General features: G+C 40.7%; 3 protein-coding genes across 3 annotated transcripts; 1 reads left to right on the top strand and 2 right to left on the bottom strand.

Annotated features, from left to right (window-relative positions):
• Positions 1-23976: 23976 nt before the first annotated feature.
• On the bottom strand, positions 23977-39695 carry zgc:162707 (UPF0524 protein C3orf70 homolog B). The gene is made up of 2 exons (XM_036573100.1): positions 39463-39695; positions 23977-24764 (listed from the first exon to the last, which is right to left on the bottom strand). Exons 1-2 carry the CDS (start codon positions 39641-39643, stop codon positions 24103-24105), a joined length of 843 nt encoding a protein of 280 aa, XP_036428993.1. The 5' UTR covers positions 39644-39695; the 3' UTR covers positions 23977-24102.
• A 3930-nt stretch (positions 39696-43625) lies between these two features.
• Positions 43626-56887, bottom strand: ehhadh (enoyl-CoA, hydratase/3-hydroxyacyl CoA dehydrogenase). Its single transcript, XM_036576473.1, has 9 exons — positions 56602-56887; positions 54830-54933; positions 53319-53488; positions 51531-51642; positions 49600-49704; positions 48032-48373; positions 45730-46214; positions 45076-45341; positions 43626-44465 (listed from the first exon to the last, which is right to left on the bottom strand). Exons 1-9 carry the CDS (start codon positions 56673-56675, stop codon positions 43964-43966), a joined length of 2160 nt encoding a protein of 719 aa, XP_036432366.1. The 5' UTR covers positions 56676-56887; the 3' UTR covers positions 43626-43963.
• Positions 56764-70655, top strand: tmem41aa (transmembrane protein 41aa). The gene is made up of 6 exons (XM_036576484.1): positions 56764-56975; positions 58365-58683; positions 61287-61437; positions 63571-63732; positions 64592-64730; positions 68402-70655. Exons 2-6 carry the CDS (start codon positions 58526-58528, stop codon positions 68617-68619), a joined length of 828 nt encoding a protein of 275 aa, XP_036432377.1. The 5' UTR covers positions 56764-56975; positions 58365-58525; the 3' UTR covers positions 68620-70655.
• The last annotated feature ends 1434 nt before the right edge of the window (positions 70656-72089 follow it).

Genomic DNA, 72089 nt, shown 5'->3' with positions numbered 1-72089 from the left:
CTTCTTTATAGAACCAGTTTCTTTACTAAAGAACCCTGAGTGTATATGAGCAAGTAAAATGCCTAATCTCTAGTGGAAATATCTAATAGTTCTCATGTTGAGATTGTTGTAAGCATGTAATAATATGATTTATCTTATTTCTAGACATTCTGTCTTGTTTTAAGTAATTTTATTAAGTAAAATTATCTTTCTATATTGACATATTGTTGTAAGAAATATGCTTGAAATAAGCAACATTATCTGCCACCATAGTGAGATCATTTTGCTTGATAAAATTACTTAAAACAAGTCTGGAAATAGGATAAATAATCCCATAATATTCTTACAACAATCTCAACATGGGAAATGTTACATGTATCCACTGGATTTAAGATCATTCACTTGCTCAGATATAATTTTTTTGCGATACAGACTCAGATTCCCTGTTTTATCTCTGCCCCGCTGTGTGTCTGTGTGCTCTGAGGTGTTTGTGGTGTGGTTGATGTTCCTCTGCTGCGATGCTAAGCTGAGCTTGGCTGAGTGTAGCTCAGCGCTCTGAGCCAGATTAGATAAAGATGGTCAGAAATTCACTGCCTCATCTCAGCCAAGGCTACTGCACACATAACAAAGCCTCAAACAAACAGAATACCAACGTTTCATCTCTCCATCTGCAGCCAAATTTCAGAGGAAAACACCAGTACAGCTTCTACTCGGCATATCGTCACTGTCCAAAGAACAAGAAGTATCTCAAAAAAAGGTGACTTTACAAGAGGGGGTAAAAACGCTCTTTACTTTTAATGTAAGTCAGTGTAAAAAGATTTTATTCCAAGCTATTTTGAAGCATTTATATTGGTCCATTGATCATAAAATGGTAACACTTTATTTGGATGGCCACCTGTAGATGTTTTGTAGATGCTTGGTCTGTCTTTAACTAACGTTCAACTAAATATCTATTAAATGCGACTGAACTTGAGGTTGCGTGTGAAAGGTTCTATTAAATCTGACCCTAATCCTAAACCTAACCCTAACCTTAACCTCAAGGCAAAACCTACACCTACTCCTAACCCTAACCATAATGTTGTTGATAATCAACTGAGTATCACCAGAAAGTCTGTTAACCATCCAAATGAAGTGTGACCCATAAAATTTTCACACAAAATAATGTGCAGCTGCTGAGCTCAAATTATGCAAAAGACTAATTCTCAAAAAAGAGTGTTGTTTTTTTTAGACAGTGATGATATGCAGCACTATTTTCAGGTGGTAATACTTTCACTTCTATTCAAGTTTATATACCACTGAAGTCATGTGGTCATTCTGTAGTCGGTGTTCTTTTGCCCAAATAGGGATCTCTGGTTCTAAAAGGAATTTCTCTATGAGAAAAAATGGATGGAGTTTTTGAAAATTGTCTTTCCTGTGATAATCAGAAATGTTCCATAGCTGATACGTTTTGTCCTGTGAACATCCTTCTCTTGAATATCACTGGATCCTTTGATCTCCGAGGCCATTAAAGAGTAGGAATATGAATATTGCTACATGTAAACTAAAACTACTGTGCACTAAATTGCTGTCATTAGACTGGCAGCCTCCTTAAAAACATGCAAATGAGCACACTTTGCCAGTGTGGTAGCCCTGACCTGCACTCGGGCTACACTGCTCAACAAGACCAGACTGAAAGTGGTTTTCAGCTTATTTAATGCTCTTCTAGTCATTCTTGAAGAAGCTGACAAACCACAATGAGACTGACCATTAAGCTGCCCTACCGATCATGCACATATCATTAGTCCAGCACAGTAACTCAGTGTTTTAATCAATTTATTGTGTTTTTAAAGTTGGTTCAGTACAGACTCAGCTTCATATCACTGCTTCCGCTTGATAAGTTGCTTTAGGCCTTTTATGCTGGGAACATTGATGAGGACATTCACCAGCTTTTTATTCAAGTTTTCCAGTTTAACCTTAAATGGTGCAGCAGTTACATTCTGCCACCTGAGGTGCTATAATAAGTGCTACACCATTTAAGGTGGAACAGGAATATTTAAATAAGAAGCTGACTTCAGCTTCGTAGTTTTAATGCTGGTAGTATTTTTTGATAAGGTGATTTAAGCTGTCAAAACACTCTACCTAGTGGTATTATGTACAGAGCAACCTGTAAATATGTGCTACGGTAGGACATTTGGGCAAGGTAGCACAACACCAACACGTCAGAACACCCTCCTTAGTTTTATGTAGGTTAGTGATGTCAAATCAATGTGCAGCAGCTTTAGCTCGCATGTAGCAATATTAGAATTACAATTTTTAAATGATCTCATATTTCAAAGGATTCAGTGATATACAGAAGAAAAATGTACACAGGACAAAATGTATCGGGTTCTGAACATTTTTATTCACCACAGGGGGCGACAGAGACGATTTTTCGAAAACACTATTCATTCTGGCCATAGAGAAATGGAGCTCAGACCCAGAGTTCCTAATATGGGCATAACATAAACCACAGAATGATGCACAACTTCAGGGTCTATTAGTAAGCAATCTACTTCTGCCTCAGTTCCATTTTAGTTATTTAGTCTCGTTTCTTTCTTTGAGTTTAATTTCAATCTGTTGTGTTGAAGTTTCCTGTTCAAGCCTGAGGCACCAACATGTAACAGCTGCACCATTTAAGGTGGAAAGAAAAATTCAAATAACCCTAATAGCAAAAGGATAGTGGGCCACTGTCGGCCCGCTGATGACAGAGCTAGCGGTCCACTGGTTTTGCTCAGTGTTTTCTGGGAGGACCACCAGTGTTTAAGCAGAGTATTAGACAAAATTTCACATATTATTGCTCATTTTCCACTGACAGTCCAATTTACTGATTTTTCCTTCATTCCTTTCTTCAGCTATACTTTGTAAATTAGTTTAGTAGATCATTTTAATCCAGCTCAGTGTCAGAAACAACACTTTCTATAAAATCATTTTATATCAAGACTAGTCATTATTTTTTTCTCTCAGTTGTTTGTAATATTTAAGTTTATTTTCTAAAATAAAAGTCTCTGTGCATTTAAAATCTGTTTGAGGAGATTAAAAACTAGTTTGTATGCAGGACAGTAATCTGGGTGGTCTGGGGCGTCAGTGTTAAATGGTCAGCAGGAAGCCGACCTTATCAAGCCAGCGGACCAACAAATGCTGCTATCTGGGAATTTCAGCCTTGTGGATCCATTGCTGGATGTTCTAAGAGGTTCTACAAGTTACTCAGTACTTAAGTAGCTTTATGAGCTGCTACTTTTATACCTCTATTCACGTTTGGTTTTTTGAAGGACACTTTCACATTTACTGCAGTCATGTTTTCACTGGAGTTGCAATACTCGTACTGGAGGATGGGTTTAGGCTTATCGTTGGTACGTTTTTCTCAAAAAACGCTTTTGTCAGCTACTTGGAAACTGCTTGAATCACCTTCTCAAATCTGATAATCCACCAGGCCTGTCTAGAAACAGAGCCAGCGTTTCATTGAAGAGCCTCGACCAGGAGTCTCTGTGCTGAATGTGATTTCTGAAGGTCATCACTTCTCCTTCTCTGAGCACAGGGACACGTTCCATCTGCTATCTCCCTGATCCAGCGTCAGAGCACCAAAGCCTCTATTAAAGCGATACGTTGTCACTTCGGCTGCAGAAACACCTCTGCACTGTCGCTCTCACAGCTTTTTCCACTCGATCTGGAGCACTTAAGTGGAGTGCATGGTTTCAGAGGGGAAGGTTTTAAAAGGCTTCAAGGAGAAATGTCAGGCGTCTCCAGAGTGTCTGCAGCACTAACGGTCAGAAAGCACAGACATAAACCCCACAAATACACATCGAAAACAGACAGAACTCATACAGATGCATACATTTAACTCTCAATGACCTAATTTGGGTCAGTTCCACAACACAGCACTGGTCAGTATGTAAATGAGCGCATGATGGGTTAAAGATCAGCCAGTGGAATAAAATACTTTCAATACATAAAGTTGCTTAAAGTAAAAATGTACAGAAATAAGATAAATAAATAATACATAATATTGTTACAACAATCTTATAATTAGAAATATTAAACTATATTGACTAAGTTTAAAATCTTTTTAGAACATCCAGCATCTATGAGCACAGAAAGGCAGAAGTGGCTTCTTATCCAAATTTTTTAATTTCACCTTAAATAGTGCAGCTGTTTCATTCTGGCGACTGCGACATTTAAGGTAGAACATAAAGTTTTGCATAACAAAATGAAATTAAACCCAGAACAGGAACTGTTGATGTTAGGAACCAAGATGTTTTCACTTGCTTTGAATTTTATCAGTGTACTGGTGGATTTGTAGCCATGCCTGTGGCAGTGGCCCAACCCACAGGCACAGACGACGGCTGCGAGTGAGGGCTAAGAGCCACGAGTGACAGCAGGAGGAAGATGTCAGGTAGACTTTTACCTGAGCTGTTCTCCTGTTCATGGATTGTCATAGCAAAACACAAGTGAAAACAAAATATGTTCCAAAAAAACATAAAAATGAAATATTTAGACAAATGAAGAATGTTTTCAAAGTAAGTGATACACAATTAATGTGTAAATATCCAGATGTTGGTGTCAGTATCTACCTTAGAATTGAGTTGAGCAGAGGTTTCCTCTGATTAGCACTTTTTATATACTTTCAGCCGTGTGTCCTCACAGATCTGACATGAGGACGTTGAGAACTTCAGTAAACATCAAAGAAAGAAGAGCCAAGGACATTTACATTAGAGCATTTGGGCAATCAATAGCAGTGCAACCAATCCGCAGTCAGTAGGAGTCCCACCAATCAATCAACTCTCAGTAGCAGTAATGCCAACCAATCAGTGCTCAGTAGCAGTAATGCTAACCAATCAGTGCTCAGTAGCAGTAATGCTAACCAATCAACTCTCAGTAGCAGTAATGCTAACCAATCAGCGCTCAGTAGCAGTAATGCTAACCAATCAGTGCTCAGTAGCAGTAATGCTAACCAATCAGCACTCAGTAGCAGTAATGCTAACCAATCAGTGCTCAGTAGAAGTAATGCTAACCAATCAGCGCTCAGTTTCATTAATGCTAACCAATCAGTGCTCAGTAGCAGTAATGCTAACCAATCAGTGCTCAGTAGCAGTAATGCTAACCAATCAGCGCTCAGTAGCAGTAATGCTAACCAATCAGTGCTCAGTAGCAGTAATGCTAACCAATCAGCTCTCAGTAGCAGTAATGCTAACCAATCAGCACTCAGTAGCAGTAACGCTAACCAATCAGCGCTCAGTAGCAGTAATGCTAACCAATCAGCGCTCAGTAGCAGTAACGCTAACCAATCAGCTCTCAGTAGCAGTAACGCTAACCAATCAGCGCTCAGTAGCAGTAACGCTAACCAATCAGCGCTCAGTAGCAGTAACGCTAACCAATCAGCGCTCAGTAGCAGTAACGCTAACCAATCAGCACTCAGTAGCAGTAACGCTAACCAATCAGCGCTCAGTAGCAGTAACGCTAACCAATCAGCGCTCAGTAGCAGTAATGCTAACCAATCAGCGCTCAGTAGCAGTAATGCTAACCAATCAGCGCTCAGTAGCAGTAACGTTAGCGTCGTACGACAATAAACCTAGAAAAATGGAAATATACTTTGACTTTTAATGACCCTGCTGAAAAAAAGACCATTAGAACTATTAATATTAATGGTTTTGCTTTCTAATGGGAATTGGCTTGATGGTTACCATTAGAGACCACTAGTTTCCTGTAGGACATCTTTAGATCCCATTAGGAAACCATCAAGTGCATCTGGACTCAGAACACCTCTTAAACCATTACAGTCCTTTACACTATGATATCAAACCATCAGGATAACACAGAACACCATTAGAGACTATTGGACACCAGCAGAACCTTTTAATGGGTTCTAAATACATCCTTCAGTTTGCTGCTGCATAAATGGTTAGAATTGTTTTAGTTTTAGTTTTTAGCTGTTTAGCTCCATTCATTGAGGACTTGCTCGAGGGTGCCCCCTAGTGTTCTGAAGCCATGTTTTTGGTATAACAGGATGAATAGGAATGGTCAGACTCCTTAAACTGGCTCTGGGAACAGTCGTTTAATAGGCTGTTCATCTCATTGTTCACACAAAGCCACAAAGCCTGAACCTCTGAAAAGGGCAAACTTCACTGACACGAGGAAAGGAGCGACTCGAGTTTGAGCAAACATATTTGTCTTTGTTCAGCTAAAGCTAATCCTTATTCACAGTGAGATCAAATCACTCTCAGTTTAATAACGGCGTGTCTCCAGTTTAACAGACGTGCGCTGGGTCTTAATGTGTCATCTTTCAGGACAATTAAAGAACCCAGAAGGTGAGTTTCCTGCAGCTTTTTGGCTCCAGTAGTTTTTGGACTGTCCTCCTGCATGTGGCTCCAACCCCTACAGCAACACAGAACTCTGAGCACTTTCCCAGAAAAATACAAATCCAGCTCCACCAGAACGTTCCTCAGGGCTCAGAGTCATTAATTAACACTGCAGGAGAGAACACGCCAACATTAATGTGATTAGAGTAATAGAGCTGCGGGAGAAAGAGTGGGAGAGGATGTAGAGGGATATATTTTAGAATGAAAAACAGTAAAATTACTAAATACTTACAATACTTACTAACAATTATACCACAATACCTACATTTAGAGTCAGTTATTCATTCAGCCTAATGAGAAACTGTAGAACAGACTCAGTTTATATCACAATACCTACATTTAGAGTCAGTTATTCATTCAGCCTAATGAGAAACTGTAGAACAGACTCAGTTTATATGATAAAAGCTCAAAACCATAATTTAAATTCTTTAGATTGAACGCTTTATCATGGTGGGGAAGGTTTTTTAGGAGGCAGGGATGAATTTTGCACAATGGCAGTGTGTGTGTGTGTGTGTGTGTGTGTGTCTGAGTACTGGGGGGTGCGGGTACTGATGCTGGGTCCCAGCTATCAAAATCCGTTCCACAGTCCACGTCTGGTGTCCAGATACTGATAAGAGCTGATCAGATTCGATGGTGGGGTGGAGCGGATTAAGGGGTTCAAAAGCACGCACTGCGTCCTCTGAGCTTTGAGGGAAATGCATTTAACCCTAACGTATGGTGGCTGATTCATTCGTCACGTTCATCTGCTTTAGCTGATTAAAATCCATCCACAGGGTAGTTGATGAGCTCGCATGTCCACATTGGTCAGTAAATGGATCAGCATGTGGAACTGGATCTTTCTGTGAGCTGCTGTGTTTCCTATCACTGTGTAAAGGAAGCTCAGTGCTGCCTGTATTGCTGGATGCACTGTGAGTTTCTGAACCACATTCAGAATGCAGTTCTCATCACTAGGCATCTGTTTCATTAGAGGAAGAATTTAAGGCCTTCGAAGTTCAATATAAAACCATCCTCAGCTCATTTTGCTCTTGTGCTTTGTTTTCCTATCCGGTGTCGACCAGAGGAGGATGGGTTCCCCTTTTGAGTCTTGGTTCCTTTCAAGGTTTCTTCTTCTTGCTCTGAGGGAGTTTTTCTTAGCCATACTTACCATTGGCGACGCTCATGGGGGCTCAGACGTGGATTTTTCTGTAAAGCTGCTTTGTGACAACACCTGTTGTAAAAAGTGCTACACACCTAAAAATAATGGTTCTTCAAGGGTTCTTTAGGGAAGAAAATGGTTCTATATAGAATCATGAACATTCAAAGAGCCTCTGCATAATTAAAGGGTTCTTTGTATCATGAAATGTTTCTTCAGATTGATGGAGAATGTGCTGCAGATGGTTCTATATAGAACCTTTTTGAAAAGGGTGGTATATAGCAACAAGAAGGGTTCTTCTACTGTTATGATGTCAGGCTTGCTGCAATAGAAAAACCCTTTTTGGTGCTATATAGAACCTTTTTCAAATTATTCTATAAGGCACCATCTGCCGCACATTCTCCATCAATCTGAAGAACACTTAAGCATGCAAATGGCTCTTTGAGCATTCGTGGTTCTATATAAAACCATTTTCTTAACCAAAGAACCCTGAAGGACCATCCTTTTTAAGTGTGTTTATAAATAAATTTGACTTTGATTTTTGACTTTTAAGTGTTAAATATATTGCTTTTCATGTGTTTGAGTGTAAATAAAATGGCAGTTTGTGAAAGTTTATAGGTTTTTTACTTGTTTATGTCACAAACAATCACTCCATGTATTCATATCAGAATAAGCAGCATTGACACTTGAAGTTAAAGTAGAAAAGTGAAGGCTAAAACATCCTAACTGACTCCTGCAGACCAGTGTGATAACATTTTTTTAGTTCCATAATACAGATCTGGTAGTATAGGAGGAAGATTCTAATGAGCCTACACTGCAAACATCCAACACTGCAAACACCCAACACTGCAAACACCCATAAATGCCTCAAACGTTCATGTGATCTTAGCACCATCTATAGTTAGCATGCCAGTTTATGAAAGTGGAGAGCATTTTACACTTAACACCAGTCTTTTACAGATTTTTTTGTCTTTTAGTCATGAGGGCAAACCAGCAGCATCACCAACCCCAAATTACTGAGATACCTGCCCCAGTAAACTGTTGCTGTAACTCACTATGTAACTCACTCAACCACGGACCAACCAGAGTAGTGCTGATGTTTATGTGAATAGCCCCCTGAGATAAAAGCCCCTAACATAAAAGTTAACATTACAGAATTTTGCACCCAGTAATAATTTGGCCAATAAGGATTGTTTTCTCTGTGGTATCTAGGTAGATATAGCTAAGCAAGCTCTCCCATTGGTTTGGACTTCAGGAACTCAAGAGACGGCCTAATGCTTTAGGCAGTAATTAGGAAGTAAGAGAGGAATCAACTAATCAGGTTTTAATTTCCAAAAGTCAGCAGCGATTTCCTGAGAAAGAAACGTCAGTCCAGTCCTTCTGGAAATTCTAGATACATCACTGACTGTGAACATGAGACAAAGTTTTACTAAGTTTCAGTTGTTAGGAAGGGAAAACAGTGGTGGCTGCTCTGTGCCAGGGCTCTTTACTGAGACAGTAAAACTGATACAGGGCAAAATATATGCTAATATGTTTGTAACAAAGTTCAAATAAAACATAGAATGTCTTTTAAAAGCTTCAAATTTCTGTGTTTAATCTAACACTGCAAATATAACGTTCATGCTAATAACTTTCCACTAATACGAGAGAATCCCATACGAAGGCCAGCATTAGTTAGCATTATTGTATTTTTGTTTTTTCTCATGTTTTGACCAGGTTTTGACATTTATGGCCCAAATTGAAGAACTGAACAAATTTCTTACACTATCATATTATCTGCACCACCAACTGTTTTGAACCGAGGTCCTGAACTGGTTAGAAATTGTGCAGATGGAGCTAGCACATATGCTAACCATCTCATTTACTTCTAAATAACCCTCTGGAACCAGTGCTGGACAGGTTCCACCCTACACTGCCTGAGTGTGTTCTACACACCACTCACGCTCATAATACGGCAACAACAATGACACAAAGCCCTCAAATACAGACGCCAGAGCACGCGCCTCTCATTCTAATGCTAATGTAGAGAGTTAGCGGGGGGTTAGACGGGGGTCTGGCGAGGTCTGGTGGGGGTTAGTGTTGGGGTTAGCAGAGATGTTTGTGGGCGGTTAGCGGGGGGTTTTAGGGTCATGGCGCCACTCCACCTCCACACGCATGGGCACCATCTGCAGCCCACCGCTTCGTTTACACGCCAATTAATCAGCACTGCTGGGCTAGCCATCTATCTGCCAGACGCCTCCCTCCATCCCTCTGTCTGTTTCCACTCTGCTCTTTCCCATTCACACACAAATGAGCTCACTATATTCCTCTCCCCAGAGCGTTCCACCACTGATTCTGTTACCATTTCATTTCCATATATTGAATGGAGAGAAACAGCACAGTATTGGATATGAATGAAAGATGAAATATAGAAAGAGAGAGCGAGGGGAAGAAGAAGGAGAAATAGAGGAGAAGGGCAGAGCTAAGCAGTAGAAATAGGTGCAATAGACCTGAGCTTTGGCGGGATTTATCTAAATGAATGCTTCACCTCAGGCAATCTCTGCAAAAGCTAATGTCTCATTGAGCTGGCAGCCCTATCTGTTCACGCTGGAGTTCACATGCTGAGGAACCCCAGGCAAAAAACTCAAATACTGCTGCTCTGGAGGAGTTAGACTTGGTTATAGAGATACTTTTGACATCCTGAAGCAAACTTGTCAAGTTATGAGGGTTAATGTAGCTGCTATAAAACTAAATAGCTGAGTTATGATGGTTAATGTAGCTGCTACCAAACTAACCAAATGAGTTATGATGGTTAATTTAGCTGCTACCAAACTAACCAAATGAGTTATGATGGTTAATGTAGATGCTATAAAACTAACTAGCTGAGTTATGATGGTTAATGTAGCTGCTATAAAACTAAACAGCTGAGTTATGATGGTTAATGTAGTTGCTACAAAGCCAACTAGCTGAGTTATGATGGTTAATGTAGCTGCTATAAAGCCAAGTACCTGAGTTATGATGGTTAATGTAGCTGCTATAAAACTAACCAAATGAGTTATGATGGTTAATGTAGATGCTACAAAGCCAACTAGCTGAGTTATGATGGTTAATGTAGCTGCTACAAAGCTAACTAGCTGAGTTATGATGGCTAATGTAGCTGCTATAAAACTAACTAGCTGAGTTATGATGGTTAATGTAGCTGCTATAAAACTAACTGGTTGAGTTATGATGGTTAATGTAGCTGCTATAAAACTAACTGGCTGAGTTATGATGGTTAATGTTGCTGCTACCAAACTAACCAACTGAGTTATGATAGTTAATGTAGCTGCTACCAAACTAACCAAATGAGTTATGATGGGTAATGTAGCTGCTATAAAACTAACTGGTTGAGTTATGATGGTTAATGTAGCTGCTACAAAGCCAACTAGCTGAGTTATGATGGTTAATGTAGCTACTATAAAACTTACTAGCTTAGTTATGATGGTTAATGTAGATGCTACAAAGCCAACTAGCTGCTATGATGGTTAATGTAGCTGCTACAAAGCCAACTAGCTGAGTTATGATGGTTAATGTAGCTGCTACAAAACTAACTGGTTGAGTTATGATGGTTAATGTAGCTGCTATAAAACTAACTGGTTGAGTTACAATGGTTAATGTAGCTGCTACAAAACTAACTGGTTGAGTTATGATGGTTAATGTAGCTGCTATAAAACTAACTGGTTGAGTTACGATGGTTAATGTAGCTGCTACAAAACTAACTAGTTGAGTTATGATGGTTAATGTAGCTGCTACAAAACTAAATAGCTCAGTAACTACAAACAAAACTGGGCTTCATTAACATACATATAATCACTACTTATTGTATTAACGTTATCTGTATTTATTATGTATTTATTTCTGTCTGTAGCTCCGTTGACATCTTACCGTAACGAGCTAACTGATGTCTCGTCTTCCCTTCAGTAAATATTCTGCATTTTAAACCCAGTAAATATGCGCTAATACATTATAATATGATACATTATAATATAACAGAACATACCATATCTGTTCTCAGACACAGTGGCTTAAGCCCACATTTGAAATGTATCAAATAAAATCAAACTCTGTAAAACCAATAACAATAAAATATCTTAAAACAATGCATGAAAAGTTATTTCCGTAATGCTGTGATGATGTAAAGCAGCAGATTGGGTCCATCATGCTGATGAAAAACGTGTGGCAGTGTTTGTCAGGCGGATCAGTAAGAGCTTTACAAAATACCCCCACAAATCGGACTTCGCTGCACGTTTACAGGAAGCTTTATGGTGCAAACAGTGCACTGGAGTCTGAATGAGTGCAGCCTCAGATCTACAGAAGAACATCAGGTACTGTAAGGAACGTGAACGTATATGCTTAAAAGAATAGTTTAGCATGAAAAAAATCAAATGAAAGTCAATTTCACTGTAACTTACCCCACATTTAGTCAATCAGCTAAGATGCTTTTGTGTCTGAATTTGCTTTTTGTAGTTTTAGAACTGAAGCTATGAGGCTAATGTGGCTAGCAAGTAACAGAAGTTTAGCATGGTGCTAACTACAGGCCTAAATCATCACACTCTCCCCAGACTGTGTGGAGGTGTTCAGTATCTCTAATAGACTTTATTATGTGGTTTCTGACTCTCTGTGACTCACTGTTATCTGTAAACATGGACTAAAGTATGTTAGCATATCTTAAAACAGTAGCAGCCATCTAGAAAACCTGAACTCTTATTTGTTTTCATAGGCAAACTGTGCCTGTTACAGCTGGGCCTTCAGTTCAGGCCTTATTTCTGCCTGCACCACTATGGGATTTCTAACAATTTGTTAGCACTAAGCTAACATTTGTCTCATTTTATTTGGATAGTCCACTATAGTCCCATATAGATTATCTACAGATTATTATACAAATTATTAACCAACTATCTGTTGAAACTCAGTTGATTCTAAACAGTGGTGGGGTTAAGGTTAGGATTTGGACCAGGGTTAGGATTACAGCCAGGTTTAATGAAAATTATGATCAATTTAGTAGATATTTATTCCTCTGCACTTCCTAATTATGTTGGTAGTTAATCTAATGCCCATGTGTCAAACACAAGGCCTAGGGGATCAGGATCAGGCCCATAGCACAGTCCTATCTGGCCCACGAAATTATTTTAATTTTCTATTAATATTAGCCCGTTTCACAATGTGCTGCACTACAATCCCCAGCATGCACTGCAGCATAGTGTGCGTAATGTAATGTAGCCTATTGTAATGTGCATAACGTTGTGTACTGTAGCCTATTTATTTATTTATATTTTATTTTATTTTATTTTTGAATATTTCAAGTATTCATTGTGTAATATTTCAAGGTTCACTTTAAGTGCCTTTATTATGATGTTGGTGTTGTGGCATATTTTGAATAAACAGTGACCAGCTCAGATTATAGGAAAATGTTATTTAACAATCAAATAAAAACACAGGCAATCTCTGGCCCACAGATTTGTAGAGATTTTTTAATGTGGACCTTTTAGTGGTTGAGTTTGACACTCCTGATCTAACGTGTAAGGCCTTCAGTCCAGCTCCTGAAGTCCTAACCAATGGGAGAGCTTGCTTGGCTACCTAGATACCACAGAGAGAACAATCTTGATTGGATAATTTGCTTTTGCCATTTTAAGACCTTTTATTTATTATTTGACCTTTTTGTTTTTAACTCTTTTGATTAAAGACTTTAACCCTTTGGTTGATTGTCCAACCAAAATAGTGAAATAAGAACATTACTAATAGGGTTTAAATACAACAAGCATGATAATTCTGTTAAACAAAAATGAACTAAAAACTAGAAACATATATTTTTATGAAAAATTGGGATTAGGCCATCTCTGGAGACCTCAAAGGTCATGAAGGTTCCCCATTACTTGTTAGTAGAAATTAGCATTAGTAGATGTGTTTTTTTTCTGGGTTTTTTTTGGACATTCAAGGCCTGAACTGAAGGCCTAGCTCTAACAGTCATGGTTCACTGCTAATAAGTGAGAGCTCAGGCTTCAAGATAGCTGTGATTGTGTATGTTTAGCTATGCTAACGTACTTTAGTCCATATTTATAGATCTCAGTGAGTCAAACAGAGTCAGAAACCACATAATCAAGTCTATTAGAGACACTGAACACCTCCACACAGTCTGAGATGAGGATGTGATGCTTAAGGAACACAGTTAACATCATGCTAAGTGGGTATAAGCTTCCATTAATCCATTACAGTAGACTCATGTCAACATGTCAAAGCTGATCAACTACGTTTAGGGAATGAGAAAACTATGTATTTTTCTCCAAAGTATTCCTTCAGTTTGATCCTGTTGATTTCATTGCAATTTCAAAGTAAAAGTCCTGCAGCTACAAATGAGAAATGAGGATTTTAATGTTCCTCTACGGCTTTGTATTCAGTTATTTATGAAACTGCTTGGAGACAAACTGAGCAGTGAGGTGGAGAGGACAAACTCTTCATAATCATTTTCATAATCAGATTCATAACCTAATCCGACAGGTGGGGTTATTTTCCTACGAACACCTCTGAGTCACACTGCTGTAAATATATTACTGTCTGCAGGGATGTAGAACACACACACACACACACACACACACACACACACACACACGTACTCACACACAGCAATGCATATTTGCATCTCTGTGCAGTGAATTTTAAAACTATAGATATTATTGTCAACATTCTCACTTTTGTGAGTATTTTTTGTTAACTTTACTGTTTTAGAGCAATTCTACCTGACCATTCATCATGAAATGTTCACATATATAATGTTCACTTAAATATATATATATATATATATATATATATATATATATATATATAGAGAGAGAGAGAGAGAGAGAAAGATCAGATAAAATCACAAACAGAGCTTTGTGAACTGGGTCTCCATGGCTGAACAGCTGCACACAAGCCTAAGATCACTATGCCCAATGCCAAGTGTCGGCTGGAGTGGGGTAAAGCGCCGCCACTGGACTCTGGAGCAGTGAAACGTGTTCTCTGGAGTGATGAATCAGCTTCTCTATCAGTCAGTCTGATGATGAATCTGGGTTTGGTGGATGTCAGGAGAACGTTACCCACCGGAATGCAGAGCCAACAGTACAGTTTGGTGGAGGAGGGATGATGGGCTGGGGTGTTTTACAGGGTTTGGGCTCTTAGTTCCAGTGAAGGGTGATGTTGATGCTGCAGCACAAAGACATTTTACACAGTTATCTGCTTCCAGCTTTGTGTCAGCAGTTTCCTGTTCCAGCATGACTGAGCCCCTGTGCACAAAGCAGCTCCATAAACACATGGAGTGACCACTTTGGTGTGGAGGAACTCAAGTGGCCCTCACAGAGCCCTGACCTCAACCCCACTGAACACCTTTGGGATGAACTAGAACGGAGATTGTGAGCCAGACCCTCTCGTCCAACATCAGTGTCTGACCTCATAAATGCTCTTTAGACTGAATGGACACAAATTCCCACAGACTCTCCAAAATCTTGTAGAAGCTTCCCAGAAGAGTGGAGGCTGTTACACCTGCAAAGGGGGGCAACTCCATATTAATGCCCATGGATTTGGAATGGGACGCCCAACAAGCTCATATAGGTGTGATGGTCAGGTTTCCAGACATATAATGTAAAATAATAAAACATAAATGGCTCGTGCAAAAGTATTGAATGATAAAAATAGAAGCTGTGCTCTAAAATTTACAGTAGAGGATGTGTTAACTTATGTTACCTTAAATATTGAATATATATATATATTTTTTACTTTAAATTCACTCATGAAATGCTATCAATCTGTATTTTTCAGAATGGCAGTGGAAAGCTAAGTCCAGGAGAGATGAAGCAGAGAGAAGAAACAGTGTTTCTTAAAGGGGAAACGTGATGAATATTTCAGAGGCTGCGGGCGGTTCTGGGCTGAGCAGGGAGTTTATAGAGTTTAGCGCAGGCCCACCGCGTCCAGAGCGGCCAGCGCTCGCACAGCAGCGCAGGGGTTTTACATGCGGAATGCTGGAGCAGGATCACATCATGGTGTTGGGGTATAAATGCATCTTCTGCTCCTCTTACATTTGAACTTTGGACTTATATTTGAATGTACTCCAACTCATAATTCCCATTTCTCAAGAGCTCTACGCTGCTGGTCTGTGATCAAACACAGAACTAGCTTTTAAACACACCAGCTCTGATCTTCAAAACATCTCACATAGATACAATCATGACATCCAATGAATCCTGCTTTACAAGGCGTGTATGATGTAAAAGAGAATTTTTTTCATTGTTTTCAAATAAGAGTTTAATGTAGTATGTAAACATTGATAACGTTTCGAAATGTTTGAATTTATCATGATGGTGATGTTTACCAGTTCAGCCCCACCCATTTCACCTACAGCAGGTTAGCCCCACCCATTCAGCGTACAGCAGTTTAGCCCCACCATTCAGCCTTCAGCAGTTTAGCTCCACCATTCAGCTACAGCAGTTTAGCCCCACCATTCAGCTACAGCAGTTTAGCCCCACCATTCAGCTACAGCAGTTTAGCTCCACCATTCAGCTACAGCAGTTTAGCTCCACCATTCAGCTACAGCAGTTTAGCCCCACCATTCAGCTACAGCAGTTTAGCTCCACCATTCAGCTACAGCAGTTTAGCTCCACCCTTCAGCTACAGCAGTTTAGCTCCACCATTCAGCTACAGCAGTTTAGCTCCACCCATTCAGCTACAGCAGTTTAGCCCCACCATTCAGTCTACAGCAGTTTAGCCCCACCATTCAGCTACAGCTGTTTAGCCCCACCATTCAGTCTACAGCAGTTTAGCCCCACCATTCAGCTACAGCAGTTTAGCTCCACCATTCAGTCTACAGCAGTTTAGCCCCACCATTCAGCTACAGCAGTTTAGCTCCACCATTCAGCTACAGCAGTTTAGCTCCACCATTCAGCCTTCAGCAGTTTAGCTCCACCATTCAGTCTACAGCAGTTTAGCCCCACCATTCAGCTACAGCAGTTTAGCTCCACCATTCAGTCTACAGCAGTTTAGCCCCACCATTCAGCTACAGCAGTTTAGCTCCACCATTCAGCCTTCAGCAGTTTAGCTCCACCATTCAGTCTACAGCAGTTTAGCCCCACCATTCAGCTACAGCAGTTTAGCTCCACCATTCAGCTACAGCTGTTTAGCTCCACCATTCAGCTACAGCAGTTTAGCTCCACCATTCAGCTACAGCAGTTTAGCTCCACCATTCAGCTACAGCAGTTTAGCTCCACCATTCAGCTACAGCAATTTAGCTCCACCATTCAGCTACAGCAGTTTAGCTCCACCCTTCAGCTACAGCAGTTTAGCCCCACCATTCAGCTACAGCAGTTTAGCCCCACCATTCAGCTACAGCAGTTTAGCTCCACCCTTCAGCTACAGCAGTTTAGCTCCACCATTCAGCTAGAGCAGTTTAGCTCCACCCTTCAGCTACAGCAGTTTAGCTCCACCATTCAGCTACAGCAGTTTAGCCCCACCATTCAGTCTACAGCAGTTTAGCCCCACCATTCAGCTACAGCAGTTTAGCCCCACCATTCAGTCTACAGCAGTTTAGCCCCACCATTCAGCCTTCAGCAGTTTAGCCCCACCATTCAGTCTACAGCAGTTTAGCCCCACCATTCAGCTACAGCAGTTTAGCCCCACCATTCAGCTACAGCAGTTTAGCTCCACCATTCAGCTACAGCAGTTTAGCTCCACCATTCACCTACAGCAGTTTAGCTCCACCATTCAGCTACAGCAGTTTAGCCCCACCATTCAGTCTACAGCAGTTTAGCTCCACCATTCAGCTACAGCAGTTTAGCTCCACCATTCAGCTACAGCAGTTTAGCTCCACCATTCAGCTACAGCAGTTTAGCCCCACCATTCAGTCTACAGCAGTTTAGCTCCACCATTCAGTCTACAGCAGTTTAGCTCCACCATTCAGCTACAGCAGTTTAGCTCCACCATTCAGCTACAGCAGTTTAGCTCCACCATTCAGCTACAGCAGTTTAGCTCCACCATTCAGTCTACAGCAGTTTAGCTCCACCATTCAGCTACAGCAGTTTAGCCCCACCCTTCAGCTACAGCAGTTTAGCTCCACCATTCAGCTACAGCAGTTTAGCCCCACCATTCAGTCTACAGCAGTTTAGCCCACCATTCAGCCTTCAGCAGTTTAGCTCCACCATTCAGTCTACAGCAGTTTAGCCCCACCATTCAGCCTTCAGCAGTTTAGCCCCACCCATTTCCATTGAAGATCTAAAGAGTGTTTCAGGTCTTTAAAGAATCACAGCCAGTCAGAACAGAGCTCATTCACATATATATATATATATTGCACAGTAACAAAAACAGGCTGTTTAATTCTAAATGATGAGGATAATTATGACTGATTCTGGTAGATAAAACCACAGAAACGTCCCTCAGTGCAGGAGAAAAAGAGAATAAAATTCACTAAAATGATTTGATGTTGGTTCTTAAGCTCTTTGGCATTGTAGTCTCTGTCCTCCCTCCTGTCACTCCATCAGGGGCTCTGCCGGACGTTTTGACTGCAGCCTCAGCCTCAGCACAGCTCTAAATCACCCTCACAGACCCAGTCAGCCCGTTCCCCCGTCTCCACAGGACAATTAAAGGCTGATTAAAATCGAACACATCACCTCAGCTGAGGAAACAGCTTAATCTCCCTGCCTTCCCCCTGAAATCCCCTCGTCCACCACCCACAAGGCTGCCATCAGTCATTCAGCACAGCGCAGCCCGACTGCAGAGGGCTCGTTTACACTGTATTAGCACTGCGGTTTGAAGGACAAGGAGGAGGAGATGTTTCAGAGTGAAGGAGGTGCAGAGATTAATCAGCTCATCACAGCTAACGAAGCCATACTGACACTCATATTATGTAAGGGTTAGTCTTTAGGTATCTTAAGTATCAGAACCTCATTGTTCACTGCAAAAGAACCAGAACTTTATTTTCTACTGCACAAAGTATTAGAAGCTTGTTTTACTGCACTAAGTACTAAAACCTTGTTTTCCACTGTACAGAGCAATGGAACCTTGTTTTGTCAACCTCACAAAGAACCAGAACCTTGTGTTGCACTGCACAATGTACTAAAACCTTGTTTTCCACTGCACAAAGAACTGGGACCCTGTTTTCCACTGCACAAAGAACTGGGACCCTGTTTTCCATTGCACAAAGAACTGGGACCCTGTTTTTCACTGCACAAAATACAGAACCTTGTTTACCACTGCACAAAGAAGCAGAACCTTGTGTTCCACTGCACAAAGAACTGGAACTTTGTTTTCCACTGCACAAAGAACCAGAACCTTGTGTTCCACTGCATCTAGAACTAGAGATCTAGAAACTAGAACTGGAGTTTGCTAAGGTAAAGTTAGCAGGCTAAAAAGCTTATCTAGCGTAGCGATTATGCTAGCACCATCCCATTTCCTCTGTCCTGATCCTGAATGAATGATCATCCTCTGCTGCAGTGAAGGGGCTCTTTCAGTCCTCAGAACTGAGACTCTGAGACTCTGAGAGTCAGGCTCTGTTAGCGTGACAGTGCTGTCTTAACTCCACAGCCGCTAAGCAGATTCTGTGACCTCACTCAGACTGTGACCTCACTCAGACCTACAGGACTCATACGGCTTTATGAATTCATATTTCATTAAATTGTACATGGCTGTGTTCGGGGTTTAAGTCCAAACTCCAGCAGTAATGATTAGTCAGATTAATACTGAACGTCCCTCTCGCTCCAAAGCCATTTTCAGCCGGGCTGCCAGCTGGCACTGCGCAGCTTTACTGCAACATCTGGAGAACTTTTCATCTGGATTTACTGTTTAGCATCACTGCCCATACAGGGTAATATATCACTGAACAGAAATCATATTGTTATAGGAGAAGAGAATAAGTCTTAACTTTAATGTACATTAATGTGTAAAGTAATGGTGGAGATTTTGTGTAAAAAAACATTTGGTGTTTTCTAATTAAACATTTCAAACATTAAACATTTCAAATTAATTTAATTGATATGGCAGCCGTGATATAGACAGTGTGTTTATGTGCCAATGTATGCAAATGAACAAACATGTTGTGATTAATGTATTATTGTGTTTGGAATGCATTTAGGAATTTTAGTTTGTAAAAATATATATGGCCACATACACTGACCGGCCACTTCATTAAACCCATCTCCTTGTTTCTACACTCACTATTTTATCAGCTCCACTGACCGTATAGTTTCACTCTGTAGCTCTACAATTACAGACTGTAGTCTGTCTGTTTCTCTGCATACTTTGTTACCCTGTTCTTCGTTGGTCAGGACCCCCACATATTATTTGGGTGGTGGATTTTTTTTTTCTTTTTTGAAAATGGTTCTATATGGCACCAAAAAGGGTTCTTCTATTGTTACAGGCTTGGTTCTTTGAGTGTTCATTGTCTTTACTGCAGAACACCCTCTTTTTCAAGGACATATATTTATATTCTATTTATTTATATGTGTATATATATATATATATATATATATATATACACATATATATATATATATATATATATATATATATATATATATATATATATATGAACTGGGAAACAAATTGGGGGTTCCAAATTGTTTCCCAGTTTAGTCGGGAGTTCCCTCCAGTCAGACAATATCACCAGCGATAGGAAGGCAATAGCTAGCACAGGCTTCCGCTGAGTCCTGTGAAGCTGAACGCACTCGGAGGAGAACACTAACCACCAGATCTGTTACGTCAGCTAACAGACGCCTGCGTTGACTAGCATCACGCTGAGTGATGGGGGGAGAAGAGGGGGCCATCCTACCCACCCAGAGAGAAAGGACAACTGTGCTCTCTTGGACTCCTGGACAGGTAAGGCTGTAGCATCATCGGGGATTGAACTTGTTATCTCCTGATAACAGGGCCAACTAATTTAATCAGATAAAATATTTGTTGTCAGATGAACTAGGACTCTGTCGTCCCTCTGTGTGTGAAATGTTGAGCTGCTTGTGAGCAATGAGGGGAGAAGGAGGAGGGGTGAGAAGCCCCTGCTGTGAAAAACTATTCACACCTCTCCACAAAGATGGCCATGCTGAGATAAGATGGAGAAATGCAGCTTTTTACATATCAGACACTCCTGCACAACCAACACGATGAACAACAATTTAAAAACATTAACTTTTACACATTTTGATTTGCTGGATCACCTGTGAAGATGAAAGCCCAGTTCTCTTACAAGATGTACACATTTCTATCAATGGCTGTGTTTATATGCAAAGACTTTCTCCAATCCGATTAAATACACTCAGATTACAGATTAAGACTGAGGTGTTTATTCTCATGCTACTCAACAATCTGATAAAAATCTTTATATCCACACTACAAGTCATCAGATCCAAAATGACACGCATGTGTAGAGAACCACGTAGTGTAGACGTTACCATGACAACCAGCATCACGTGAGTCCAGTCAGAGTGAGACGAGCAGCAGTGAGCAGCGCTTGTGTTTTTAATCACTTTAAAATGATGTCAGACTCAGGAAAACGTCCTTCACATGTCCTTATTAAAGAAGGCCGAGAGGAAGACGTCGTGTCCTGAGACACATAAGCTGGACGTCCGTCCCACCGCCGTCTTTTAAAGATCAGAGCATAAACTTCGTCTCCTCTGCAGACCAGTTTCTGCTCCGCCATGTTGAACGGTATAAACTTTCACTATGACGCGACGAACATGATCAGAACGGACTTAAACTTTCCGATAGGGAATGTAATCAGATACAGGCGTTTACACAGATATTATTCTTCTATTTAACGGATTATTTACAGGATCACCCACCTCGATCAGTCGGATAGAAACTGTATTCTGAATGGCCTCAATCGGACTAGATTATTCTGACTGAGGTGTTTATGTGGACGTATTCTATTCCGATCAAGCTATTAGTCGGATTATTAACAGATTATTAGGCTGCATGTAAACATGGCTACTGTTGTTGAAGGAAAATTCAGGGAGCTCCAAAACAGGCAGAAATGACACTGTGTGGTTGCTGTGAGGAAGGAGTTAAGAATGTTTTTCCTGTAAAATTGCCATTTTGGAGGGACAAGGTTTTAGTCTGACAAACAAAAAATATGTGAACGGTAGCACTTTATTTGGATGGTCCACTGTAGATTCTTTGTAAATGTTCAGTGTGTATTTAACTAACATTAAACTGAATAGTCATTAAATGCCACTGAACTTGAAGTTGAATGTTACTTAGATGCTCAGCGTGTCTTTCAGTAACATTCAACTAAATACCCATTAAATTCAACTGAACTTGAAGTTCAGTGTGAGAGTTTATTAAATCTATACCTAACCCTAAACCTAACCCTAACCTTAACCTCAAGGCAAAATCTACATCTACGCCCAACCCTAACCATGATGTTGTTGGTAATCAACTGAACATCACCAGAAAGTTTGTTTTAATGATTTAGGTATCTGTAGAGCATCTAAAGGAGACCATCCAAATAAAGTGTGACCACGAACCTTTTGGAATGACCTAGTTTTCTGCATTAATTGGTCATAAAAACAATGGAGCAAATGCAAGCACAAAAACCTAGACCTTTCTGGAACTCTGAGAAAAGACAGACACAGACGAAGGTGAACAGCTTGTGTCTTTATAACAAAATAAGAGAAACTGTCACATTATGACAACAGAGAGAGTGAAATTCAGTAACAGTGCTAAATGTGACAGGAGGAGTGTTTTAGAGCTAACATTCATCCTTCCTGCAGATACTGAGAACTCATTGAGATGGTATTCTACATCTTTAATCACCATAAACAGAGCTGAAAAGCAGCTGGGATCTACTTTCCTTCTGTCACATGGAGAATCAACTCGCTTAGGATTCAAATTTAAAAACAAAATAACACTCAGATTAAGGTTCAGTGGAGTAGCTCTGCAGAAAATTACACTAATTTACACAATTTCCCCCAGAAACCACATAATAAAGTCTAGTAGAGATACTGAACAACTCAACACGCTTTGAGGCTGTAGGCATACAGTTAGCACCATGCTAATTGGTGGGGTATAAGCGTCCATTACTTGTTAGCTACATTAGCCAGGCGAGCCAGGCGACAGGGCAGAATGGAGGGCAAGCGAATCTATAACACTAAACCTAATGAGTTAACAAGAAAGACGTTTGTAATCCAGACACAGAAAGCTAAATCAGCCATATACCCTGGATTGATTGATGATGGGTTTAAAGGTGCAGTGTGTGAGATTTTGGGGGATTTATTATCAAAAATGGAATATAGTAACAAAGCCATGTCTTCATTAGTGTATAATCACCTGTACCTATGAATTGTTATGTTCTCATTATCTTTAAATGAGCCCTTCATACCTATATAGTGAACGGCTCCTCTTCCAACAGAGGCGGCCATGTTGCGCCACCATGTTTCTACAGTAGCCTAGAATGAACAAACAAAACACTGTCTCCAGAGGGCGCCTTTCGCATTTCTACGCTGAAGCAGCAGCCTGAATTTGGTGGCGCTGTAGCTCCAGCTGGAAGACATAGAAAGAAGAAGAATCAGTGGAGCCGCCGGTGCTGCTGACCATTTTACGTTGTGATAAGTTTGAGAAGCCAAATCGTGACAAATGGAGGATCACACTTATTATTTAGCACAAGAACAAGAGGATGAATCCTCACCATCAAAGAAGAGAAAACATAAAGAAGTGAAACGAAATCGGGATAGATGGCGGCAGAAAACCTGACAGCCAACGTAGGTTCTACTGCACGCTTGGAAAGGGAGGGGTGAGGGAGGGGGATTCAGCTGGGTGCAATCTGCACCCTCACCACTAAATCTTACACACTGCACCTATAATAGGGAGTCTGGTCTTCTACAATGTTTATTCCAGATCTTTGTGAGGACTAATCTGTTTGTAAAGATGAAAGTAAACTGAAATGTTAAAAATCATAATGTCCAAAGTTGACGGCGCAGGAAGATCCAGTTGAGACCTTTTGCCTGTTGTGGTACAGAGCCTGGTTGGGGGAAACTGGGTAAATTAGATTTGTTTTGCAAAACTATCACTTTAAAGACAGTAAACAAGATCTAAGGGATGTTAACGTGATGGTGCATGTCTGTGATTGGTGAGAGCAGTGATGCCTATCAGGGACATCCTGTGTTTTGGTGCAATCACAGTCCGATAAAACCACTGAAATCAGACAGCCTGTGGTGAAGTGAGATCAGACCAGAATAAGGACGAAAAGGCTGTCTTGTGTTTAGGGCTACAACTAACAGTTATTTCTATAATCTATCAACTATTATTCAATTAAGTGATTAACTATGCTGCCCTCAGTCAGAAGGAACGCATGGATCATATGAACATTATCGCCCCCTACACTTCCTGTAGTGTATTACAGTCTGTCAGAATGACTGTGTGGATCATATGAACATTATAGAGCTTTTTAAATGAAACAGTAGAAGCCATATCGCCCCCTACACTTCCTGTAGTGTATTACAGTCTGTCAGAGTGACTGAGTGGATCATATGAACATTATAGAGCTTTTTAAATGAAACAGTAGAAGCCATATCGCCCCCTACACTTCCTGTAGTGTATTACAGTCTGTCAGAGTGATCATTGATGTTGACTCAGTCCAGTAAAGCCCTGTTTGTGTTACACTGTCGTCTCGATGTTTTCAATGATCTCCACGGTGGATCTGGAGGGTGAAAGCAGAGCACATCCGTCCTGCTCCCACAGACTACTGGGACTGGACACTCTCTCCTCGCTCAGCTCATCTTCCTCTTCCTCAGACTCTTCCTCACATGACTCCAGGTAGGTTCCGCCCACTGTGTTAATCCCAGAATCCTCGGAGCTCGATGGAGACGAGCAGTGGTCCATTTTAGGTCCTTCAACTGTATCCTTATCAACGTGTTCAGTCTGATGGTGTCTGGCGCCAGCGTCCTGTTTGACTGAATCCACAGAATGCTGTCCGGTCTGAGCATCCCGTTGATGAGGATTGGCCGGGTGAGTCTGAGGGGGCGGGGCCAGTGGAGGAGGATTGGGCGGGGCGTCCGTCAGAGGCGGTGGCCTCTGGACGTAGCACATCTTGCCGTTGATGCGTTTGACAATGTAGTCGTCGATGAAGAGCTCAGCGATGTTGCAGTATCTGGGGGATTCTGGGTAAAGTGGTGGCCGGAAGCAGGGGGCGATCCGCAGGAAGCGTTCGGTCAGAGAGATGGTCAGGTCAATGGTGTCCGTGTAAAAGGTCGGGGCAGCTGGGATAGCGGTGCTGGGTAACTGACCCACACTGGTCATGGGCTGGTAGACGTATTTACCTGCACACACAGACAGAAACAGTTAACATGCAGCACATTAAAACTGGGCTGATGATACATCACTGTGATGATTACTGATCTTAGAATTAGCACTTCGAAAGCTGGAGAGCTAAAGCTATGTTATTAGTAGGTATGTTAGCAGTTTGTTGTCATGGCGAATTGTGTGAGTTCATTTTTTGCTACACTCAGTTTAAGCAGGGCTCCTTCTGTAGCAGCTCCTCCATATCTCAGCTATCTACTGCAGTCAGCAGGTGTCTGAGTGAGCTCGGCCTGTTTAAGCCTAATGAAACTCCTCTGAAGGACGAGTCAGCGTCTTTCTCCATGTGCTGAAACAACGGGCCATCTGCCCCCAGCTCAGCTCGGCTCGGCTCGGCTCAGCTCAGCTCAGCTCAGCCTGCTGAGGAAACTGCCTCACTTCTCTTTGGAAGCACACAGACGCTCTGCTGACCAACAAGTTTAGCATCTACAAGTAGTTAAAACATGGAAAAGACTTTACACAACAGTGTTCATACACCCCCCACCCAGGCCCTGAGACCTGAACACTGAGGTGTCTGATCCACTCGCACCAGCTCAACACACACTAGCACACCACCACCACGTCAGTGTCACTGCAGTGCTGAGAATGATCCACCACCCAAATAGTACCTGCTCTGTGAGGGTCCATGGGGGTCCTGACCACTGAAGAACGGGGTAACAAAGTGTGCAGAGAAACAGATGGACTACAGTCTGTAACTGTAGAACTACAGAGTGACACTATGTGGTCAGTGGAGCTGATAAAATGGACAGTGAGCGTAGAAACAAGGAGGTGGACTTAATGAAGTGGCCGGTCAGTGGTCAGTGTAGGTGGGAGTAACTGTGTGTTACTGAGCGCTCCTACAGTTACAGCCCTTCTACAGCTGGAGAGTGATTTTGTCTGCAAACACAGTGAAAGGAGAGACAGCAGCGTCACTGCAGGACAACCTTCCACCCACTACAGCAGCTCTCTGTCTGTCTGTCTGTCTGTCTGTCTGTCTCTCTGTCTGTCTCTCCTCTCTCTTTCTCCCTCTCTCTCTGTTCTCTCTCTCTCTCTCTGTCTCTCTCCCCCTCTCTCTCTCCGTCTCTCTTTCTTTCTGTTCTCTCTCTCTGTTCTCTCTCTCTCTCTGTCTCTCTCTCTCTCTCTGTCGCTCTCTCTCTCTCTCTGCTCTCTCTCTCTGTTCTCTCTCTCTCTCTGTCTCTCTCCCCCTCTCTCTCTCTGTCTCTCTTTCTCTCTGTTCTCTCTCTCTGTTCTCTCTCTCTCTCTGTCTCTCTCTCTCTCTCTCTCTGTCTCTCCCTCTCTCTCTGTCTCTCTCTCTCTCTCTCTGTTCTCTCTCTCTCTCCCTCTTTCTCTGTCTCTCTCTCTCTCCCTCTCTCTCTCTGTTTCTCTCTATATCTCTCTCTCTCTCTCTCTGTTCTCTCTCTCTGTTCTGGAAAAACATTTTTCACACCTAAAAGACTGTTCTTCAAGGGTTCTTCAGTAAAGATGGTTCAAAACAGCACCATAAAGGGCTCTTCTATTATCACAAGCTTGACATCAGAGCACATCATTGGTGCTATACAGAAACCTTTGCAAAAAGGTTCTAAACAGAACAATCTACAGCACATTCTTTGAATGTTAATGGTTCTTTATAGATCAGATTGATGGAGAATGTGTGGTATATGGTTCTATATAGAACCTTTTTGAAAAGGGTTCTGTATAGCACCAAAAAGGGTTTTGCTATTGTTATGAAACAAACTTGTTACAATAAAAGCAAGCTTTTTGGTGCTGTATAGAACCCTTTCCCAAAAAGAAAGAACCATCTATAGCACATTCTCCATCAATCTGGAGAACCATTTTATGATGCAAAGAACCCTTTAATCATGCAAAAAGTTCTTTGAGTGTTAATGGTTCTTTATAGAACCATTTTCTTTACTAAAGAACCCTTGTAGAACCACCTTCTTTAAGAGAGTAGAGGTAGATTATACTGTATAAACACCTCACTGTACATCTACTGTAATATTACTGTAATGATTACTGCAATAATACATCAAAACACGCAGTGTATTCAGCTTTACTGTTAAACCAGACACCAGATAATAAAACAGGACTTATTCATATATGGATGATTCTGCTGAACTGGTTCAGAGTCAGAGCTGAAACACATTTTAACTGATCTTGGACTTAAGACTAAAACCCTTTTGCTCTGAGTGACTCTAAACCTTAATTATGTTTACTGTATTAAAACTAATGACTGAACATTCCATTCTGTCTCTACCTAATCAATCATAACTCTACCAAACTTTACCAAATGTGTCAGTAGTGACTGTTTCAGTGACAATTTTAGCTCATTAGCTCAGAAACTCAGCAGTTCATGTGTTCAGCTTTGAACAGCTGTTCACACAGAAAATCATCATATTTTACATTAAAACACTAAAAAGTGCTGAACTGCAGAAAATATGACGATTCTTAATGTTCCACACTGACTTTCAGACTTTGGGACACATTTACTTCAAAACAATGGGATCTAACTGCTCACCATGTGGCCATGAGGGACAATGATGCAGCCTCACTTCCTGCTCTAAAATGCAGGGGCATGGCTAAAACAAGGCTCCGCCCACAGACTAAAACTCTTTGTTTTAGTAGTGACATGAAAACAGGGAGCAGCATCTATCTAATAAAAAAATTAAACTCATGATCAGTCCAAATCTTTCTACTTAAATAAAAAAATCAAAAAGCTATTTTTAAAAATGATTTTTAATGTAAGTATTATTTTCAGAAGTGTAAATTAGGGGTTGGGGTTTGGGACAGACTCCTCCCAATAAAAAGAACCCTATAAATGATGATTGTGTATATATTTATGTTATGTTTATTACTGTCTCTATTAAAGCCGTGGATTTAAATAGAACACAGTCCTTGTAAACACCTAAGATCTGAAAACCTAATTGTTTATATTTGATTTTTTGTGCTGTGTTCTATGAATTAATGCAGTAGAACGGTCCACACAGGCTCTTTATCATCACTTGCATATTGAACTGAAGTGGAAAACAATGATTTCAGCATATTCCTCTGTGCTGCGCTTCACAGCCGAGGCCCCGTCCGTCCGCTCTGGCACCGATTCACAGATTTCCGCTTCTTTCTATCTGCAGATTTGGACAAAGAGTCTTATCTCTGAGCCAGAGTGGCGTTTGGCAGCTGGAGCGGCGGCAGCAGGAGGAGCTCCGCTCTGTTCACTCTGCAGACACTGAGCTCAGTCTACAGCGTCTGCAGCACAAACTGCACTGATCATCACTCGCCTTCACAGCCCGTATCACACCGAACACACACACTCAGAAAAGCTCACTGAAGAGCTGAGCTTCTTCAGTTTAGCACTGGAGCTACGAGGCTGACGGGTAATAGAGGTTTAGTCCTCGCTAATTCAAAACTGCTGCTACTGCTGTTCTCTAATCAGAGCGTCTCTCCTTTACCATCTTTCACTGAAACCACTGTTAATGAGCAGAACTACACGTCTGAGTGCAGCCTATCAGAGCAAAGAGGGTGATAAAGGGGCGGGGCTTAAGCTAGGACACACCCAAGCTCATTTGTGTGGTTTTATTTATCAAAGATAGTCATAATTCATTTCTGCAGGTCCATTTTCTATCCTCACTTTATACCTCAGAATTAAACAGGCTGTTTTTGTTACTGTGCCTTTACGACTGATATATGTAAATGAGCTTTGTTCTGATTGGCTGTGCCTTACTCAAAAGGCAGTCTGGGCGGAAACACTGAAATAATCCCTATAATTTAAGTGAACAGGCCGTGCTGAATTGCTGTAGGCTGAATTTTGGGTCATATATATATATATATATATATATATATATATATATATATATATATAAAACACTGCTGTCTGAACAAAATTTCCATTTCTGTCATTTTTCAGTTTTTGACATTATTTGAAATTTGAAAATGCCTGTTAGTCTTTACATTGTATGTAAATTTCATGATGAATGGAACAAAAGAAATGACCCAAAATTACTTGGAATAAATTCTGGTTCCATTGACTTACATTAAAAGTAAAGTAGGTTTTTTTCCTTCCCCTGTAAAATTACTATTTAGGAGATATGAGGTTTTGTTCCGACAAAAGCGATATGCAAATATACTGTTTCACAAAAAGAATGAATTGTCTTTTTGTTTGTTTTTGCAGTTTAGGTTCCATATCTGCAGTGTTTAAGGTGTGGCCCTTTGGCACGTATATTTTCAAAACTCAATTTGAATTGAATACTGTGAATCGGGAATTGGATCATTATATTGTTCCAGCCATTTCACAGATCCTAGAGATCCAAATCAGCTCTGAGCACAGCTGTATTAGAATAAACAGCAGCAGAGTAAGGAACGACTGAAGAACCATCCACTGAGGTTCCACATGCATCTCTAACATAATCATCATCATCATCATCATCATAACTGGTTTTAACAAACCTGAGGAGCTGTAATCGGCTGCGGGTTTATGTCCTGCTCAGTGTGATTAGAGAATAAGGGAAGCTCCTATCTTCTGCGTTTGCTTTAGCAGTAACCTTCACATTAGTGCCGCATGACTTAAAGATTGAATGGTGATTCCAGAGAGAGCGATTAGCTCCACGGTGCCACCACAGACGACGGCAGGCGCAAAAACACACTACATAATTCATCTGATCATCTATCACAGTTCAAGGCAGTCAGTTTACCCTGGGCCGAAAGCTCAGAGTGAGATTCATCAGCGACTGTTTCTCAAAAGTTAAAGCAAAACAACTTCTGTCATTTCTAAATGTGAAGAAACACTTCAGCCCCCCCCCAAATCCCGTTACCCCAGATGTAGTCGATTAGCCGAGACTCGCTTGACGTCTGAAGTTTCCTTCTATAGTTTTTGCACTGGAGCTACGAGGCTAATGTAGCTAACAAGGAAGGGTATGTATGCTAATGAGCATGTTGCTAGCTGAATGTCTGAACCATCACTCCTTCACTTTAAACATGCAGTAACAACAAACATAACATTAGCTGGGATGGCGCTAAAGTTAGTTATGTTACCAACAGCATGGTAGACAGTGTGTGTTAGCCAACTACAATCATTAGCTAACGGAACTAGCCTATCTTAGTAAGTTAGCTAATGCTACCAAATTAAAATTTTAATTTAAAAAATGTGTAATTTTTTAGTTCATTTTTATTTCATTTAATCATGGTGCTTAATGTTTTTACGCTCTGTAAGTATTGTAGAAATGCTCTTATTTCATTGTTAAGTTTTGGTTGGAAGAAAAGAGGTTAAATTCTTGAAGCACCCAAAAGAAAATCATCCAATCAGGATTGTTTTCTCTGTGGTAACTAGGTAGATACAGCCAAGTGAGCTCTCCCATTGGTTAAGACTTCTGGAGTTATATTACAGATACTTCTTAACTTCTTAACTCTGTAATCTTAAATCTGATCTGAATTTAGTTCAGTATCTATTCCAGAATAACAGTTCCTAACTTCATAATCTCATCATGAACTCCAGATAAGAAAACAGCATCACACAAACATCCTAACTAGACTAAACCTCATAAATACTGTCCTAACTTTAGGATGAACCCCAACAGGGTCCTCACTTCTGTTTAAGGTCTGTTTCTATGGTTTTTAGGCAGCTGAGTCAGCAGCATAGTTCACTACCAGCATAATGAGCTCCATTTATTTCTACTGTAAAACGCTGCTTTCACTGTGAGATGATTTTCTTTTCTAACTCTGCGTTTTAAAGATCTCAGACGCTGCAGACTCGATCTCCACCGCCCCTCTGATCACCTTCGTGTGTTAATGTTGATGATGAAATATTACAGTGATGGTGGTGAATAATGAGGAGACGGAGCTGAACGTGTGTCTGTTTATTAGGAGGAGTAACGTTAGCGCGCTCGGCTAAAGCATTTGGGAAATGGAGACTGAAACTGGGGAGCGGTGACGCTCTGATGAACAGCAGGGGGCGCTCTCACAGTATTCACCACTTACAGTTTATCACACTTCAGTTCTGTTTAGACCTTTTTTACATCAGTAACAGCAGCTGACTGAATAAATAACTTGATTATTTTGATTACGTGTTTATGTTTGAGCTGTGTGTATGGTCGGTTGCTAGGAAATGACTGTAATATGAATCTGTGAAGAATCTAATCTTGACCTGTCAGATCTCAACTTAAGGCAAAAAGAGGAAGTTTCTATGATAAGACTCCAGGAGCTGGACTGAAGGCCTTACATGTTAAGATTAACTACCAACATAATTAGGAAGTGACAGAGGAATCAACCAATCACGCTTTGACTTTCAACAGGACCAATTTCAAAAGGAATAACATCACTCTAGGCATTCTGGAAGTTCTAGATATGTCACTGACTGTGAATATGAGCCACAGTCTAAGCAGTGTTCCGGTTAGTTGTTAGGAATGTAAAACAGTGGCGGCAGCTCTATGACAGAACTCTTTACTGTAAGAGTCACTGTAACGCTGATACATACAAGCTCAGATATCTGATACTGTCTGTTAGACACTTCAAATAAAACATATGGAATAACTTAAAATGTCTGTGTTTAATCTATACCAACAAAAAAAGCTAATGTAAATTGGTGTTAGCTTAGCACTAACATAGTACTAATCCCAGGATGGTGCCAGCATTATCATAGAGATGCTTTTGACATTTTGATGCTTATCAATAGGCTTAGCTCTAACATCTCTTGATGTTATTCACACTAACAGACTCCCTCTACGGTTCTTTTGCTTAACTGTAATTGTACAGTGTCAGAAACAACATAAGCAGGTCTGTGTGTGAATGTGTTTAATGATTTATACATGCAGTTATCACCATGCTAATTGGGTCATTCTACAGAAACGTCCATTTTTGTGTCCCTAGCGTTTACAGATATATTACACTTGAAAAACATGTTAGAGTTGCAATGTATTTATATTTCAAAATAAAAAAGTTTAACTGCAATAATCTATACATGACCATGAAATATTAAATGTAAATAACATAAAGAAAACAAATGCCATATAAATATTATAAAATATATAATGAAAGTTGTCGCCCCCAGGAGTCGTGTCACTGGTGTTACTGCGTAACAAAAAATCTCTTATTTTGAAATAAAAGTCACACTGATGACCTCACTCGACTTCCTTTTACCTGTTTTCTGAGGATCTATGAAGAAAAGCACATGGTGAGTCCACTGTGTCTTTCAGTTAACAGAGATTTTCTCATTTAGCTCATGATTTCATATGAAGCTTTTAGCTGACGTCACTGGTGTGACTGACTTTATTCTGAGGTAACTGTGAAAAAATAGAATACAAATGGATTAAATTCCATATTTTAGTGGATATTCCATGATTGACAACATGTGGTTTGATGCTCTGTAGTAATTTTGTAAAATGCATTTTTTATTAAAATGTCTCTGGTGTTTCTTTATTATGTGGAACACAAATGAGGGTCGGTAACACCAGGGACTCCTATGGAGAGACAGAAAAGTGGGCGTTTATTGTAGAATGACCCTAATGGTATTTGTAGACTTCCACTACTTGTTAGCGACATTAGCCTCATATCTCCAGTGCTAAAACTAAAAAGGCAAAACTTCAGTCACCAAACGAGTCTCAGCTGATCGACTACATTAGAGGTGAGGAGGAGGAACAGTTTCTTAATGCAGTCAAACTCTGACTGTGTGGAGTAAGTTCATGCGCACTGAGGGGGGGCTTGTCTCTGCGGTTCTCCGCCAGCGTTCTCAGTGCATTACAAACAGCGAGCGGGTCGCAGCAGGGCAGCGTACAATGCCATTAGGAGGATTAACCTCAAAAAAAAAAAACAAAGAACAAAAGATGAAGCGAGCGTGCGGAGAGAAAGCTCTTCTCTGGAGATTACCGTGGAAACGCTGTCACACGCTGCCACGCGTGCCATGTGGCGAATATCAATTATGTACAAAGGCATTGACACGGATCTAAAAATAAAAGGCAGAGGATTCGCGTTCCTGATTCATTACAGCGCCCGGAGAGTAAACTCACAGAGTCCCTGTGCAGCGTCCAGCAGGAGTGAGTGAGCACTGAACCCCAGAAGAGTCTTATTCACAATAAACGCTAATACTGGTGCTGCGACGTCCAAACGATGTCGTTCAGTTCGTTACAAATCTAAGGTTATTACTGCTGTATTGCTGCACTGGGAGTTCTCAGTCTTTTGCAACTCGTAACCAACAAATGACCACAGAAGCTTGAATGACCATGATTTAAACCATTTATCCATGATGAATGAGTCGCAAATGATAGGGGAAGTTTTACATTGACTTGGAAATATAAACATAACTATCTATTGTTTTGATTGGTTGCTACAACAATCAATGAGGTAAAAATAAATACTGTTTTTTTTGGTCAAAATACATGATCAGTCATAGTCAAAGTTACATTTGGTTAAAATTCTCTTCTTTGTGTTTGTAAACCACTCTGCTCCGCTATTTAAATAAACTTAAATAAACACACAATATGGCTGGGCCAAAAAGTGTCTTACAGGCTTTGAATACTTGGTATTTCTGAACGAGTGCTCAAATACTAATTCTGAAAAAAAACCTTTAAAACAATGATATTTACGTTTTATAACATAATTTGAAACATGTTTGTGACTGCAGTTCAAAATGTGTCCAGTAGGTGGTGACAGTGAGTTTCTAGTCGGGCTGCAGCGCTGTGACCTGTTATGACGCCGTCTCCTCATTGAAATACAACCTTTATGAGTTACTTGATTTTGAGTTTGGGAGTTGTTGTTTTTATTTTTTATTCAACTATTTTATGTGGTTAGTTTGCAGTTATTTTAAAATGATGTAAATCAGCACTGAGGGCGGCACCCAGGTTTAGCTCAGTAAGGAGTGGCTAAAGTTAACCCCAGCCCCCCTTATTTGATACAAATATTTTTTTCTTTTGCTTTGAGTGACTCTATAAATGTATTATGTTTATTTTATTAAAACAAATGATTGAATTTTCCATTTTGTCACTACCAAAACAATCATAACTCTACCCAAACTTTACCAAATGTGTCAGTAGTGACCGTTTCAGAGACAATTTTAACTAATTTTGAGCTCAAAAACTCGGCCAGTACATGACCAGCAAACACAGCTTTGAACAGCTGTTCACACAGAAAATCATCATATTTTACACAGAAAAGTTTACTTATTTATAGAAATTGTGTTTCAGTTAAAAAAAAAATAAAATGTAACTTTTTTTTTCAGAAGTGTAAATTTGGGACAGACAGAATAGAAAGTGCTCTATAAATGATGACTGTGTATATATTTAGCTTATTAATATAACTATTAATGTTTTGGGCTTAAATAGATCAGAATAGATCAGAACATAATCCTTGTAAATATCTAAGATCTGAATTATTCATTGTTTTTCAATAGTTTTTATTGTTGGACCGCAGCTTGAACTAAACTGATGTTTTTAAACATGTAAATGCTAAATCATTCAAGCTTGGTGTGTTTTTGTGACACAGAACACCTTTGGCATTAACCAAAATAAAATATGTATTAATAAAATGTATCGACTGATACTTAAAGATCAGATATCGGTATCGGGAGGACGGTATTGATGCGTCCCATTTGCAGCAAACCACTTGAGGGCATGCATTACAGTGATTTTATCACAGCTAAGGCAGTTTTACTCCACTCTGCATATTAACACCCCTTACTTGTGATATAATCACTGTGGCTTATTGCTCTAATCTAAAATTCCAGCATGACTGTCTGTGTTTGATATTGACAGCTGGGTCTGTTTCACTGTAGCACATTACAGTGGAGTCTAATTGGCACCACAGACACAGGCAACAGCTGACTGACTCGCTGCTTCCAGTCACAGTTTGGTGAGTCTGTCGTTTGTTAGAAGGAAATGAAGCCCCATCAGATCCTCCCTCTCTCCTCTCTGAGAGAGCCGACTGTATGAGATCATCCAGACAGGCAGACACAAAATCATCCGAGCTCCACAACCGAATAACTGACAGCATCGCATACAGACAGAGTTCAGTCCTGAGGATGGAGCTGCTACTGTTTCAGCTACGCTAAAGTACTGTAGTCCATGTTTATAGATCTCAGCATCTCATACAGTGTCAGAAACAACTTAATCAAGTCTATTAGAGATTATTGAACACCTCCGCACAGTTTGAGGCTTTAAGCAAGCAGTTAGCATCATGCTAATTGGTGGTGTATAAGCCTCTATTACTTGATAACTGCACTATGTGTCCAAACGTCTGTAGACTCCAGTGTTTCTTCTGAAATGAAGGTGTTAATAGTGAGTCTGTGCTGCAGTAACAGCCTCTACTCTTCTGGGAAGACTTTAGATGTTGGAACACTGCTGTGAGGATTTGATTGAACATTAGTGAGGTCAGGTACTGATGTTGGATGGTCAGTTCTGGATCACTCCAACTCATCCCAAAGGTACTGGATGGAGCTCCATCACTCCAGAGAACACAGTTCCACTGCTCCACAGCCCAATGCTGGGGAGATTTAGACCCCTCTAGCCCACTCTTGGCACTGGGCATGGAGACCTTAGGATCATGTGCAGCTGCTCCAGAGCGTCCCATTCTATTGGTTAATGGCTTTCTATGGAGATTAAAGCTGTGTCTGCAATGGGTGACCTTAAAGTACACACTTCAAAAAGATGGTTCTTCAGTCAAGGGAATGGTTCTGTTAAGAACCATGAGTTCTGTATAAAACCATTTGCATGCTTTGGTGAAATGGTTCTTCAGATTGATGTAGAATGTGTTGTATATGGTTCTATATAGCATCAAAAAGGGTTCTGCTATTGTTACACTGTCAAGCTTGTAAAAATAACAGAACCTTTTTTGGTGCCTTATAGAACCTTTTTAAAAAGGTTCTACATGGAACCAAATGCAACACATTCTTGATTAATCTGAAGATTTCACTACACAAAGAACCATTCAAGCATTCAAATGGTTCTATATAGAACTCATGGTTCTGAATAGAACCATTCCCGCTACTTAACAACCTTTGAAGAACCTTTCTTTCTTTTTTAAGAGTGTAGCTGAATTCAGTCTTCAGAAGAAATGTTCCCTAATAGCTCCAGTGTGAAAACTGAAGAGCCAAACTTCAGACACCAAACATGTTTTGGATCATTGACTATATTTCGAGGGGGGAGAAACTGGGTACATCTGACTTGGCAAACTAATTAATGACTGTCTAACAGTTATTAGTGCATGAACTGTGAATGTGAGATTAATAATAACATTATTAATAATAATAACAATAATAATAATAATAATAATAATCTTTATTTATAGAGCACTTTTCATGCCGGTGGCAGCTCAAAGTGCTTTACAGACAGGAGATAAAGCTTAACATTAATACAAGAAATTATGAGTAATTTGAAATCATAAGAAAATGACACAAATCAATATAAAAGATAAAGACCAAAGAGCCGTAGAGTTTTACTGCAGCGCTGAGTTAAAGAGCTGCGTTTTCAGATGTTTATTAAAGCTCTGAGTTTATTGAGCTCTGAGCTCGACTGTCTGATAAACGGTGAACTGAGCTCCACAGTTTAGAAGCAGAATAACTGAAAGAGTCTCTCCACGTTTTCTGTATTTTACTGAAGGTGTTTGTAGAAGGTCAGTATCTGCAGATCTGAGATCACGTGCTGGAACATAAAGCTGTTCTGATTGAAGTGAGATCAGATTTACAGTGATTTCTTGAATTTCAGGCGTCCAGTTAATCCACAGATTGTCTTAATCCAGTAAAGTGTGGAATGTTAGAGTGATGCAGTTGACAGGTACATTTTTATGTGTTTTCTTGCTGATCTTTATTAATACAAACTGTTTTATTACAATTTTATGGTTCCGTTGTAAAGCGTCTTTGGGTCTTAAAAAGCTCTATTAATAAAACGCTGCTTAATATGTATAAATTTAATGTTCCATTTAATGTTCTGGGGTGAAGGTCCATTAGATGAGCAGTGAAACATCATTGGGGGGTCCTAATATTTTGCATCTTAAGCAAAAAAAAACACACTTGTACATGTTATAGTGTTCATATCCATGACGTGCAAAATATATGCTCAAAAAGAAATTAAGACAAAACAATGTTCTCTTATTTTCAAAATAATCAAACAGAGCAATGCCTCCTCTCCTCCACCCAGGTAGTAACGGGACCCCTGATTCCACGCTGGCTACATCTCATACACTGGGACAGTGATGAACCTCAGGAGATCAACATATGAGGAGTATAGAAGGTAAAAGCACCTTTACATTCACCAACACTGCACACCTCAATCACCTGACTGACCACAAACCTCACAACACCTTCACATCAAAGCTCCTCACTGGAGTGATCGGACATCTTCATGATTGCACAACACAAAGCTCTGCAGTGGGTGGTCCGGACAGCCCAGCCCATCACTGTGGTTCAGCTCCCGTCTCTCCTGGAGTTATACCCCAGTCACTGTCTGAAGACGACTAGGAGGATCATAAAGGACTCCACCCACCCAGGCCACGAGGGGCAGGCAGCACAGAAGAACAAAGCCCAGAACCAGCCGGTTCCGAGACAGCTTCTTTCCCCAGGCCGTTAGGCTGCTGAACGGCAGGTAGATACACAGTGTACTGGTCGAATGGCCGTCACTCACACAGCACACCTGAACTCACGGGCTCACATCAACAATCCCCATCTCACCCCTATATGAACCACATATGAAGCGTAAGTCACTCTGCACCTACAGTAACACAACAGCTGAGTGTAGCTGGGTGTAGTTGAGTGTAACTAAGTGCAGTTGGGTGTAGCTGAGTATAGTTGAGTGTAGCTGGGTGTAGTTGAGTGTAACTAAGTGCAGTTGGGTGTAGCTGAGTATAGTTGAGTGTAGTTGGGTGTAGCTGAGTGTAGTTGAGTGTAGCTGGGTGTAGCTGAGTGAAGTTGGGTATAGTGGAATGTAGTTGAGTGTAGTTGGGTGTAGCTGAGTGTAGTTGAGTGTAGCTGAGTGTAACTAAGTGCAGTTGGGTGTAGTTGAGTATAGTTGAGTCTAGCTGGGTGTAGTTGGGTGTAGCTGGGTGTAGCTTGGTGTAGCTTGGTGTAGCTGAGTATAGTTGAGTGTAGTTAGGTGTAGTTGGGTGTAGCTGGGTGTAGTTGAGTATACTTGAGTGTAGTTAGGTGTAGTTGGGTGTAGCTGGGTGTAGTTGAGTATACTTGAGTGTAGTTAGGTGTAGTTGGGTGTAGCTGGGTGTAGTTGAGTATAGTTGAGTGTAGTTGGGTGTAGCTGGGTGTAGTTGAGTATAATTGAGTGTAGTTAGGTGTAGTTGGGTGTAGCTGGGTGTAGTTGAGTATAGTTGAGTGTAGTTAGGTGTAGTTGGGTGTAGCTGGGTGTAGTTGAGTATAGTTGAGCGTAGTTAGGTGTAGTTGGGTGCAGCTAAATGTCATTCGGTGTATCTGAGTGTAGCTGGGTGTAGTTGAGTGTAATTGAGAGTAGTTGAGGGTAGTTGTGTGTAGGTGGGTCTAGTTGAGTGTAGTTGGGGTAGTTGAGTATAGTTGAGTGTAGTTGGGTGTACTTGAGTATAGCTGGGTGTAGTTGGGTGTAGCTGAGTGTAGTTGGGTGTAGCTGAGTGTAGTTGAGTGTAGCTGGGTGTAGCTGAGTGTAGCTGGGTGTAGCTGAGTGTAGTTGAGTGTAGCTGGGTGTAGCTGAGTGTAGCTGGGTGTAGCTGAGTGTAGTTGAGTGTAGCTGGGTGTAGCTGAGTGTAGTTGAGTGTAGCTGGGTGTAGCTGAGTGTAGCTGGGTGTAGCTGAGTGTAGTTGAGTGTAGCTGGGTGTAGCTGAGTGTAGTTGAGTGTAGCTGAGTGTAGCTGGGTGTAGCTGAGTGTAGTTGAGTGTAGCTGGGTGTAGCTGAGTGAAGTTGGGTGTAGCTGAATGTAGTTGAGTGTAGTTGCGTGTAGTTGAGTGTATTTGGGTGTTGTTGAGTGTTGTTGAGTGTCGTTGAGTGTAGTTGGGTGTTGTTGAGTGTAGCTGGGTGTAGCTGAGTGAGGTTGGGTGTAGTGGAATGTAACTGAGTGTAGTTGAGTGTATTTGGGTGTTGTTGAGTGTAGTTGAGTGTAGTTGAGTGTATTTGGGTGTTGTTGAGTGTTGTTGAGTGTCGTTGTGTGTACTTGGGTGTAGTTGAGTGTAGTTGAGTGTAGTGTTGAGTGTTGTTGAGTGTAGTTGAGTGTAGTTGAGTGTTGAGTGTTGTTGAGTGTAGTTGAGTGTAGTTGAGTGTAGTTGGGTGTTGAGTGTTGTTGAGTGTAGTTGAGTGTAGTTGAGTGTAGTTGGGTGTTGTTGAGTGTAGCTGAGTGTAGTTTGTGTCAGTCGTGTTCATGTGCACAGACCTGCAGCGTGTGGACTTTGCATGGGAGAACTACCCTGCTGAAAAAAAGACCATCAGAACCATTAGGATTAAAACCTGATGGTTTTGCTTTCTATTGGGAACTGGCTCAATGGTTACTGTTAGGGACGACTAGCTTCCTGTAGGAAATCAGCAGGTGCATCTAGAATCAGAACACCTGTTAGACCATTAGAGTCCTTTACACTGTGAAATCATCACATCAGGAGAACACACAATACCATTACTGAGTACTGGACACCAACAGAAACCAGCGCAGACTTGTAATGGTTTCTGTGAATTTTGTCAGCAGGGTAAACAATGTAAAAGCCGAACAGCTGGAGAGTGGATGTGTGAGGTGTGTGTGTGGTTGTACTCACAGTGACACCAGCCCAGGCAGCAGCACCAGTGCAGTCTGAAGCACTTCCCGTGAGAGTGAGTGGCGCACACGGAGCCGTCGCACGGGACGAAATCCGGTCTGCTCGCGCAGCTCCGCGCCAAAGCCTGCGCCTCATCCATCTTCATCTTCATCCCGGAGCTCATCATCATCATCACCACCATCACCTCCACTGTGTGACTATCTCACCAGCTCAGTCTCCATCAGTCCAGCAGCCTCACCTCTCCGCTCCGCACGCGCTGCGCTCCTGCACAGACTCTGAGAGCGCGCGCCTCACTCCCCGAGTCCAGCACACAGACAGCAAATCACAGCAGGGGAGGCGGGGCCACATCCACCCAGTCAGAACACACGGGGCGGGGCTGAGGAGCTTCTAACACCAGCCAATCACAGCGCAGGAGTAATGAACTGTGATTAGCCAATCACAGGGCTAGAATTCACTTCATCGTATTTAGAAAAGCAGTCTAGATAGTAGCCAATCAGAGCACAGCAGGCGGGGCCACCTTTCACATGCAAGAAGTGGGGCTGTTGCTAGCCAATCATAGCACAAAGGGCGGGGCTACTATGAGCCAGGTGGGGCTTTTGTCTTCCAATCACAGTAGGGGGTGTGGGTCTACTAGTGCTAGCCAATCACAGGCAGGAGGGAGAGCTACAAATCTTAATTATCAGACATACAACAATAATTATTATAATTGTTCTAATAATACATTATAATAATTTATATTTATATTTACATTTATACAGGCTGCTTTGTTACTGTCTTTTAGACTGATATATGTAAATGAGCTCTGTTCTGATTGGCTGAACTGATTACACTCTTTCACTACAAACATAAGACTCCAGATGACCAGAGTGTGTCTGTATCAGGTTCAACTGGTGTAATGAGTAATATCAGTTATTTCATTACATATTATTATCATTGTTATTATTAATAATAATAATTACTCATTATTGATTATTATAATAAATTACTGCCACTAGTAGGAGTTAGTGGCTATTAGCCAATCACAGGGTATATAATAATAATAATAATAATAATAATAATAATAATAATAATCAGTGGCATCTCTACATTAGGGGCCAGATGTCGCTGTGGAGCAGTACATGACATGACCAATAATTCAGTATTAGTAACAACTAATATATATATTTTTCTTCATAACTAACATTGTTGCGTGTTTATTAGGTATGACAGTGGTCAGTCTGTCCGATACATTCTGAATATCTTCCTGTACCTGTTGTGTAAATGCCAGTACCCTACCTGTTTCTGATAGCAGTCTTCGTTTGGTGAGCGTGGGGCCGGTCAGAGCTCGTCTGACCAAGTGAGCAGTTAAAAACGCGCTGCATGTTCAACACGCTTTAAATAACCAGTTGTGGGGCCGATCACGCTGGCCCCATACAGAGAGCAGCTAATAAAAAATTAATACATTTACATACGACCAGATGTTTAGTAACATCGTTTACGGTATGGGTGTTGCTACACAGTTAGCCATTGTTCCTAATCTGCTGTGGTAGCCACTACTAATAGCAAGGCAATATAATGAGTCGAGTAAAAAAATAATACAAGTTAAATTTGGTTCCAGCCATTAGAGCAGAAATTAGAGATTAAACGTTTGGGACACACCAGACAGAGGGTTTCAACACCATTCAGTCGGGAAAGGTCAAACACTGCTCCTTCAGTCCAGAGAGGTTCAAGAGAAAACCATGGCTAACTGTGAGTGTAGCTAAAACACTCTCCTGCTTTCCTTGCCTGCTCCTGCTCTGACAGTGAATTCATTCATGGATTGGTGACTTTGAGAGAAAAGTTTTTGACCAGTTTGCCCAGATGAAAGATCGTCCTGCATCTTGTCTTTTCGAGCAGTGATCGTCGCTTGTGAGTCATTCTGCATTATTACAGGTCGTGTTATTCCTAAAGCCTGGAAAGCGTGTTTCCCTGTTCTGATATGTATTTGCAGACCACAGTGATCTTCTACTGCTAGATAATTTTGGATTTGTTATCTGAAGCTGTTCATTAATACAAAATATTGTTCACTGTAACTGTAAGTTTATTTTTATTATTATTATTATTGTTATTATTATTATTAACCCTGTGTTTAGTGAACTGGTTTCTGAGAGTTCTGTATGTTGGTTAAACTGAACAGCTGGAAAGAAAACTTTAAACTCGTCCATTTCTGAAAATAACGGTTAATTAAATCGACTGTTTATCATCCAATTAAGCTCATCATAGTGATACAGAACTAAAGCAGACAGGAGCCGCCAGCAGAGCACAAACACACGATAAAGACACTGTAATTATTAATTAACAAACATTTATTCATGGTTTATTATCTTTTCTGAATCCTACACATTTACAGTTCATTATTAAGTCCTACATTCATTACAGTAAAGCTGATGGAGGCTCGCAGGATTAATCTGTCACTGCTGTAACTCCTTCATTTGGCTGAGTGTGAATACATTCTTACTCATAGGAAAGTATGGAAATTTCATTAAGGAAAGCAAAGCCACTTTCACGCATCACAGTCAGTATCTTTGGGTTCATCTGTTTGGACTTTAAAGAAAATAACTGGAATACAATTAATATTAAACAGTATCAACCAATCGATTTTACCTTAAATAATAAAGTATGTTAAAGTCTGTCACAGTCATTTACATTACACACTGATTTATACGTAATTACATAATCACACAGATATATAATGAGTAAATTCACGTGATTTCCGTTCCGCAAGGAGAGGCTCCCGTTTTCACTTCTTCTGTTTGTTTTGATGTCAAAAAATAGCAAAAACAGAAAAAATGAAAAACTAGCCAAAAAAAAAAATTACACAAAATAACTTTTCATCAAAGTCAGATTGTAACAAAATGTTTCCTCTTTTACTTACAAACACTGTACTGAGCGTTTAGAATCTGCACTTTTTCTCCACGTTTTAATGAGCTCTGAGTCAGAAATGATTCAGATAATATCACAGCATGACTTTGTTGGTGCTGGTGACACCTGAGACTTCTCAGAGTTACAGAGCATCACTTAATATAAACTATTTCCCTTCATCATCAAGAAAACAGAAAATTAAAACAGAAAACAGAACTTAAACACAAAACTAGTCATTAGGCTTTGTTCACACAGCAGGTAAAAGTCCAAATCTGACCGTTTTCCTCATGTGTGACACAGATGTGTGTCTGTGTGAACAGATAAAAACACTGAATCTGACATTTTCAGTTCTGATTTGAGATGCTTTCATATGTGGTACTGAAATCCGATACGTATCCAATCTGCGGCAATGCCACTCGGTCTGAACAGCCAGATCGGAATTCATGCGACTTTTACGTCAATCCAACTCCACATTCGTCATAATTTCACCCTGCTGAGACTCATAAACGTTTAGGCTGATGTTTGTGTTCAAAATTAGAAGAGACTCATCCAAAACCTTCTGTGTTCAAAGAGATTTCTAAAGAAATGTTGAGAAACGTGAGAACGAGGCTGCAGCGTCAAAGAACAGTTAGAAGTCTGAAAGAACAGTTTAAAGAATCTGAGGACACAAACCAAAGAAGTGACCGCGCCCTTTTTACAGCTCCAACACATTTTGGGTGATGAGCCCAGCTGTCAGTCAGTGAAGCTTCATGATGGCTCCTGTGATGCTGGTGAAGATGAAGCTGATCCTCCGGGAGCGACTGGTGTTCGTTGGCGGTCGTGATTGTTCACCTCTGGATGAGCCGTGAAGCAGCGTGACGCTCTGTTCTTTAGCGCATGTGGGTCAGTTTAGGAGCTGATCTGTTCAGACTGATGTTGCACACAGATCACATATAAAATACAATATCAACAGTCAAACAAAATAATCTGATTTGATGAGAAAATCAGATTTGGGCCACTTTTACCTGCTGAGTGAACGCAGCCTTAGTCGGTAGCAGTGCTGCTATACTCTACTGTGTTGATTATAGCTATTATATAAGTTATTATAGAAGCTATTAAGTGCTGTATTGTGATGATGCAGTTAATAAAGTTATACATTTTTTCTTAAGTGCACTATTAGGATGATATAGTTATTAAACTTATTGAGAGTAATTATAAACTGCTGTATTGTACTGTATTATGATGCTGAGGTTATTAAAGATTATGGTGCTGTATTGTGATGATGTAGTTATAATGAGTTATTAATAACTGCTGTGTGGTGCTGTATTGTGATGATGTTATAATGAGTTATTAATAACTGCTGTATGGTGCTGTATTGTGATGATGTAGTTATAATGAGTTATTAATAACTGCTGTGTGGTGCTGTATTGTGATGATGTAGTTATAATGAGTTATTAATAACTGCTGTATGTTGCTGTATTGTGATGATGTAGTTATAATGAGTTATTAATAACTGCTGTATGGCGCTGTATTGTGATGATGTAGTTATAATGAGTTATTAATAACTGCTGTATGGCGCTGTATTGTGATGATGTAGTTATTATGAGTTATTAATAACTGCAGGATGGTGCTGTGTGTGAGGTCACAGCTGGCTGTGAACGCTCCTGATGTGTTGTTTCCACTGCTGTATGGGGGGGCTTCCTGCCCCCACCAGTCTCCTGAGCAGGGTGCTGGGCTGGAGGTGGGGGACATCCGGGTTCTGTCCATGGTAGAACTCCAGCCTCTGCAGCACTGTGGCTAGGCCCACCTGAGCGGCGTGGAACATGGGCCCCCCGCGGTGCCGGGGCCACCCATACCCAAACACGTACACCATGTCGATATCCTCAGGGCCCGCCGCCATGCCGTCCTCCAGAATCCGGAACCCTTCGTTAGCTAGAACGAACACACAGCGCTCCACCACCTCCTGCGCGGTGACGGGGCGGGCCGAGATGCCGTAGCGGAGCCGGTACTCCTGCAGGAAGCTGCTGATGGCCGGGTCCGGCCTCGCCTCCTTACCGCCCACAGAGTCGTACAGGTACCAGCCCCGACCGGACTTCTGACCCAAACGACCCTGCTCACACATTAGGTCCGGCAGAGGACAGTACCTACACACAAACATAATAAACAATATAAACGGTTTACCACACAGATATTAAAAATAAATAAAATCATTTATTGTGTTTAATGAATTATTATTGAGATTCTTACATTTTTGTTATTTTACATGTAACAATCACTTACAATACTGTGTGTGTATATATACACACCGCTCAGGCGTAACATTCTGACCACCTCCTTGTTTCTACGCTCATTGTCCATTTTATCAGCTCCACTTACTATATAGGTGCACTTTGTAGTTCTACAGTTACAGACTGTAGTCCATCTGTTTCTCTGATACTTTGTTAGCCCCCTTTTACCCTGTTCTTCAGTGGTCAGGACCCCCATGGACCCTCACAGAGCAGGTACTATTTGGGTGGTGGATCATTCTCAGCACTGCAGTAACACTGATGTGGTGGTGGTGTGTTAGTGTGTGTTGTGCTGGTCTGAGTGGATCAGACACAGCAGTGCTGCTGGAGTTTTTAAACACAAACAATATTTGTATCTTTTTTACAGCTTCATGCTGATTATCTGGAACCTACACAGCAGCATTTTCTAGTCTTCCGAAAGGTGATCTATAAAAAAAATCTATAAAGTAAATAAGGTTATTATTGTTACCTGCGGCCCTGGCGATGACGTGAGGGGAACTTTGGGTCAACATCTGGCCCGATCTGTCCGGCCGCTTTCCGAACTCTCCAGCCGATGTCCAGCCCGGAGAGATCGGCCACTTTGAAGATCCCCAGAGCGAAGCCGAACTCCTCCAGAGCCTGGTCCACCTGCTCAGGTGAGGCGCCCTCCTCCAGCAGGAAGTGGGCCTGGTCCAAGTACAACTTCAGCATGCGGTTACCCACAAACCCCGGGCAGTTTCCCACGGCGATGCTCACCTTGTATTATTTCATATACACAGTAATACTTTAGCTTTCCAGTGTTTTTCTAATCTCTGAGATTCTGGAAGTAAAATGTGCTAACAGTCGTGTGCAAAAGTTTAGGCGCTGCTGATCAAATTCCACGTCTTTGTGATTTTCTAAGTATTAATAAATTAATATGTCCTCTATAGAAAACACACTTTTGCACAGTTTTATGCAAAATGATAATTTATTTGCTAAATTTAACAAACTGGGAGAAAAATTTTAATGTTTTCACTTGTTAACATGAATTTGTGCTGTGAAAACATGTAATTTGACCAGGGCTGTTCAAACTTTTGCATAGAATTATATACGGAAATGCTACGGAAATAAAAATTATTATTATTATTATTATTAATATTATTACCTTGCCCAGCCTCTTCCCCATGGTCATTGCCGTGGCAACAGCTTCAGGTGAGGATCGAGGTCCACAGACGACCTCCAGGAGCTTCATCACGTGAGCGGGGGCGAAAAAGTGCATCCCAACCACTAGAGGGGGCCGGTCAGTGACCGAAGCCAATTCATCCACGTCCAGTCCGGAAGTGTTGGTGCAGAGCAGAGTGTTCGGTCTGCACACTCGGCTCAGTTTGGTAAAAACGCTCTTCTTCAGCGCCATGTCCTCAAACACGGCCTCGATGACCAGGTCCACGTCCCTCAGCTGCTGCAGGGACAGAGTGAAGGTGATCAGGTGAAGCGGAGCAGTGACCCCTCGTCTCTTAGCATCTCTCTCCAGCATCCCCTTGACCGCCCGCCTGCCCAAATCCAGCTGCTTCTCCTCCGTCTCCACAGCAACCACAGAGATACCCGCCTTGACCAGACAGACAGCGATGCCCCGGCCCATCGTGCCCAAACCTGCAGAGGAGCAGATCAGTGTCACTCAGAAACACAGTTATGTTAAATGAGGCAAGTGCAGTTAGGACACCCAGTCAGAGCTAACGCCCTTTGGCAGACATCACAGCTTGTAAATGCTTCGTGTTTCCAGCTAGGAGTCTTTCAGTTCTTTTCCAGGAATTTTCACCCACTCTTCCTCACAGAACACTTCGGGTTCTGTGATGTTCTTGGGTCGTCTCTCTCAATCTACCCACAGATTTATAGTGATGTTCAGGTCAGGGACTCTGAGGAACATTCCAGGAGCTTCATCCTGAGTTTCTTGAAGTACATCATGGTGGATTTTGAGGTGTGTTTTGGATCATTGTCCTGTTGTAGAAGCTTCTTTTACAGGTTCAGTTTCACATCTGCTTCCAGAATTTGCTGATATTTAGTCGAATCCATGATTAACAGCTGAAACAGTCGGCAGGGTGTTCTTTTCATCAGATTCTTTTTTTCCCCCAAACATACCTTTGGTGATGGTGGCCAAAAAGTTTTTATTTTAACTGCATCACAATTAACTTCCACAATTCCTCTGACTGATCAAATAATAATAATAATAAGAAGAAGAATAATACATGAAACTTATTACTGCTGTCGGAACAAATCTTGTATCTCCAAAATACAGGAGAAGGAAAAACGCTCTTAAGTTTTATAGGAAGAAAAATTGAGAAATTTTGAACCATTTCTGTTGGTCTGTTCATCATGAAATGTTGACACAAAATAAAGGGCAACTGTCTTTTTCTAATTATGAAAAATGACAAAAATGAAGATACAAGATTTTGTCCTGACAGCAACGTTATACAGCGCTTTTCAAGAACCCAAAGATGCCTATAATCGTAATAGAACACAGAACACCAGATTACAGAAAACCCAGAGAGACAACAGAGGAGAAGACAGAGAGAAGTCGTAATGAGAGGGTAAGTTTAGCTCGGTGCTAAGTTGTAAGCGAGAGAGAAGAGACGAGTTTTGAGGTAAGTTTTAAATGTGGAAAGAGAATCAGGCTGATGGACATGAGGAAGAAGAGAGTTCCAGAGACGAGGAGAGAATGCTCAAACGCCAAATCTATAATTGGCTTGGATGGAGGAATGGACAGCAAATCAGCTGAAGATGAGCGGAGAGTACGTCTAGATTTTGTTTTGCAGACTTTAGACACTGACTTTGAGATGAAGTCACAGGTAAACTTTCATTCTGATGACTCTTCCATGCAGATCACAGTAGAACGGTGCACCACCACTCCTGTGTCAGCCAAACCTTCCTGCAGGCCGTTTGGCGTCATATGGGGGTGTAATGGGGGATCAAACCCCTGAGGTGGTGCAGCAAAGACAACCCACTAAACCATGAACAGAGAACAGGCTGTTGTACACTGTTAGATAAAGGGTCTTAGGGATTAGGCCTTGGAAGAAAACGCAACAAAATGAACCTCCAAAGAAGGGAAACCCCAAACTAACCCACAGTAGGCTCAAACCCAGTTTGTGAAGGTTTAAGGGACCAACATGCCAAGTAAGCAACCAACCCAAGGCAAGAAAGCATCCGGTAGAGTAGCAGGCCAAAGGCCTATAAAGCCAGCAAAGGCTGAGTATGAAGGGATATATTTTTAAAAACATGCACTCAGAATAGTAATTAGAACATGATATTGATGCATCCTTAGTTTTGGTCAGTGTGCAACCTAGAGCTGCACTGAATGCAGGAATCTCAATACACGGCGCCACCACTAATCATCAATACTGAAAAGCTGTAACTAGGCCTGTTTTTCATTAATCAGACCGTTTTAATGTGTGTGGTAATCCAGACTATCTGACCTATGACCCCGGCTGTGTGGACTGCTCTGGGCCTGCTGTTGTCCCACCGTGCTCCATTAGGAAGACTCCATTTCCCAGCAGCCCTCTGGGCAAAGAAGCAGTACTGCAGTGCTCTGGCCTGTCCGGAGGTAAACAGCGTGTTCATCAGCTCCCTCTCGCACTCCATCCCCCGACTGTAGGGCAGCTCGGCCGCCGCTCTGACCGCCTTCACGCAGGCCACCGGGGCCATCGCACCACGCGCCCGCCGCTTCACCTGCACCAACACCTCCTCAAATACACCGTCCAGATCCGCAGGGAGAGGGGTGGCACGGTTGCTCAGCCTGCGGGGGGCCAGGGGACGACCTGAAACACAAAACACGACAAACATACAGTTAATGTACAAACAAAGCGCATAAAAACTACCAAACCATAACAAAAACTACCAAACCGCAAAAAACTACCAAACTATAGCAAAAACTACCAAACCGCAAAAAACTACCAAACCACAAAAAACTACCAAACCGCAAAAAACTACCAAACCACAAAAAACTACCAAACTATAGCAAAAAACCTCCAAACCACAAAAAACTACCAAACTATAGCAAAAACTACCAAACCACAAAAACTACCAAATCACAAAAACTACCAAACTATAGCAAAAACTACCAAACCACAAAAAACTACCAAACCACAAAAACCTACCAAACTATAGCAAAAACTACCAAACCACAAAAACCTACCAAACCACAAAAACCTATCAAAGCATAGCACAAAAAACTACCAAACCACAAAAACCTACCAAACTATAGCAAAAACTACCAAACCACAAAAAACTACCAAAGCATAGTAAAAACTACCAAACCACAAAAACCTACCAAACTATAGCAAAAACTACCAAACCACAAAAAACTACCAAACCACAAAAACTACCAAACTATAGCAGAAACTACCAAACCACAAAATCCTACCAAACTATAGCAAAAACTACCAAACCACAAAAAACTACCAAACTATAGCAAAAACTACCAAACCACAAAAACCTACCAAACCATAAAAACATACCAAACTATAGCAAAAACTACCAAACCTCAAAAACCTACCAAACCATAAAAACCTACCAAACTATAGCAAAAACTACCAAACCATAAAAACCTACCAAACTATAGCAAAAACTACCAAACCATAAAAACCTACCAAACTATAGCAAAAACTACCAAAACATATAAATACTGTCAAACAATACCGAAAGCAACTAAATGATATCAAAAACTGCCAAACCATACAGAGGAATATCAAACCACAGGGATGTTGTGTGTGAACAGGTTACACAGCCTCTACAGAGACACACTACTCCACATTTAGATACACAATTACTGTTTATTTACTACATTTAAAATACTGGGAACAAATATGATGTAAATGTGTCCTGTGTAAACGTTATGGCACATCTTGTAGCAGATGTGTTAACTTAATTTGAACCTAATCATTTTAACTTTGAAAATCAATAAAACGTGTAATTTCACCAAGGGTGCCCAAACATTCGCATACGACTAAATCTCTTTCATGCACACCCACATGCATTCACCCACCTACAACGCTCAGTGCGAGCTCCACAGCAGCTTCTACAGCGTTCCCCTCGGTGACCCGGTCAACGATGCCGAGCTTGAGGGCCTCCTGGGCGGAAATGTGGCGACCTGTTCAGACAAAAACACAAATATGAGCCCAACATGTTTCAGTACGACAACAAAACACTGACCACCTGACGAGAAGGACCGTATTTTATCATTCTGCCCCCAATTTAATAATAATAATCATCATCACCTCGTTAACTAACATAATAATAAAAATGATAATGTAATAATAGTCAGGGCTGGGATGTAATGGAATACCAGTATTCAGGATACGGTAATTAAGTATCTGTATTCGGTCCAAGGCAGTACTGTAAGTCTGCTTTATTAACTATTTTGAAATGCACAGGCGGCACACAGTCATTGGACTCTAAAGAGAAACTCAACAAGCTTCTTTAAAAACACTGGAGTTCCTCCTAAAGCCTGAGTAAACTGATAAAATCTCAGTGCTGAGAATTTCAGAACTTAATTTAAATGATAAGCAGATATTTAGTGAGACATTTTAACCGAAGAACTGAATAAAGAAAACTGCCAACCAGTGAAATAAAAACTATGACAGCAAAAATGTTCCCATCTGTCTTATCAATGTTTGTATCTAATTGTATGTAACGTAATGGAACTGTGTATTCAGCCACCACTAATGTTTTAAGTATTAAAAATGAGAGATTAAAACTTTGAAACATATGAAGCTTTTAACCTGGAGTGGATTCAAATGTAGGTAAATAGACAGATTTTCTCTGCAGGACAGAACAGCTGGATTCTACTATAAATAAACTGTAAATTCCATTTAATTACGTCTGTTTTTCTGTTTAAACAGTAAAAAGTAGATTGTGATAAAAGCGTGTGGGTTTGTTTAGCCTCAGTTTTCTGCCCTGTGATTGGCCGATCATTTGAAGCTTACAGGCCCACTGGAAAACATCTGTGAGCATGAAATGTCTGACTAGTTTTTAGTTTAATAACCACCCTGAATGTACATCATTCACTAAGCGCAGTGTGAAGTGTCCAGATATTCGAGATATATAACATAAACATATAAATACACATGATTAAGAATGAAGAACGTGGAGTGGAAAACAGAGCATGCTGAGCAGGAAACAGAAATGACTGCCACGCCACTTCCATGCTGCACAGAGAAACAACGTACAACGCTGCCCCCTACAGGACAAACATACTGTTTGATTAAAGGGCTAATGTCCTGCATTCTTCTTGCATTTCAGTTTTTCTTAAGGTCCTTTTATTATGTCTGTAATTGATGATCCATTTCTACATGATCATTTTCCATCCTCTCTTTACAGCTAAACAGGCTGTTTTGTTACTGTGCCTTTAAGATTGCCATATGTAAATGAGCTCTGCTATGATTGGCTGCCATCATTGTGCATCATTCACAAAAAGCACTCTGGGCTGAAACACTCTTATGACTTCCCCTTCTCCTTTATAACTTCAGTGTGGGTGGGCGGGGCTAAAGTGCTGTAGGCTGATGAGGTGGATGTATGACATCACAAAATACAGGTCAAAACAGGCTGTTTCTGCAGTTTAGCATAGTTTCCATGTATGGACTGTGTGAACTGTGGGTGAGCAGGACATTTTGAAACATTAGAAAAGTTTCTGTATCAAACTCTTATTTAAAAAAGTGTTCAGCACAGTTTAGAGCTTTTCCTCCAAACACATCTACTTTAAACCTGGCCGTTAGATGAGCTGAATCAGGGAAACCACCAAAACTGTACTGGACGCTGACCCTCCATGACTGGAGCTGAACATCTCGCTCCTGAAGCAAGATGAGCAGTGAAGCTGCTCACTACCCATACTCCTACTCTCCTACACTCCTATACGCTGATATGCTCATAGGCTGATAGACTGATAGGCTGATAGGCTGACGTGTGTGTTTGTGTCACCTGTAGTGATGAGGTCCAGAGCTGCGGGGATGCCGGTCAGTCGAGGTAAACGCTGTGTACCTCCAGCCGCCGGGAGTAAACCCAGAGCGACCTCAGGAAGACCCAGACGAGCCTGTAAACACAGAATAACACATAAACGACAGTATATCGACACATCCTGACCTGCTCTGTTTCTTATTATTATGAAAAAAAAAACTTTTTATTTGAATACAATGTTTTTTTTATGTATTTTTACTGATTATATTAAAATAATGGTTTATTTTCTCAGGATTTTGACTGATTATATGGAAATGATGGTTTGTTTTTTGAGATTTTGACTGATTATATTAAAATAATGGTTTGTTTCTTGACTATAGTGAAATTATGGCTTATTTTCTCAGAATTCTGAATAATTATATTGAAATAATAGCTTCATTTTTCGAGATTCTGACAGATTATATTGAAATAATGGCTTGTTTTCTTGAGATTTTGACTGATTATGTCAAAATAATGTTGTGAACACTTCCACAACGTTAAAAACAATAACTGTAGCAGCGCTGTTCTTCATTCCACCCCTTTATCACGCATGTACAAAATATTAAGTGCTATAAGTTACACATACATTTCAGCATCAGATAACACCCCTCAAACTGCCCCCCCAACCTTGAAAAAACATTCACTCAAAATCAGGCGTCCATGTAAAAGCATGGTTAAAGAGTTTTTCTTCATTAGAGTTTTGCTAAAACATCATGAGAATACAGACTCCTGAACCCAGTATTGTGACTCGAATTGTGGACTGAGTGCATCATTAAAGTCCTAATAAATACCACAAACAACACAAACAAAGCTAACGCAGCAATGCCCCTCAACAGGCCACTTTATGTAGCCTATTACACTTCCTATCAAAGTCTAACAGGCAAGCATTACTCAACTGGGTCACGGTTCATCAGAGGACAAGGACACTCTGTAAAACAACACAGCAGCTCAGTCACAGTCGCCATACTGGCACAACCCTACAGGCTTAAAGCGATTAATCAAGTTTTCCTTCTCTTACTCCAAATGTATTCAGAGAGCAACGACATCTTTGGTGTCTGAAGTTTGCCTCTTTAGTTTTAGCACTGGAGCTGCGAGGCTAATATAGCTAGCAAGTAAAAGAAGCTTATACCTCACCATTTAGCATGGTGCTAACTGCAGGCCTAAGTCGTCACACACTCTCCTCAAAGTGTGTGTAGTTGTTCAGTATCTCTAATCGACTCGATTATGCGGATTGTGACACTGTACCTCTATACACTCACTGTTTCCTATAAACACTGACTAAAGTACAGCGTGATTCAAAAAGATTAATCTGATTTCAAAGCACCATAATTTTACAACCGTGAGGCGTCTAGGAACCAATCACAATCCAATTGAAAGAGGGGGTCATAGAGTTTCTGACTGTCAGTGGAAGATGGCTCCCTTCAGTCTGAGAGGAGATGAGACCCCTGAGCAGAAAGCGTTCTGCGTTTTCCACTTCAATAAGAGTGAATCCGTCATAACTGTGCAGTGTGATTTTCGTGGGCAGTGAAGCTCCAACAGCTCAGAGTGTTCGTCATTGGTTCCACAACACTGGATGATCTCCGAAATTGCACTGAAAGAGCCGTGAGTGCAGCGACACCCGAGCATTATGCTAATTAGTGGATATAAGCTTCCATTACTTGTTAGCTACATTAGCCTCGTAGCTCCACTGCTAAAGCTGCAGTAAATGTGATTTGTCACTGAACTCCAGGTACGTTCCTGTGCGGTGGTTCACACAGCGACACTGCAGTTTACCTTAGCGTGAGCGACGCGGTAATGGCAGCCCAGTGCTAGCTCCAGCCCCCCTCCCAGCGCCATCTCCTCTATGGCTGCCACCACCGGCTTCTCCCCTGCCTCTATGGCGTGGATCATGGGCACCAGAGGAGGCCCCGACATGGGCTTAGCAAACTCTCTAATATCAGCACCTGTGATCAACAGAAACACTCAGCAAAGGACCTTCGGTAAATCATTCCTCACTGCAGTGGTCCCCAGCGCTGGTCCCAGACCACTCCTGTCCTGCAGGGTTTGGAGGGCTTTTTCCTTCCCCAACACACCCGATTCAGCTGTCCTTCACTTCCTGAGCTGCAGTGGGTGTGTTAGAGCAGGAAAACACAGCAATGTCTAAAACAGGGGGCTACACAACCAGAGATGGGAGCCACTGCAAGAGCACCAGTATTTCAGAGCATAAGGGTAGTCTCCAGGGTGTACTGTGTAAGTACCAAACTGTATGTGCACCAGGTTAGTATTATGCTACATTAGAGCTACATGTGCACTGTATGTGCACTATATCAGTATTATGAGTGTGCAGTGTGAGGGGGATGTGTACTTTATAAGTATTATACGTGTTATGAGAGGGACATATATGTACTATACAAGCATACTATATGTGTACTATAAGTGTGCTATATGTGATTACTATGTAAGTACTATGTGTGTACTATATATATATATATATATATATATATATATATATATATATATATACACATATATAATGTGAGTGCTATGTAGGTACTACATGGGTACTATGTCAATATTATGTATGTTTACTATATGTGTACTATATGAGTGTACTGTACTATATGTGTACAGTGTACCACATGAGTATGTACTATGTGTACTGTATGTTATGTGAGTGCTATGTGTGAGCATTGTGTTATATATGTACTATATGTGCACTCTGAGTGCTGTAAGTGATCTACATGTGTACTGTGTGAGTATTATGTGGGTGCTATATGGGTTCTACATGTGTACTGTGTTCTACACTACATGTGTGTACTATACTGTATGTGTACACCACATGAGTATTATGTGCATACTATTGAGTGCTAGTAATGTAGTACCAGTACTACTAGTAACATCTATGAGTGCTATATCAGTACTATATGTGTACTGTACTATATGAGGATATTATACTATGAGTGTACCATATAACTGTGTGAGTTCTGTGTACTATATGTGTAGTAAATAAGTATATGAATACTACATGTTTACTGTAAGTGTACTATACCTCTGTGTGTACCATATGAACATTGTGTGCATGCTGTATGTGTACTATGTGTACAAATACAGCGTGAGTATTATGTCAGTGCTATATGTCAACTATATGCATGCACCACGTGAGTACTATGTATGTGCTATACGAATGTTATGCAAGTGCTGTTTGTGTACTATATGAATTTTATGAGTACTATATGAGTGTGTATGTGTACTATGAGTGCTATATGGGTATAATATGTATTATGTGTGTGTTTGAGTTTGTTTACCTCCACAGAATTTTCCATTTTCCCCACACAGCACCACAGCCTTCACTTGTGTGTCCTTGAACGCCCGCGCCACCGCCTCAGTGATGCCCTTCCGCACCACAGCGCTGAGGACGAGAGACAGAGGGACGATGACTCACAAACTGCTAGGCTCAGCTCACTCGCATCTCATTTGAATATTTAGGCCAATAATGTTCTTATTTTAAAGAAAAGTCAGGCGAATAAGCTAAACAATGTGTGTGTAAAAGTGAACGCAGTTTTCTAACCAGCCCAACATGTAGGGAAATGGAAATGGTGGGCTGATATTGTTGACCGATATTTTGATATTTTCAGACATTTATGTATCTGTACACATCTGCAGATACAGATACATAAACATTTACACACTGTAGAAACTGGGGATGAGCACTACAGAGGAATGTAACGTTTACAACCCTGTTTACAAAAAAGTTTGGATACTGTGAAAAATGTGAATAAAAATAGAATGTAATGATGTGCAAATCATTTGATCCCAAAATGAAAATAGTACAAAGGCAACTTATGTAATGTTGAAACTGAGAAATTTTATTGTTTTTTGAAAAATATATGCAAATACTGAATTTGATGCCGACAATACATTTTTAAAAAGTTGGGATGGGAGCAACAAAAGGCTGGTAAAGTTGTGTAATGCTAAAAAACACCTGGTGGTTGATTGACAACAGGTCAGTAACATTACCCAATCATGTTACTGACCTGTTGCCAATAAACCAACAGGTGTTTTTTTAGCATTACACAACTTTACCTGCCTTTTGTTGCTCCCATCCAAGCTTTTTAAAAATAAAAGAGCATCTCAGAGAGGCGGAGTCTTTCAGAAGTAAAGATGAGGAGGGGTTCACCACTCTGTGAAAGACTGCATCATCAAATGCAACAATTCAGGAATAATGTTTCTCAGCGTAAAATAGCAAAGAACTTTTGCTTTTCATCTACAGTACATAATAACATTAAAAGATTCAGAGAATCTGGAGAAATCTCTGTATGTAAGGGACAAGACCAAAAACCAGTATTTGCTGGCCGTGATCTTTGGGCCCTCAGGCTGCACTGCATTATAAACAGACATGATTCTGTAGTGGAAATCACTTCATGGACTCAGAAACACTTCTGAAAACCACTGTCTGTGAACACAGTTCATCACTGAATCTACAAATGCAAGTTAAAACTCTAAAACGCAAAGAAGAAACCAAATATAAACAGGATCCAGAAACGCTGCCACCTTCTCTGGGCCCGAGCTCATTTAAAATGGACTGAGGGGAAGTGGAAACAAATCAACATTTGAAAATATTTTTGGAAATCATGGAAGAAAGCGGAGAGGGACCATCCTTTATATGTTATATGTTCTTTTGTTTTTCTCTTTTCTGTATCTTAAACGTTTTATTGTTAATTACTAATTAACATTAATGTTTGCGGATCTTATGATCACACAGTGTAATGGAACATAAACCATTTGATTCCGACTGAGTCCAGCTTCACAGATGTTGCTCTGTTTCTGATTCAGCTCCAGAAACTCCTGCTCACCAGTAACTCAGGTGCAGTTAATCAATCATTCTTAACACACCTGTGCAGGTGAGCTGGAAACTCTGCATCAGAGCTTTCACTCCTCCAAACTGTCAGAGCAGCTCATCTACAGCTGCACTGTGAACTAAATCAGACAGTGAGCTGCAGAAGCAAACCTGGAGCTGAAAGACCTCCCAGACCGCAGCTGCAGGACACACAGCTCAGCCAGACAGGTGCAGACTCACCTGAGCGCGTTCACGGGGGGGTTAGTCAGAGTGATCAAAGCGATCGAGCCCCTCGTTCGTGCATATCGAGCCATTGCTGAGCACTAAACGCACTTCAGTTGTTTAGGTTCTTCAGGTTCTTCAGGTTCTTCAGTTCTGCAGAGTCTGGAGTCTTTCAGCTGTCCTGCCGAGCTTTAACGGGACTTTGATCTTCTCGGAGTGAGTTAAAAGCTTCAGACGGCCGTTTTTATTAAATCAGGAAAGCGCGAAGGAGTCGAAGTCCTGCAGAGTTTGTAGGTAAGAGTTCAACAGCAGCGCTGCAGGAGGCAGAGCCTCAACGCCCCCGTAAACACACTGAAAAACCAGCAGAGGGCGCAGCTAGTCCACACTTTACGGTAAGAACCTGGCAGCCACGGGCTGCGTCCCAAACCGAGCACTACTACACTGCACTATACATACTATACTAATCAGTGCGCTTCTGACGGTAGTGCGCTATTTTTGACGCACTACTGCTGCGGGTTTTAATGCAACCGGATGTTTTTATTTATTTTTTTATTTCTTATTTTTTTGCACAACAGCAACTTTGGTAGAGATCGTATTTACAATACTGTGATAATCATACACACTTAAAAAAGATGGTTCTTCAAGGGTTCTTTAGCGAAGGCACTTGTTCTAATTAGGTCCATGAAATCTATATAGAACCATTTCAGGCTTAAATGGTTCTTTGCATGGTGAAATGGTTCTTTAGTATAGGCAATTGTTCTATTTTTGTACTTTGATGAGTGAAATGGTTCTTCAGGGGTTCTTTAGCAAAGGCAATTGTTCTATCTAGAACAATTTCATGCTTAAATTGTTCTTGCGTGGTGAAATGGTTCTTTAAGGGTTCTTTAGTAAAAGCAATTGCTCTATTTAGAACGATGAGTTGTATATAGAACCATTTAATGCTTAAATTGTTCTTTGCATGGTGAAATTCATCTTTAAGGGTTCCTTAAAGGCAGTTGTTCTATTTAGAACTATGAGTTCTATATAAACCATTTGTGTGCTTACATGGTTCGTTGATTGGTGAAATCGTTCTTCAGATTGTAGAAGAATGTGTGAAGGATTCTGCTATGGTTATGATGTCAGACTTGTAACAACAGTAGAACCCTTTTCGGTGCCACACAGAAAAAAAATCAGGAGGGTTCTATGTAGAACCATATACAGCACATTCTCCATCGATCTAAGGAATCATTTCACCATGCAGAGAACCATTTAAGGATGAAATGGTTCTATATATAACTCATGGTTCTAAATAGAACCATTTCCTTTACTAAAGAACCCTGGAAGAACCATCTTTTTTAGAGTGTAGAGTATAGACAGTTCAGAAAGAGTAACAAAGCCATGTGGTTACAATAAAAATACAATCATACCAGCGTTCGACAGAACAAAGAACGCTCAGTTAACATCTTAAAGATTTTTATTTTTAAACATTTCACTTAAAAAATAAATTAATTTTTTCTTCTCACGAAATACTTTTTTATTTCTGGAAGAAAAGTTTATAACGCATTTAAGAAGTGGGGGAAAAATACTTTCTATATAAATATAATATGTATTTTTCATCTCTTTCCTGAAGTACTCATTTAGCTCTGCTTTTGTCGAAGTCTAAAATGTGTTTTAAGGCTCTTGTGCTGTTTTCACGGTTGTGTTCTGGATACTTAAGACTTTTAGGCGGAGTTTCCGTCATTAATTGTTATTCTGGTTGAAACTGTTTAATAAAAAGTAAATAAACCTTTTATTTTAAAAAGAAGGGAAGAAAGAAAGGCCGGAACGAAGACATTGGGACGCGGCCGCCCCTGCGGCGTACTGAGCTCTGATTGGCTCCTGCTAACCGCGTGATCGCCGGTCGTGTTCCCTGCTGTTCGCGCCCCCGTGCTGCCGCTGCTGCTCCGGGCTGCGTGGTTCCGCCATGCGGTCGGTGCTCGGTCTGGTTCTGGTTCTGCTGCTCGCCTCTCTTTACCTTTACCTGCTCTCAGCCCACCTGCCCCCCGTGCGCCCGCCCCCCAGCGCGCGGGGAGATGGAGGACCGGGAGAGGGAGACTCGCTCAGCGGAGCTGCAGCTGACAGGTAGAGTTTATCAGGATCAGGTGTGCCAGAGTTCCACCTCCGCTCCTCGACCTGCCCCGGTCTGTCTGTCTGCCTGTCTCTCTGCCTGCCTGTCTGTCTGCCTGTCTGTCTGTCTGTCTGCCTGCCTGCCTGCCTGTCTGTCTGTCTGTCTGTCTGCCTGCCTGTCTCTCTGCCTGCCTGTCTGCCTGCCTGTCTGTCTGTCTGTCTGTCTGCCTGCCTGCCTGCCTGCCTGCCTGCCTGCCTGTCTGTCTGTCTGTCTGTCTGTCTGTCTGCCTGCCTGTCTCTCTGCCTGCCTGTCTGCCTGCCTGCCTGTCTCTCTGCCTGCCTGTCTGTCTGTCTGCCTGCCTGCCTGTCTGTCTGTCTGTCTGTCTGCCTGCCTGTCTGTCTGCCTGTCTCTCTGCCTGCCTGTCTCTCTGTCTGCCTGCCTGCCTGCCTTCCTGTCTGTCTGCCTGTCTCTCTGCCTGCCTGTCTGTCTGTCTGTCTGTCTGCCTGCCTGCCTGCCTGCCTGCCTGTCTGCCTGCCTGCCTGCCTGTCTGCCTGCCTGCCTGTCTGCCTGCCTGCCTGTCTGTTATTTACATACTGACATTATTACTGCGGTTCATATTAATCTACAAACATCTGTTAATTGAGCTCAGAGTGGCTCATTAATCTGAGTCAGAAACGGTGGAGGTCATTCTAAGCGTCCTGCACCCTTAAAGAGATCCTTAAAGGTTCTAAAGTAAAGGGAAGGGTTCTCTGTGGAACCATTTAATTCTATATAGAACCATTTAATGGTTCTTTGCATGGTGAAATGGTTCTTCGGGTTGATGGAGAATGTGTTGTGTATGGTTCCGTATGTAACCTTTTTGAATATGGTTCTATGTAGCACTATAAATGGTTCTGCTATTGTTATGATGTCAAACTTGTGACACTAGCAGAACCCTTTTTAGTTCTATGTAGAACCATTTTCAAAAAGGTTCTATAAAGCATGCAAAAGGTTCTATATAGAACTCGAGGTACTGAATAGAACCATTTCCTTTACTGTAGAACCCTTGAGGAAGCATCTTTTTTTAGTGTGGACCAAACGTCCATCACAGCCTACTGACCATAACATAAACTGTTACCTGGGCTGGACGATGGAGCAGAAATATCATGTTGTGATGCTTTTAAAAGACGTTTTTGAAGAAAAGGCAGTTTCACTACGCGGTGTTTACTGTTCTGAGGTGTCACAGGAAAAATAACCAGTGATGCCACCTTTAAAGGGTCAATACGTCACATTTTCTTCATTTTATTTTATAACATATTCTTTCCACTTCACGTCCATTAATAGCGTTTGTCTGATTTTATCTACCAAAAACAGTCATAATTAATTTCTACATGACTTTCCAGCCTCTCTTTATCCCTCACAGTTAAACGGGCTGTTTCTGTTACTGTGCCTTTAAGACTGATATATGTAAATGCAGTCTGCTCTGATTGGCTGTGCCTCATTCAGAAAGCACTGTTGAAATGCTCCTTATAACTTCAATGTGAGTAGGCAGGGCTAAACTGCTGTGGGCTGAATATGCAAATGGGTATGTAAATGAGTTGATTCTCATGACATCACAAATACAGTGAATTCAAATCAGGCTGTTTGTGCAGTTCATTTTCCATATATGCACTGTGTGGATGAACTGGGTGGATGAACTGGGTGGTGAATGGCACATTTTGAAACTTTAACAACGTTAATGTATCACTTTAAACTCCTTTATTTCATCAAAGTGAGGGGAATTACTTTTTTCATAAATACAGGCCCTTTAAAATACCGTTTAAACACACTGCACTGTAATAAATCTGTTCAAACAGGACTAATTTTGTTTTTTATATAAGCAAACATGCAGTTCAGTATCCTGTAACTAAGTACGATATGCACGATACACTCAGAAAAGCATATTTTGATGTAATTTACGACAATAATAATAAATACTGTCATGTTTTACACCTTTGCTGTATTTCGAAGACAAAAAAAATCATGTGAAATATTCCTCTTTAAAGGAACCTGGCAGTAAAACAACAACCTGATACTTTCAATACACGATGTAAACTCTTCAGTACGCAGTGTTTAGTGTGTTTTAGTGCATTGATATATGATATGATGATATAGTGCAAACATAAGGAAAGAAGACATACAGTACATGACTCTACATATCATACAATTAGTCAGGCTTCGTTTGCGTATTTATCGGTTTTTCAGAAGTTCCCCGGTAATGCAGGGTTTCTTTCTGTGAGGGGGCTTTTAGAGGTGGACGTCTGGTTCCTATCACCACCACTGTGAACAATTCTGACCAGATTACTTTGCAGTTTGAGTGATAAACAGTGTTTTTGCAGGTCGTTATAAAGCCGTGTTCGGCAGTCTGAACTGTGTCCACTAGGGGAGCTATAGGCACTCAATTGGCTTTTGTGTGCATCACTGAAAGAGAGGAAACCCACACCAGCAGGATCTCACTGCTGCATGTGTGTTTGTGGTGTGAAAATGAGGTAACATTAGATGTCCGATGTTAAGTTGTGGGTGTTTGATTACTCGGTTAATCAATAATCACTGGATTTGTATCATAATCGACTGTGACGGTCGTGTTTGTGTATTTCAGGCTGAAGTTCCCCTCTGATCTGGAGGAGCTGCGCGAGCTGGCGGCTCTGCTGAGGCTCTATCAGGCCGAGCACAGCGGATACGTTCTGCTGCTGTTCTGCAGCGCTTACATCTACAAGCAGGCCTTCGCCATCCCGGGGTCATCTCTGCTGGTACTGCACCACTACGCTCGGATTTAAACCAAAGTTCAGCGAAAACTCGAATCCTCCAGTTTTCTTCCTCGACCCCAGATGTAGTCGATCAGCTGAGTCGTGTTCGGTGTCTGAAGTTTGACTCTTTAGTTTTAGCACTGAAGCTACAAGGCTAATGTAGCTTAAAGTTTAAAGTTTTATTATCACACGGCCAGAATGGTGGAATTAATCTCAGTACAGATGGAGTGGCTGTAACAACACACAGTACACGACTCTACATATCAGACATTTAGCCTGACTTAGTCTGTGTTGTATGTTTATAACTGAATGGTTTTAGGGGAGAAGCTCTGGTTACTCATTCTGCCCTGTAGGTTCAGATGTAGGCTAGTTGTACCGTAAGTGTTTACTAAGTTCAGGTTTATGCATCACTAAATCAGAACGAGCTGCACCACAAACTAGTTTAACGTTGAGCTCATTAGTTACTAAATATTTACACCCCCTCAGCAGGTGTGAGTTTTGGGGAACCATCAGAAACACAGAGACACAAACAGACCAAAACATGAACCATGGCGGCAGGTTTACTGATCGGTTATGAACATGTTATTGTCATGTTACGGCGACGTACAGATCAGTTAGTTCTTACTAGTTAAGACACGACTTACAGATTTGTGGTGCAGCCAAATTTGTAAAAGTATAGTTTGAAACTAACCAGTGTAACTAACTGGATCACGGCTGAGTAACAGTGGACCGGTAGATCCTGCCTGACTCTGTTTTCATATGTTTGTGTGGCTAACAAGTAATGGAAGTGAATACCCCACCAATTAGCAACCGTGTGGAGCTGTTCAGCATCTCTAACTGACTTGATTATGAGGTCTCAGACGCTGTTTTCTATAAACATGGATTAAAATACGGACACAATCAGCGTGAAGTTTTCATGATGCTAATTGGTGGGTATAAGCTTTCATTACTTGTTAGTTACATTAGCCTCGTAGCTCCAGCACTAAAACTAAAGAAGCAAAACTTCAGACACCAAACACGACTCGGCTGATCGACTAGATTTGAGGTGAGGAGGAGGAACTGGGTAAATTTGATTTTTATGAATAAATCTTTAAAGACAAATCGATCATTTATAAACATTATAAGGGAATGATTTAATTTGGCTTAATGTACTAAAACAGCCTAGAAGACATACAGGGTGTCCCAAAAATTGACATCATTTCGTAGTCTAATAACAGCCAATTCTCCTCAAATGATTTCAGATTTTAACAAAATGTGTAAAAACTAACCAAGTTTAATTTTTAATGTTTTTCAGGTGAAGAACGGCGTTCGCTAGAAATGAAAAGGCGTTTAGTGTGTTAGAATTTGCTCGAACACAGTCAAACGAGTGTGCAGCAGCATTTTTGAGAAAATTCAATAAAAATGCACCAACTGGAAAGCAGATTTGGACACGGCACAAAAAACTCAAAGAGGAAGACTGTCTGTGCAGGACAAAGGGGTTTGGACGACCACCAGTATCGGATGATGTTACATTTGTGAAGCTGTGAAATCGGTTATAAATCTACATCCCTCTGAATTTCTTGTTCGAATTTTGATAAATAAATCTTGTATTGTTCATCATGAAGCCTTTAATTTCTTTTGCCAGGACATGTAGTTACTCAGATACTCACATCTCAAATGATGTCAATTTTTTTGGACACCCTGTATTATAGATCATAAACACTGTCTGCTGCCAAAAAGAATGAGATCATAATGTCCTGAAGTGTGAATTATGTGTATGTTAAGCCTTTTTTCCAGGAGTTTCTAAAACACTAAATGTTAAGCTGTTTACTCATAATGATCCTCAGAGAGGAGGAAAACGCTGAGTGTAAATCTCTGTGCTCTGTTTTTAGACCGTCCCTCTTTCTGTAGAGAGAGAGTCATTGACCTGAGAACTTATTTTAGGGTATTAAGGCCCAAAAGTCCGTCTGAGTCAGTCTTAGTATTAATCTATGTCTGGGAATCACAGTCGTGTTGAGTTTAATTAATTGTTAGTGTTCTGTGACGCACTGTTCTCTCTCTCTCTCTTTCTCTCTCTCTCTTTCTCTCTCTCTCTCTCTCTCTTCAGTTTTTCATGTGTGTTTCTGTTTGTGCCCTATGTGTGGTTGTACTGTTCAGAACATCCTGGCGGGGGCGCTGTTTGGACCCTGGCTGGGTCTGCTGCTGGCCTGTGTTCTGACCACTGTAGGGGCCACCCTCTGCTTCCTGCTCTCGCAGGCCTTCGGAAAACAGCACATCGTCCGGCTTTTCCCCGACAAGGTCGCCCTGCTGCAGAGGAAAGTGAGTACGATCCTAACGGCGCCGCGCAGAGACCAACACACCTGCACGTCTGCTGATAAGACATCACTGTTTAATACATAATTTAATTTGACTACAATAAACAGTTACTTTGCCAGTCACTGTATTCAGTTAAGAGTGGTTTATGGTTGCCAGGTAAGATGACTGTTAATGGAGGTTCCATGAACAGCAGTGTTTTTTTAACACAGTTGCTTAAAACAGAATTCAGATTATTTGTGTTTTACAACTCGACTCAGTCAGATTTCAAAACCAGTAGCCAAGAAGCCAAAGGCAGTAAACAATCATCACCCACACAGAGTCACAGGTACTTCATTCAGTGTCAAAAAAACATGTTATTGTTATAAAAAAACATTCTGTGGCCAGGAGAGGTGGTATTGTGTGACTGGGGGAGACCAATTAAATTGGGAGAAAGTTATAATCACAAGTTAATCACACGTGATCACAAGTTATCCCCACGTGATCTCGGGCATGATCAGTTTTCCATGTGGTCGTGTGTTTTACCTGTGAAAAATACCCTGAAAAAGGGTTTAAAAGTCATGTGATTGTTCACGTGAGATTCCTCGGAGCCGCTTTAAGATCAAGTACCATCACTGGGATTTTTTCTTACTTCACTGAAAAGTGATAAATCAGATGTCAGAAAAAGGAGAGGTCACTAAACGTTCCTCTAAACACAGTGTTCCTCCTCAGGAACCTTAAAGTGCGCTGTACCGTACACAAACTTGTATTATATCCTGCCCTGTGTAATAATAATAATAATTTATGTATTCCTGAATCCCCTCTCAGTTCTCTCAGTTCTAACAGCGTGTTGTTGTTGTTGTTGTTGTTGTTGTCTTGTGTTTAGGTGGAGGAGAACCGCAGCAGTCTGTTCTTCTTCCTGCTCTTTCTCAGGTTCTTCCCCATGAGCCCAAACTGGTTCCTCAACATGAGCTCCCCCATCGTCAACATCCCCATCACTCTGTTCTTCCTCTCCGTCTTCATCGGTAAGAGCACCACAGAGTCAGTACTGATTAAAGTGATAGTTCTTCTATAGTTACAGTGGTGGACGAAGTTCGCAAACCATGTACTTGAGTTAAAGTAGAGACACCCAAGGTAAAATATTACTCCAGTAAAAGCAGAAGTTCCTCCCTTTAGACCTCCACTTGAGTAGAAGTACTAAAGTATTTGCCTTCAAATGTACCAAAGTATCAAAAGTAAAAGTACTAAAAGATTAATTATGGCTCTGATGACCTATTATCATTTTTATAACAAGACTCGCTTCATTAACTCATTATAGGTGAAAATACTCCAGTGTCTCTCTTGGTAAACCAGTCTTTTAATAGAATGTCATTAATTAGTGACGCTGATGTCTATTAAAATTATCATAAGCACAAAACACTGAAGGCAAACAGTTTCCATCAGGTAGAACTGAGTGGCTCTGAAATCACTTTTACAAACAAGCAAAGTTTCAGTTTAAGATTAATTTGAACTTAGTTACAAGTTTAAGTTTAATAAAAACTTTAAACTCAGATTCACAAATGAGTTTCCTTTACTAAACTGCATCTGTAGGTCTCTGTTCATAAACATAAACCAGCCTAAACTAATTTACTATAAAATGAAATGTTTTTGTATAAATTCAGAATAAAGACACGTCAGTCTCAACTGCATATGTGTACATATTTCTATATTGTGGTCTGTTTACACAAAGTTAGGTTAGTTCGTTATTTATGTTGAATAGACTCTCCCAAAATTTTATGCTGCTGCACTGATGTTGAACCGTGTGCTGCACTGGGTCGGTATGACCAACAGGTCAAAACAAGCTCAAAACAAAGTGACCGCTGTGCCCTGATTGGTGTTCTTGCTTCACACTTCTTTCATTTTGACGTTATAAACACATAAGCCAAAAGAAACGACAGGTTTCTCATAATGTGGTGGAGTAAAAAGTGAGATATGTGACTTTGAAATGTAGTGGAGTGAAAGAAAAAAGTCACCCAAAATGGAAAAACTTCAGTAAAGTACAGATACACGAAAAAACTACTTAAGTACAGTAATGAATACATTTACTTCGTTACTGTCCACCACTGAATAGTTTTAGCACTACAGCTATGATGCTAATGTAGCTAACAAGTAATGTCAAATCAAGTGTTCTTTGTCATTCCTCAGTGTACGTTCTGTACATTGAACATAGAACATAAGTTGTTCTAATGAAAGCTTATACCCTAACAAATAAGCAGGGTGCTAACTGCACTAACTGCATTTGCCCCAAAGTATCTCTAATAGTCTTGATTTCACAGTTTCTGACACTGTTTGACTCACTGTTACCTATAAACATGGACTAAAGTACAGACTCAGTTCAGATTGAAAGATAACCGCTAATGTTTTTAGCTTTGTAATGTACTTTTGTCCATTTTTACAGGTAACAGCTGAGCTAAGCTCCTGTTAAAGAAACAGTTTCACTGAAGACTATAATTCTGCACACTGTCTGTTGGTCACAGTGACACTGTTGAGCGGATCTGAGATGGTCAGTCAGGAGCCATTTCTGAAATTAGTGTTTTAAATATCCCTTTATTGACGAACATTCAGAGTCCAGACTTTGTCCCAGTGTGTCCGTTTATTTTTGAAAATATTTTCCATCCCCTCTTCATTTATACGAAAACCTTTGTTTTAAAACCTCTCCATTCACACAAGAATGCAAAAACAACCCTAACGCTCACCAGCATGTCAGACCAGTTGGACTGTACCTCATTATACACCTCATGAAATTTAATTGTTCCTTAACAAGAACATTGGAACATTCTAATAAAGAGATGCTGGTGTGTTATAAACACTGTGAGGTCGGCAGTCACACCTCCATAATCTGATATCCTGCACAGGTTCACAGTCTGATTCCTGCCAGAAAATAAAAGCGAAACAAAAGCCAGCCTCTTTCTTACATGTCTTACGTTGCTATGGTTTCGCTACTGTCTCTGAAACACAGACACAGAGCTGATCAGAGGAGTGTTATTTGGATTATAGTGTACGATTAACTGTTTAAAATCTCAGACCGTGGTTGATCATCAAGTCCTTTAGCTATAGAAGCCACTTCTGCCACTTGAAAAATAGTATAATGTATAAAAAATATAGTATATCATAATAATGAGAAAGTTTCCCATAATTAGGACTTGCTATCTCATAATTATGGCTTGGTATCTCATCTGAGTTCAGATCTCATAACAATGAGGGACGTTTCTTAAAATTATGAGACAGTAAATCATTGAGTGTGTTTACATGCACTTAATAATCCGAGAACTGCAGAAAATCAGATTTTGTCAGTAATCTGACCAACGTGTTTACATACACTTGAGTAATCAGATAATAGGGAAACTCCGGGTCTACATGAGTCAGACAGTAATCAGATTTCTGCTTTACAACCAGCCAATAAACTCACAGAAGAAGATGTGAGGTAAACATAATGTAAAACTCAAACTTCATGACGCAGCTTTTTAAAACATCGAGTCTCTTTACCTGAAAATATGAACATACATCATCTAGAAGATGAAGAATATTTAAATCCTTCATTTCATATGTTTGGGTTTCAGCGTCACTCCAAAAGTGTTTTGCTGCGTCTCACGGTGACGCTGCTGCTTATTTCCGGTGCCGCTGTCTGTTTTCACACATGCTCAGACCGAGAAATCAGAAAGAAATCAGAGTAAGAGTTTACAGCACTGAGAAATCTGGTTACTGAGCTAAAATCCAGCCTCTTTATCAGATTTCTTAATCAGGTTTCTAGATCGGAGTGTGGTGTTTACATGACTGTTTTGAATAATCAAATAACTGCAGAAATCAGATTCTGATCGGATTATTGAGTGAATGTAAACGCACTGATTATTATGACTTATTAAATGGCTGTATTTTTCCAGTGGCGGAAATTCATAATATTGACAGCTCATTTAACTGAGTGCAGCACATTCTGACGCCTCGCGCTGCCAGTACAGAAAAGTTCAACAATAAACACTTTATCCCCCCTCAGATTACTGAACACGCAGAGACCCAGTCCTCAGTCGTATTTCAGACAGTTAACAGTGTGACGTCGCCATTTTTATAAAGCTGCGTTTCGCTCGTCCCCCAAAAACACATAACGTTTCCAGAAATCTCCACCTGAGAGTGTTTTTCAAAATCCTCCAGAGACGTGTGGACCTGAGTGTTCAGCGATTTACTGCACTGCATAAAATGGTGTCTTGTCAAATAAAATGATCTTAAATATAGTTGAGAAATCTAATATTTAAGCGTAATTTTGTTAAGTATAATTATCAGCAGATAATGTTGCTTGTTGTAAGAAATGAGCTTGAAACCAGCAAAATTATCTGCCAGTATAGTGAGAGAATTTTACTTAATAAAATTACTTAAAACAAGTAAATAATGTTGAGAAATAAGCTAGATAATCTTATAATCAGTGCACAACCACCTCAAAATGGGAAATATTAGATATATCCACTAGATTTAAGATCATTTCACTTCACAAGATACTATATTTTGCAGTGTGTGCTGTACGTCCACACAGGAGCCGCTCTGAGCTGCAGTTTTAGTTTAGAAGTTATAGTTTTAGAAGTTTAGTCTGCAGTGTGAGCTCATGTCTGTGTGTCTGTGTGTGTGTGTGTGTGTGTGTGTGTGTGTGTGTGTGTGTGTGATCCTGCAGGTTTGATGCCGTATAATTTCGTGTGTGTTCAGACGGGCTCCGTGCTCTCTGACCTGTCCTCTCTGGATGACCTGTTCTCCTGGAGCGTCCTGCTGAAGCTCCTGCTGGCCGCCGTCGCAGCCCTGCTGCCCGCCGCCGTAATCCGCCGTTACAGCCACGCCCACCTGCAGCTGGACGGCCTGCAGCCCAACGGCCTCCAGCAGCGCAAAGACCAGTGACGCAGCATCCAGCTCTGAGGGGCTTTTAAAGCGACAGTTCAGTTAAATTTACCGTACCCAACACAGACGTGTTTGATGTCTGACGTTTGCTTCTTTAGCCTGGTGCTAACTGCACGCCTAAATCATCACATGCTCACCTCAAACCACATTCCTGACGCAGACATCATCCGGGCTTCGTGACCGGTACCACTGTTTATTATCTGTGACACATTCAAATACCAGTATCATCAATCAGCAACTGGACACACTTAAAGATGGTTCTTTAGTAAAGAACATGGTTCTATATAGCATCAAAGTGACTTATTCTATTGTTACAAGCTTAACAATAGCTGCCCCATTTAAGTGCTATATAGCACCATTTTGAAAAAGGTTCTTTATAGAACCATACACAACACGTTCTCCATCAATCCGAATGACCATTTCATGACACAGAGAACTGTTTAATCATGCCAAGGGTTCTTCGAGTGTTCATGGTTCTATATAGAACCATTTTCTTGACTTAAGAACCCTTGATGAAACATCCGTTTTAAAAGTGTAGATCATAGCTCTCAGAAAATTAAATTATTTGAATTATTAAACAATTAATTAATATTAAATGAGTTCAGAATGAGAAAGCTGTAGAACATTAAGAATGAAAATCTAACGAAATTAATATCCAGAATTCATCTTATTTTAAATATGAAGATTAAATCTTGTGGCAGATCATTTGACAAAAAATAAACGTAAGTAAATAATTGCAGTAAATTATTTATTTTATGCATTTTTCTTCACAGAAATCTTGGAATATTGAATAAAACCTAAAAAATACCTTTTGCTAAAGTGTATAATATTTAAATCCAAACTGAAAAAGTTATTGTTAATATAAAATAATGAAAGTGTTACTATGACAAATGATTCCAAACGTATGTAGTGGTTTCTGAAACCTGACTGTTATCTGTAAACATGGACTAAAATACAGACATAGTTCATAATTCTGCTACATTAGCTATGCTAACATACTTCAGTCCAGTGTCAGAAACCACATAATCAAGTCTATTAGAGACACTGAACACCTCCACTCAGTTTCAGGTGAGTAAGGTGATTTAGCTGTGCAGTTAGCACCAGGCTAATTGGTGGGTATACGCTTCCATTGCTTGTTAGCTACATTAGTCTCATAGCTCCAGTGTTAAAACTAAAGAAGCAAACCTCAGACACCGAACACGACGAAGAATAAGAAGAATTTCACTGAACTGTGGCTCTAAAGTCGCTGTGGTTGAGCAGGTTTGTCGGTGTGTTTTCATTTCTGTCTCTGAGCTCTTACAGGAATGTGCTGTATCTCTGTGGAGGAGCTGAACTGCCGTCTGTCGGGTCTGTAAACGTGTGATGATGAAACAGAATTATGTTATGAATTTTATAAATTGTCAGTTTTAAAGAGATTCAGGCTTTAATGCTGTTTCTGCCGTCGGTGATGAACCGTATAGAATATTCTACAGTGTTTTTCTAACTGCCTTATTGTTTATTACTGATGTATTAGTCCTGATATAAAGGAAAGGGTTAAATGATAAGGGGACGAGGGTGGTATTGATTTATTAATGATTGATTGATCACTTTTTTGTGTGATGAGATGCTGTAACTGAAATGAGAAACATTTTAATGTTCCTGGTGGATGATTTTATGCCAGGCATGTCAAACTGGGGACCTTCCAGGCCAACATGCTGCTGAGATCAGCGTTTACTCTCATCTAACACTCTGAATTCAGTTCATGAAGGCCTTGCTAATTAGCTAATTAGCTGATGAGCTGAATCAGGTGTGTTTAATGAGGCAGGGAGCTGAAGTCTGCAGAGTTTTGGCCAGTGAGGAATGGAGCCTGACACAAGTTTTATGTTGATGGTGCTTCACTGAGGATTTCCAACCCAGTGCCTTTGGAGACGGAATGCTAATGCCCAGGTTTGCTTTCATTAAAGGGGAACTCCACCCATTTTTCAAAATTTTTGCATAATTAACTGGTTAAGATGTAAACAGAGAGGTTCAGAGTGGTTTGGTGTGAAACGCTCTGTTCTAGATAAACTTAACAGAGTCAGAACTGTTCACAGTGGTGGTGATAGGAACCAGACGTCCACCTCTAAAAGCTCCCTCACAGAAAGTTACTACATGAAATGGTTATGAATTCACTGCCTGATGACTGAGACACTGTTTAATGATAGTTTAGAGAACTTAAACTCCATTCATTGTGGAGGGATACATGCAGGGCGCTGTGAGGCAAAATAGTCCCTAAAGAAAACTTATTATTTCAGATTTTCCACTATTTTCCATCATCAACATTCCATATAAACTCAGAAGACTCGTGTAGGTTCACTGGTGGTTCTGGATAGTAAATAAAATGTCTATATTTGTGTTGTAGTCATGGCGACCCCTGGTTCCTATCAGCACCACTGTAAAGAGATCTGAACCATTTCACACCAAACCACTCTGAATCACTCTGATTACATCTCACACACTGAGTTATGTAGGAATTTAGACAAACTGGTGGAATTCCCCTTTAACGGTGATGGTTATGGTTTTATTCAGGAAGCTGCTGCTGTTTGAGGGTATTGATTGTAATGAACACTTATTCACTGTATATTAACATTTTGAAGTAAGCACAACATTTGTCGGACGAATTCTTTGAACATCAGTTTTTCTAAGTGTTTGTAGTGTTTATAATGTATAGGCAGTGCATGCCAAATACAGTGTGTGTGAGAAGCAGTGTACACAGTGTATTTCTACAGTTTTCTCCCACCTGTTTATTGTTTACTCCTCATTGTTATTGTTTACTCATGAATCATGATGTATTATTTGTTCCTGAACACTGTAAACGATTTTCGATTAAAAAAACAAATTTCATTGTTATTGTCTCCTCATTGAAAACGCTTCCCTGTTCGGATGGCTGGTCAGTACACGCAGGACTCAGGTGGTGTTTTTACAGACAGTTTATTGCTCAGGTCCATGTGGGTCCGCAATACAGGTCACCTCCTCTCCCCCTCACTGCCACCAGGGCGGCGCTGTTTGCTCAAAATATGAACAAGAGCTCATCTATCGACAAACAGTAATCTAGTAACGCTGTACTGATGGTAAATTAACAGTGATTATTACTGACATTATTTCTATCAAATCCTTGTAATTATTATTTTTAGTTTTTACACTACCCCCCCCAGAAAAACATGAATTTCACCTGTGAATAATCACTTTTTCTTTCACATGCACATGACAAATGTGATCACATGGGGAAAAAAAGGTGATTATGTGCCGTTTCAGGGTCTGACATCATGGTCACATTTGTATGTTACATCTGTTTACATGTGATGACGTTTTTTTTTTTACATACTTCACGTGAAATATTTCGCTGCTATCGTAAGAAAACCTTGTATCTTTATTTTTTTTTGACTTTTTGACATAATTTGAAAATGCCTGTTTCCCTTTATATTGTGTGTAAGTTTCATGATGAATGGACC

Source organism: Colossoma macropomum, unplaced genomic scaffold (assembly GCF_904425465.1).
Source record: "Colossoma macropomum unplaced genomic scaffold, Colossoma_macropomum, whole genome shotgun sequence".
NCBI classification, from domain to species: Eukaryota; Metazoa; Chordata; class Actinopteri; order Characiformes; family Serrasalmidae; genus Colossoma; species Colossoma macropomum.
The sequence above is the reverse complement of the archived record's forward strand: the minus strand, read 5'-3'. Positions and strand labels throughout refer to the sequence as shown.

Bases quoted from the DNA above. Each gene is read 5' to 3' on its own strand.
- zgc:162707 (XM_036573100.1), bottom strand. From the start codon at position 39,643: ATGGTGGTGATGATGATGATGAGCTCCGGGATGAAGATGAAGATGGAT. The intron at 24,765-39,462 runs GTGAGTACAACC...CTGTGTGTGCAG, and splicing joins CTGCCTGGGCTGGTGTCACT to GTAAATACGTCTACCAGCCC.
- ehhadh (XM_036576473.1), bottom strand. From the start codon at position 56,675: ATGGCTCGATATGCACGAACGAGGGGCTCGATCGCTTTGATCACTCTG. The intron at 54,934-56,601 runs GTGAGTCTGCAC...TCTCGTCCTCAG, and splicing joins CCCCCCGTGAACGCGCTCAG to CGCTGTGGTGCGGAAGGGCA. The intron at 53,489-54,829 runs GTAAACAAACTC...TGTTGATCACAG, and splicing joins AAATGGAAAATTCTGTGGAG to GTGCTGATATTAGAGAGTTT.
- tmem41aa (XM_036576484.1), top strand. From the start codon at position 58,526: ATGCGGTCGGTGCTCGGTCTGGTTCTGGTTCTGCTGCTCGCCTCTCTT. The intron at 61,438-63,570 runs GTACTGCACCAC...TGTACTGTTCAG, and splicing joins TCCCGGGGTCATCTCTGCTG to AACATCCTGGCGGGGGCGCT. The intron at 63,733-64,591 runs GTGAGTACGATC...TCTTGTGTTTAG, and splicing joins TCGCCCTGCTGCAGAGGAAA to GTGGAGGAGAACCGCAGCAG.